The sequence below is a fragment of the Humulus lupulus genome, chromosome 8 (genome assembly GCF_963169125.1).
Source record: "Humulus lupulus chromosome 8, drHumLupu1.1, whole genome shotgun sequence".
NCBI classification, from domain to species: Eukaryota; Viridiplantae; Streptophyta; class Magnoliopsida; order Rosales; family Cannabaceae; genus Humulus; species Humulus lupulus.
Window position 1 is genome coordinate 68446183 of NC_084800.1, and position 61159 is coordinate 68507341.

Here is a 61159-nt window from a genome sequence, read left to right on the forward strand (position 1 = left end):
GCTTCATCATGCCCATGTCCATCTTTGAAGTGGGAAGTCTCCTTGCCACGAGGAGCTTTGTTGTGCCCCTGCTCAGAAGGTGTTTTCTTACTGCCAGACTTATGACTTCCTGACCTGGAAGTCTCTGATCTGTGGCTCCTTGAGGGGGTCTTAGAATTCCCCCTTTGGGTAGAGGCAGTGCGCGATCATACTCCCTCTTCTTCATGACCAGGTGGGTTACCACCACCCTTGCCTGGTCTATCAGCTTTCTTTTGACCAGCCTCTGTGGTCCTTGCCTCTGGGGTGGGTGTCACCCCAGGCACAGCTTGAGCGTTGGCTTGGATTAATTGCGTAGCTGCCTCCAGAGCAAGTGCAGCTTCGCGATGTCGCCTGTCGGCCTCCTCTTGCTGTCGACAGACCTCCTCGCTCCTAGCGTCCATCTCTCGTCTTTGCTTGGCCATTTCCTCAGCAAAGGCCTTCCTGCCTAGCATTGAACTGGGCCAACTCCTCCTGGAATGCGCTCATGGTCTCCTGGAGCTCCTCAACTTCAGGAGCTACATCCTCAAGCACGACCCTGGGCTCATTCTCACGATCTTGAACGCTGGGGCCTTCCGATCTTGCATGTTCCCTGGAGGTGCTTGCCCTCTTGGAGGCCGCGGTGGTGTTCTTAGGCGCCATAATGCTTCAGGGACCGTCTGTTCTTCTCTTCAGGCTCTCAATGAAAGCACCAAAATGTTGACTGTGAATTTAGCCAACGACGTAAGAACGTCAACTACGACAAGCCTTCAAGAGAATAATAAACGACAACAGACAGTTTTTATCAATGAAAGTAAATAACACGAGATTTTATAGTGGTTCAGCCCCGATAATCGGTAATAGCCTAATCCACTTAGAGATTTTATTACTGTTATCAGGTAAATTAGCATTGGTGACGTGACGAATAATTTCTTGATACGTGGCTGATACCTGGAAGCATCTGCTAGAGTATCGACCAGGAGACACACCAGAAGCATGACAAGCCTATCTTTGCCACGACCAGACTGGTCGGTGGTCCCACTGGCAAAGCAACATTTGTGGGAAGATCTTTGTGAATCCCGAATTTATCTCATGCAATCTTCTGAATATCCCACTATTCAGGGGATAATATCTGCAACAATATTCTGTAACCCTCCATGAGCCTATAAATAGCAAGATATAGCTCAAGGGAAGGGGACTTTTTCTTTTGGCAAAAAAAATCATAGAGAGAGATAGAATTACTCCTAGAAAACTTGTATTGCTTTAAGAGAAGTGCTGAAACTCATTGAACCCAAGTTCTCTGATCACACTTCTGATTTCATATCAATATAATTCTAAGTGGACGTAGGTCATTACCAGATCCTGGGGCCGAACCACTATAAATTGCTGTGTTTTCTTTACTTTCGTCATTATATTATTCTCTTTATATTCGTCCATATCATTCATATTTTGACTCCGTGTCAGTTGGCCAAATCGTGGGTCAACATTCTGGTGCTTTCATTGAGAGGACAATTCATTGCTGTTAAGAAAACTGATGGCGAAAGCAGGAAAGAAAGCTGGCCAGACTGCCACCGCTGCACCGTCAAATCCACCACCTCCTCCTCCACCCGCAAGCATGGCGGAAGATGAGCCGCAACTAGATTTTGAAGAGGAGGAAATGGACGCTGCAACGCTGAAGAGCACCCTGGGCGCGTTGCAAGAAGAATTGGCTAGTCTGAGGGCCAATCAAGAGACTGCCGCAGAAGCCATGGCAAGGCAGCAGCAGGACCTTGATCGTCAGCGGGCGGAGTTGAGCGAGAGACAAGCAGAGGTGGATCGCCGCCAGACTGAGGCCATGGCAGCCCTCGAAGCAACCTTGTTGTTGGCAAGAAATCAGGCCGCACCTGCCTCGCAGCCTAACCAACCTGAGAATGGGCCACCTCGGGAGGGTCCCAATCCCAGCCCACCAATCCATCCTTCAAGTCCGCAAAGGCCCGAGCAGCCTCAGACGCCCCATGACGACGTCCCACTGGACCCCGAGGCAAATCCACCATCCCAAGCTGCTCGAAGTAATCCCCCGCAGCAAAGGCAGAATAGGGCTGAGCGACAGCCTTGTAGTCCTAGACGCCGTGAGAATGATGGGCCACACCAAGCGAACAGAGGTCACTACCCTCCTGGTAACAGGAGGGACTCGGAGTTAGGCTCTGCGGTCCGTGGACCCCCACGGCATGATAATGCACGGGGACATCGTGACCAGCGCAGGCCACCCTCTAACGCTCGGGGCGTTTCTGCCAGAGACGGAAATAGAGGGAACAACCAATCTTACCACAGCCAATCAAGGTTCAAAGATGGCCACGGATACAACGAGGCTGACTCAGGCAAGGGCAATGTTGATGGGAGGAACGGAAGTAGAGGTAAAAGCAGGAGCCAAATACCTCAAGGTGACCAACCAAATAAACAAGATGCTGGGGGGCAACCCAAGCAAAATAATGTCTTCAACTGGCTCGGAGGTAGCGAGCAACGGAGAAGGGAGGAAGACCTAAGGGACATACTCAATGATCGTCGAGAGAAGCATGGTGAGAACATCCCTCCAGCAGCAGAGACCGGAGCTATTCCTACTGCATTGCAAGCCCAGATAGACGCACTGAATCAGGCTGTGCAACAGCTGGTCGGGGGAAGAACCTCTTACATCGACCACGATAGAAGAAAGGGCACTCCTTTTGTCCAAAGGATAGCCAACGCAGAGACTCCCAGCAAGTTCAAGATGCCTACGCTCCCGAACTTTGATGGATACGGGGATCCCGTCTCGCATGTGAATAAGTTTGAAATCCAAATGGACATTCAGAAAGTGTCCGAAGACGCTCGGTGCAGGATCTTTCCTGCAACACTTTCTGAAGCCGCGCAGGAGTGGTTTTTTAAGTTCCCACCTGCAAGCATAGTTTCCTGGGAAATGTTCGTAAGGGAGTTCTACGGACAGTTCTACGCGGGTCGTGTCCACCCGACCGAAGCAAACCAACTGGTCGAGATCCGCCAGCAGGACGGAGAGTCAGTGAAGGACTATGTGCAACGATTTATGAGGGCGGCGGCTGGAGCAAAAACAGTAGGAGACGAGGGCAAGATGATGGCCATTACCGCAGAGGTAAAGCATTGCTCTCCCCTCTGGAAGAGTCTCCGAAAGGAAGGAGTTAAAACGACCCAAGAGTTCTTGGATCGAGCCGATCGTTACATAAAGCTCGAGGAAGCCATTGCTGATGATGGGAAACCCTCGAATAAGGGTAAAAAGGCCGCCGAACCTTCCAAAGCCGCCAATGGGTCCAAACCTGATGGCAATGGCAAAGGCCATAAAAACGGCAGCGGTAATGGCAAAAATGGTGGGAAACGGCCATATAACGAGCCTTCCACCTCCGACAATAAACGAGCAAAGGGTAATCGTTATGAACCTAGGTTCACTAACTACACTGCCCTCATCGAGTCTCGGGGAGAGGTTTACCAGGCCACAAGCTCTAGTGTGCCTTACAAGAAACCTGGGCCCATTTGAAAAGACATTTCGAAAAGAGACACTACCAAGTTCTGTCGTTACCATAACGACTACGGACATGACACTAATGAATGCAACCAGTTAAAAGACGAAATCGAGTTCCTTATAAGACAAGGACACTTGAGAAGGTACGTACGGGCCTCGGGAACTTCCCAACGAGAAGCTCCAGGCGGCAACGAGTAGACGTCCACACGCCAGCGCTCGCCACCATTACAGCCTGCCCCCGTAGCCAGAACGCTCTTAACCATCTGTGGAGGCCCGCACCTCGCGGGAAATAGCGGAAAGGCCAGAGAACGATATGCTCGAACTCTACGCCACGACCAGGACATCGAGATGATGACTGTGGAGGACCGCGCGCCGAAAAAGGCTCGCTCAGAGGAGCACGGGATAATCTTCTCTGAGGGCGATGCCCAGCACGTCCGGTTCCCACATTCCGATCCGCTGGTCGTGGATATCCAGATGGCCAATATGATGGTAAAAAGAGTACTGGTCGATACAGGAAGTTCAGTAAACATCCTGTATAAATCAACGCTGGAACGCATGAAGTTTTCCGTAAAGGACTTGGAGCCCTGCAATCAAACCATATACGGCTTCTCTGGAGAAGGACTCGCACCAGCCGGAATGATCAAACTCCCAATAACAACGGGTACAACGCCTGCCTCAAGGACACTACTCACCACTTTTGTAGTGGTTGATTGTCCTTCAGCGTATAACGCCGTTATTGGAAGACCCATACTGGTTGAGCTGAAGGCCATCATCTCCATGTGGCACCTAGCCATGAAGTTCCCAACGGACACAGGGGTAGGATGCGTTTTGGGGAACCAAAGGGAAGCCCGGGAGTGCTATAACGCCTCGATCACAAAGGCAAAAAGTGGAGCATCGAGGAGCGCTACCCCAGAACGATTACAGATGACAGAAGACAGACAAACCCAATCAGGTGGTAAAGTCACCAAATAGGGTGTTGCCCAAAGTGAGGATATAGATTTGGATCCTCGCTTTGGGGATTTTGAAGAAAATATAGGACCCATCGAGGACCTGGAAGAGGTCCAACTCGATGAAAAATACCCAACTAGGGTCGTAAGGGTTGGGAAGAATTTAGAACCTACCACAAAACAGGCACTGGTGAGATTCTTGCAAGAGAACCAGGAAGTTTTCGCCTGGTTGCATAAAGACATGGTTGGGATAGACCCTGCAGTAATCAGCCATGTCCTGAACATAAACAAAGCTTTTCCACCGGTGCAACAGAAAAGAAGCCTGCTCGATAAAGATAGATCAAAGGCCTTAAAAGAAGAAGTCGAAAGACTTAAAGAAAACGGGTTCATCAGAGTAGCGTTTTATCCGTCGTGGGTCTCAAATCTGGTGCTGGTCCCCAAGCCTAACGGCAAGTGGCGGACCTGTGTGGATTTTACAGACCTCAATAAAGCCTGCCCAAAAGATTGCTTCCCACTCCCAAGGATCGAACAGCTAGTCGATGCAACTGCAGGACATGAGATCCTCTCGTTCATGGATGCGTATTCGGGTTACAACCAAATCAGCATGCATCCCCCTGACGAGGATCACACCAGCTTTCGGACCGATACAGGATTGTATTGTTACAAAGTTATGCCCTTCGGACTGAAAAACGCAGGTGCGACTTACCAACGACTGGTCAACCACATGTTCAAAGAGCTAATTGGGATAAGCATGGAGGTATATGTGGATGACATGCTCGTAAAGTCCAAAAGGGCAGAAGGACATGTGAGGGATTTGCAGAAATGCTTTGACGTGTTGAACAAGTATCAGATGAAATTAAACCCCCTCAAATGTTCCTTTGGAGTCGGATCAGGGAAGTTGTTGGGGTTTATAGTAAATTCAAGAGGAATCGAAGCCAACCCCGACAAGATAAAAGCCCTGATCGACATGAAGTCGCCGAAGAAAATCAAGGATGTACAAAGCCTGACCGGAAGGATCGCTGCCCTGAGTAGATTCATCTCAAAATCAACTGACAAGTGCGTTCCATTCTTCAATCTACTCAGGGGAAATAAGAAGTTTGAATGGACGGAAGACTGCGAGCAAGCATTCCAGACCTTAAAGGCTCATATGTCGCAATCTCCCATCCTATCAAAACCAATCGAAGGAGAGACTTTGTATATTTATCTGGCGATTACCGAAGTTGCTGCTTGTTCGGTACTAATACGGGAGGAAGAAAGCGTACAGAAAGCTATTTATTACGTCAGCAAAAGGCTCATCGGTGCAGAATTGAAATATCCACCGATCGAAAGATTAGCATACTGCCTGATTCTAGCCTCCAGAAAGTTGCGTCCGTACTTCCAAGCCCATCCTATCACAGTTCTGACCGACCAGCCCCTTCGGCAAGTCCTCCAAAAACCTGAGGCGGCTAGACGACTGTTAAAATGGGCGGTCGAATTAGGACATTTCGATGTAACTTATTCACCGCGAGCAGCAATAAAAGGGCAAGCCTTGGCCGATTTTATTGCGGAGTTTACCGAACTCCCCAATAGTGAGCTGCGCAAACAACCTGACGTGCCCGTGCCTCAAGACGAGACTCCTTCGTGGAAGCTATTCACGGATGGATCATCCAATGAATCCCATGCTGGAGCGGGAGTGATATTGATAACGCCCGAAGGGCATCGATTTCACTGCGCAATCAGGTTTGACTTCGCAGCGTCAAACAATGAAGCAGAATACGAAGCGCTCCTCGCTGGACTGAGAATGGCCAGGGATATGAGTATAAAAGCGCTCGATATTTACAACGACTCTCAGCTGGTCGTGAATCAGGTCCTGAGAGAATATCAAGCGCGAGGATTGAAGATGATGGCCTACCTTAACAAAACGAAAGATTTGCTAGCCCAGTTTACAAAGTACACCCTCCAGCAGATCCCGCGAGACCAAAATTCGAATGCAGACGCCTTGGCCAAACTTGCAAGTGCTAAAGATGCTAACACCTTGAACATAGTCCCAGTAGAAAGATTAAGTAAACCAAGCATTGATGTGGTCGAAGCCAACATGGAAATTCGTACAGAAGATACATGGATGGCTCCTTATCTGGAGTATCTGACAAATGGGACATTACCAGCAGATAGAAACAAGGCCAGAACTCTGAAAAGGCGGGCTGCTAGATACATAATACTCGACGGTGTTATGTACCAAAGAGGATACTCAATGCCACTGCTCAGGTGCATTACATTAGAAAAAGCTAAGGAACTCATGAAAGAGGTGCATGAAGGCTTCTGCGGAGATCACGCTGGGGGCAGAGCTTGGCGAAGAAAGTTCTTAGACAAGGCTATTTCTGGCCAACAATGAACGAGGATTCAATGGAGTACGTACGAAGGTGTGATAAATGTCAAAGGTTCTCCAAAATCCCACGAGCAGCTCCAAACGAGCTAAAGCAGATGCAGAGCCCGTGGCCTTTCGCAATATGGGGAATAGACTTGATTGGGTCACTTCCAACAGGAAAATGAGGAGTAAAGTACGCAGTTGTGGCAGTCAATTACTTCACGAAATGGGTCGAAGCTGAACCACTCGCAACTATCACGACAAAGAAAGTTCTCGACTTTGTCATCAAGAACATTGTATGCCGGTATGGTTTGCCCAGAAAGATAGTATCAGACAACGGGACCCAATTTGACAGCGACCTGTTCACCGATTTCTACGAGAGGCACGGAGTCATTAAGAGTTTTTCTTCAGTCGCGCACCCCCAAGCGAATGGGCAAGTCGAAGCTGTAAACAAAACCCTCAAGGACACCCTGAAGAAAAGGCTGGAAGAAGCTAAGGGAGCGTGGCCAGAACAGTTACCTGAAGTCCTCTGGTCGTATAGAACATCTCATCGAACTGCGACGAGGCATACCCCATTTTCTCTAGCCTACGGATATGAGGCAATGTTACCTGTCGAGCTAGATCCCCCCTCACATCGGCGTTTGACTTACGACCAGGACGCGAACAGCCAGTTGATGATGGAGTCCTTAGACTCGATCGATGAGATAAGAGAAAAATCTCAACTCCGAGTTGCTGCTTACCAGCAAAAAGTCGCCCGGTACTTTAACTCCAAAGTTAAAGAAAGAAAATTCAACGTCGGAGATTTGGTGCTACGACGAGTTTTCTTAAATACCCGCGACCCCACTGCTGGCGTGCTCGGACCTAACTAGGAAGGACCTTACCAGATTGAAGAAGTCCTTCACCCAGGCACCTACAAACTTGCACGCTTAAACGGAGATCTTGTTCTGCGCTATTGGAATGGAGAACACCTGCGCAAGTATTATCAATAAACATCCCTTCTTAAAGGACTGGCTTGTTTAGATTTTTCTATTAATTTTTACAAGTTTTGCAAAGAGGGTTAGCCACGATGTATGGCTAACTGCTCGTATATGTAAGATTCTGTTTCAGAATTACTCGTAAAGACATGTTAGTCCATTTTTAATACGAGATTATAAGGGACTGTGCTCAGCCAGTCATTCTTGCCAACCTTTTGTGAATTTACATTTGCAAGTATTTGTTCATTACGTGTGTTGTTTTGCTGTATCACAAGTATCATTTTTTCCGCACGAACAGGAATGTTCGAACAGGCCATGGTCAAGGCAAGTGACCAAGGACCTAAAGCTCCTCGATCACTTGGGGGGCATACAAGGCACATCGATAGCAAAGCATACTCTCAAGGTATGTAAACACATGAACAAAATGAGTGAAAGCATGCTACAGTACTTAGTGTATTTTTCAAAATTTGTGTTTGATAAATCATGGCAAAGTAGTATGCTAAGTTCGGTCATACGGACAAATGTTATAATAAGTAAAAATATTATAGCACCAAGAGTTAAGCTTTTACACCACAGGCATTGCTGCTTGGATGTAACTGTTCAAATAAAAAAGATTTACTGCCCGTGCAGCAAAGTTTAAAAAGAAACTAGTGTCTTTACATCATGACCCGTGGGTCGCATGTTCAAAAAGAAAGAAAAATAGTTAATAAAAGTTAAGAGGCCTGGGGGGCAGGAGGGTCTTGGGCAGCATCCTGGTCAGTCACTTCCTCGATGGTTTCTTCTTCCAAACCAACGACGCTTGGGGTTGCAGGAGTCGCAGCTCTTGCCTCCTCTTCAGCCAGTTGAGCAGCGCACCGGGCCAACTCCGCAGCTCTGACTTCCTCTGAAAGGTAGCTAAAGTCAGCACCCTGATTGTGTTTCCAGAAGTTATAGAAACATCGGAGTGTGGTCCTTTTGTACTTTTCCAGATTCTTGGAGTTGTCAAGCTCCAACTGCTGAACCTTGCCCTCAAGAGTGGCAATAGTATCATCCTTAGTCTTGACTACCCCCTCCAGATGCTTGATTTCGCGGAGATGAGTTTTGTTGTACGACCGGTACTCTTCCCTCAGCTTAACCGCTGCATCTTTTGCAGCTTCGGCCGCGGACAGTTTGGTCATCGCTGCATCCCTCTCTCGGACCATTGCTTCCAACTCCGTAGCATGCCTGGCCTCAGCAGCCGAAAGCTCCTCGGCTGCCTTCACCTGATATTTCTCGATAGCTTTTGCCTCGACCTGCTCGACAAGAACCTGAGCTCGGGTACGAGCAGTAGTGGCAGAAAGCAAGGCTTGTGCACAAAGAAAAAGGAGTTAGGACTTATCACAAGGTTTAAAAAACTACAAGACTTGAAGAATAAAGAAACACTTACGCTGGAGATCTCGTTCAGAGCCCTGTTCAGGATCTGGTCGACCGGTAACTCTTCAGCTTGGATCATGGCAGCCCCAATATGCTCGCCTTTGCCTATGCGGTCAAGACAATCCTTGGCAGATCTGATGGCACGGCTCACGAGTCTAGCCCCATGGGCCTCTTCACGAGGAAGATGCTCCCTAGCAGGCGCAGCTGGAGGATTGAGCCGAACAGGAGTATTTTGCTGTTCAGAAGGAGCAGGAGGAGGAGTAGGAGTTCGCCCAGTTGGCGCAGGATTTTTCCCAGTTGGTGTGCCCTGAGGAGGGTCTTCTGGTCGACTCTTTTTGGTCGAAGGGCCCCGACTGGATTCACCAGCCCTCTTTTTCGGTCTCCATGAGAGTTAGGGGACTTCTTCTTCTTCCTCGGCCTGGTACATGTCGAAGATGTTGGGAGTCGACATATCTGCATGAAGGTAAACGCAAGGGGCTAATAAGGAAAGAGAAAGGTGAAAGTAAGTAATACAACAGAAAGAAGATAGCAAAGTAAATACCCGAGCTATAACTACTGGTCGTTACATTATTGACTCTATTAATCATAAACTCATTTTCTGGCATGAAGAAGTCTGGCCCTAAATTTGGAGCATATGTAAAGTTACCGTCCCCGTCAAACATATGACAGGGAATTGGCAAACCATTTAAAAGCGAAATAAAGTTACCATTGTCATCAGAGGACTCTCCCAAGTCAACAACAGGCTCTGTGGCCTTTTCTTTCCCCTTGCCTTGGGGAGCAGAAGGCCTTTCGGCAGAAGGGCTACCCGTGGGTTCCCTGATCGAAACTCCTGTTGGCCTCCTCCTGGGAGAAGGCACAGGAGGTTGCTGCTCGGGAACCCCCTCGGCAGTGGCTTCGTCCACCACGGACCCTCTATTTTCATGGCGAGGAGACAGGAGGCCAGACGACCTCAAGTTCTTTTCAATGATCAGGGCCTTGACGCTTTTCGCTGCGTCAGACATCCTGGCCAGAGCATTGGACCTCAACACCATGTCTGTTGTTGGAGTCGGACGTAACCAGGGGCCTGAAAAACAGGTCAAAATTGAGAAAAAATGAAAAAATATACTCTGGGGAAAAGTATCGACCAGCGAAAGACAAACTCTTACCTCCTCTCGCGAAGACCAAGTTGTTACTGGCTATGTTCGGAGTAAAGAAGTACTCCTTATTATAATGCCCCACGTTCGAGACATGAGTAGTACCACTCAGGAACGTCCGGCCGGTTTCCTGGTGACAAAAGTGAAAAAAGCCCGTCCCGTTGTGCTGAGGATTGGACTTGAGGTCGAAGAGGTAGTTGACCTCATGAGGTGAAGGTTCTGGCCACTTGTTAAGTTTGTACATGACATAGAGTGCAGCCAACATCCTATATCCGTTAGGGGTTATTTGGAAGGGGGCGACGCCGAAATAATTGGCCACCCCTACAAAGAAAGGATGGAGAGGGAGATAAGCCCCCGCTTCAATGTGATACCGGGACCAGGCGCTGTACGCTCCTCCTGGGCGGTTAGCTCTCTGGTCCGCAGTAGGACGTGTAATGGTTACCCCCGTAAGGGGGAATTTTCTGAAGCAGTTGGCAACCATCCGAGGGGTCATCGAGCTGGCCGGGGGAGTGTACCACTCGACATCAGGCGGATTCCTATGACGAGGACGAGCCCTAGTCTGGATATTAGGGTCAGGAACAAAATTCTCTCGACCATTGGTCGAGGGAGCCCCCGCCTGCAAGCCAGGCTGGGCAGGAGAAGTAGGGTTACTTTCAGATTTAGGCCTTTTCTTGCCAGAAGACTTTGAACGGGCCATTGGAGGAGAAGGATGTGGTCTGGAAGAGGCTCGTGAGAAAGGTATTTGGTGAATGCGATCAGTTGGTTGTTCTTCTCCCTCGAGCAGCTGGGCGAGGAGGTCGTCGTCGATGGGTCTCTCACCTCCCCACAAATCTGGCATTAAAATCTGCAAACAGAAGAATGGGGAGGTGAGGTCAGAGGAGTCTAGAAGGCTTTTAGAATAACGCTGGTCGAGTATAAAAGCTAAGCCTTTATACAACAGCATTCTAGCAAGAAACTAAGTCTTTCTGTGCAAACAGTTTAAAAAGCGGATCAGAGGGTGAAAGTGAAGAGTTTTCCTGAAAAGCTTTTTCGACTCCCCTTAGGGCAAGAAAAATTATTTTCAACTAGATTAAAAATCAACATGCTACTTCGATTTTACGTCCTAAAAAGCACTGATCATGGGTTTTAAACCAACTCATAAGCCTACTCTGCCTACAAAAATATTCTATCTACGGGCGCTTAAAAAACCAGAGGCCAAGAGACTCAAACAGTACGCCATCAAAAAGCATGCACCACGAGAAATTAGAAGCATGAGTTTTCAAGAAACTTACCTGGAAAAATGGTCGTGAAGGTGGAAGTGATAGCTTCGGGAGTCAAGGAGCCCACCGTCTGAGCCTTGAAAGTGCAAGAGAACGTTCGCCGGAGAAGGTAAAGCTCTGGTTTTTAGGGTTTTCGGCGGAGTAGTGGCGTGCGTGAAAAGGAAAGAAATGGCTCTGGTGATCTTATATAAGTTTGTCTCTGATATTCAAAAGGCGTGATCATTAATTTTCCTTTTTCGAAGTATGGGGAAACGTGATGGCCGTCAAAAGTGTTTCTGGGGAACTGAAAAGCCATGATTAGACAGGAGTGGTTTGCTTTTTTCAAGAACACACGAAGGGTCCTGACACGTCAGGAGGGGTTACCGAAGAGTTATACGTTCAAAGTTTATTCACTGTTCGTAGTAAATAAACTTTGGGGGGCAAATGTTATCAAGTAAATTAGCATTGGTGACGTGGCAAATAATTTCTTGATACGTGGCAGATACCTGGAAGCATCTGCTAGAGTATCGACCAGGAGACACACCAGAAGCATGACAAGCCTATCTTTGCCACGACCAGACTGGTCGGTGGTCCCACTGGCAAAGCAACATTTGTGGGAAGATATTTGTGAATCCCGAATTTATCTCATGCAGTCTTCTGAATATCCCACTATTCAGGGGATAATATCTGCAACAATATTCTGTAACCCTCCATGAGCCTATAAATAGCAAGATATAGCTCAAGGGAAGGGGACTTTTTCTTTTGGCAAAAAAAATCATAGAGAGAGATAGAATTACTCCTAGAAAACTTGTATTGCTTTAAGAGAAGTGCTGAAACTCATTGAACCCAAGTTCTCTGATCACACTTCTGATTTCATATCAATATAATTCTAAGTGGACGTAGGTCATTACCAGATCCTGGGGCCGAACCACTATAAATTGCTGTGTTTTCTTTACTTTCGTCATTATATTATTCTCTTTATATTCGTCCATATCATTCATATTTTGACTCCGTGTCAGTTGGCCAAATCGTGGGTCAACAATTACTGTATTCATACTCAAGATCAGATGAACCGTGTCAACTGAGTTTCTTCAGTGCAAAATATTCCAGAATACAAAAAAGGTTTCTCTCAGGGAAAAACACTTTCTCTCTCTAGAACACAGGCTCACTCTTAATTTTGCCAAAAAGTCCTTTTATGATCCTCCCAACCCTCTATTTATAGACCTAGGATTCTCAACTGATATCCCCTTTCGATAGGGATATTTCATTATTTATCTTATATTTATATTACAAAATAAATGTTTAAAATACAACTGATCCCTAAATTCGAGTGAAGAGTGAGAGATTCCCGGATGCTTAGACCAATTCTCACTGAAGTAGTTTCGGGTAGTTTGACGTAGTCTCTCATGCATGCTGATTACTCTTCAAGCTTTTCGTGGGTCAAAGGTGGTATGTGCATGGCTCTCCTCGGATCAAAGGTCACATACATTTGGCTCTCCTCGGACCAAGGTGGTCCGAGGATACTTACTTTGCTTCTTACCTAGGGCAAATTTGAGGTATACCCCTTCATTGTGTCCGATCGGACACAATGGTTGTCTTCTTTGGCTTAAGGTGGTTCAAACCACCCTTTTTGGCTCCTTCAGTCAAGGTCTGATCGGACCTTGCACTCTCTTCCTCGGACCTAGGTGGTCCGAGCCATCTCTTCTTAGCATCTCCTCGGACCAAAATGGTCCAAAGCACCCCATAAGCATCATGTCTGATCGGACACAACTTTCTTCTCCTCGGACCAACATGGTCCGAGCCTTTCTTCGTTCAACCAAGGTCCGATCGGACCTTGGACTCTTCTCCTCGGACCAGAAGGGTCCGAGCCTTCTTTTACATACCATCACCTTGGACCCAAATGATCCAAGGTACCTCTCCTATGGGTATGTCCGATCGGACATAGTTCCCTTCTCCTCGGACCAAGGTGGTCCGAGCCTCTCCTTTTCAACCTCAGTCCGATCGGACCTCAAAACCTTCTCCTCGGACCAAGGTGGTCCGAGGTATACTTTCCTCCTCACTTCGTTCAAGCCCACAACATACTCGATTGGCCACCATGTGGCTTTCCCTTTGAGTAAAACTTGAGCCTTGACCATTCTCTTTGAACACATTCGAGCCAATCTTAACAAGAGGTCTCCTAAGCTTAGGTCCGATCGGACCTAAGGCTTTTATCCTTTGAACCAAAATCGAAACCTCCCCTTCAACTTCTTGGTCTTGGCTTCAAATCAATTATTAGGGTCCTTAAACTAAGGTCCGAGCCAAGCAACCCTTACACCAAATATTCTCTTCGGTCGGATGTATCTGGTTTGACTATCTGTCCAATTCCTTAACTGATGTATTGGGCCATTACTAAGCCAGATCACCCCACTAACTCATGCCATGTGCCAATTTTACTGCCACGTCATTCTTTTCAAATTTTTGGGATAACAATAATAATTAAATCTTTATGGCAAACGGTAAGTTTATAAAGATAGTTAATTTATCGGTCCTATCATATACAACCACTATTATATCAACACCTTTACCAAAATGTCTATTCACATTAGTAATCTGAATCTAGACTACTTACATCTTGTATGCTTAGTAATCGTATTAGCAACCATTCATTAAAGATTTCATACTTTAATATGTTACTGACTATTTTATTCATTGTATATGATCTTAATTCTCTTGTACTAATAATACAATATCATATTATCATGAATGAATATGAAATTTTATTGATATTTATATAAATTATTCAAACAATAATTATAACACTCAAATATAATAAAATTGCATGTTTATTTAAATCAATAAAATGTCTTTTTACATGTTTTTAGGGCATAAACCCTAACAAAAAAGATAATGACAATGATGATAACGATGGGGCAGCTGACGGGGGCGGGGATGAGGACACTAGTACCCATTTGTAGATTTTTTTTTTTGTTTATTTCTAGTTTATATTCTTAGAGACAATGCATGTGTTTAATTTAGTGGATTATTTTTGTTTTTCATGTTTAGTGGAGACAATTAATATTAATAGTTCTAATTTAATTTTAATTTTGTACAAATGAATTTTTCTTTTATTTTTAAATAATTAATTAATTTAAAAATTAATTAATTCAATATAAAAATATATTAAAATTAAAATTATTAAATAAAACATAATTTAATATTTATAATTTGTTTTAGTTTTAATAAAAAAAGAACAACCATTGCCGGCGTAATCATAAAACTTTTGACGACGCATTGTAATGCCAACAAAAGTAGTGACCATTGTCGGCGTTTTTTTATGCCGCCAAAAAGGTAGACTTTTGCCAGCGTAATATTGCACCGACAAAGACTATGACTTTTGACGACACAATTTTGCGCCAGCAAAGGCTATGACTTTTGGCAACGCAAAATTACATTGGTAAAAGTGTTTTTCACTATTATGTGGAAACATTTTTTCTCGCACGTGCCTTCTTTTTTGTTGGTGCATTATTGCGTCATAAAATGTACTTTTGTCAGCATAGTTATCGACAGTGCTTCGCAGTCACCCTTTGGCGATGTAAAAATACGTTGACAAAAGTCGTTTTGTAGTATATGTATGAGACTAAAGGTGTAACATTTCACCAAAAACAGTTATTATGAAACAAATTTATTGGATTTTTTATGGTGCTGAAAATTTAACAGTTAATCGTCTCTATTGAGTAGTAGGGCGGCCTCATAGGCGAGTACGGCTAAGGCCCAAATATATGGCCCATTTTTATATATATACATATTAATATATTTTAAAAATTTATTAGTTTTACAAAATATTTAGTCTATTTTTTTATTATTTTCAATTTTTATTTTATATTAGTTGAATGAGTTTAACTTGTACGGCTTTATGTGAAAAAAATAGGAAAATATTATTATTTTTAAATCCAACTTTTTATATCTTCCAATGTAAATTAGTGATTGTAGCTTTTCTTACAAAATAATAATAATAATACTCCAACTTTAGTTTATTTTTTTAATATAAACCAAATTTATGTCATATTAATGTAAGTTAAAATTATACTATTGTTAATTTATAGAATAAATTTTATAAGATTACTAATATATTCTCTTAATTTTGTTTTGAATATATATTGCTATTACAATCTTAATTTTCATATATTATACTATATTTCATTTCACTATCTTATTTTCTAAATATCAAAGTATCATATATATTCAATCTTTTTTGTAGCATTTAGATTTAAGAATAAAAGTAATTCTTCATAATTTTATAAAAAGACAAAAAGTCTCGAAGTTACATTATTCTACTCATTACGAATCAATCTTACGAATTTAAATATATTTTTTTAATTGACATTGTTTATTTTATTTTTTATTATATTTATTTAGAATATTTGACTTTATGAATGTAATTTTTTTAATTATTTAAAAAAAAAAGCATTGTTTTAAAACTTCACATAAGGCCCCGAAAAGTTTTGGCCAGCCCTATTGAGTATACCATAAATAAAATGACTTTTTTGTTAGTATACTTAAAACAGATTTTATTTTTATAAAATATCGCCCCTTAAATAATTGAAAAAAAAACCCAGCAAAACTAAAATAATTATATGAATATTGACATTTAAAAAAATAATAACAAAAATTGTGATGTTACATTTTGCTTGCTTTAATAACTATTTAACAAATTTATTGGCATAACTTCAGGTGGCAAAATAATCATAAGAAAATTGGGTTCCTTTTGGTTGATTTAAAAGCTATTTAAGATACTTTTTAGTTATCTTTTAAGACGTGACTTAACTATTAGGTTATAGCACAATTTTAAAGTAACCATCCTAATGAGTTACCCAAAAATGTCTTGTTATTTTCTATTTAAAATGTCTTGTTAAAATTGGGTTCCTTTTGGTTGATTTAAAAGCTATTTAAGATACTTTTTAGTTATCTTTTAGGACATGACTTAACTTTTAGGTTATAACACAATTTTAAAGTAACCATCCTAATGAGTTACCAAAAAATGACTTGTTATTTTCTATTTAAAAGTTAACAAATAGTATCATAAACAAGCCGTTCTTTTAAAGAATTACTTCAAAACACTACAAAAAAAAGTTATCATTTTGTGACAACTTTTTAGTCACAATATGAATTTTTCAAAACTAAATATTAATTTTAGTCACAACAAAAAATTGTTTGTGACAAAAAAATAACATTTAGTTACGAGTTGTCACTAATGTAGTTTTAGTCACTATGTACCTATTATATATAGTAATAAGATTTGTTGCGACTAAAAACACATTTAGTGACGATATAGGTATAATGATGTTTTTTTAGTCTTAACTTTTTACTACAACAAAACTGGATTTTAGGATAATTTTTTAGGGCACTCACCCATATACGAGCCCTTAAATATCTCATAGACTTTTTAGGACACTCATTAAGAGTCCTTAAAAAATACATTTTAGGACACACAATGTGAGCCCTAATTACTGATGTGGGTCCTAAAACACTATGGAGAAATTTGAGTCAATTGAAACTTTTAAGGGCACACTTTGAGTGTCCTAAAAGAGTATTGAAGGCACTCAAAGTAGACCCTAAAAATAATAATTAATAAATTAAAAAGGCCTCAGAGTTGCTCTCTTCTTCTCCATGGCGAGGCGCAAGAAAGTGATTCAGAAGCCTGTTTCTAAGTCATCTGAGGTTGTGATTGATTCTCCTACGGAACCAATTAATGAAGGGCTTCAAACCAAGAATTTAGAGGCTGAGCATTTGGTGGAGGAAGTTTATACGGATACGGTTGCTGAATTTTTAGAGATACACGATGGAGATGGTCATGGTTTTGATAACATGAGTCACACGGTGAGGGGATCAATTCGGGCAATACCTCTCTGGCAAAGGATAAGGACAATTTGTCGTTTCAGGATCTGGCCAAAGAAAAGTGGTTCCAGTTTCATGATACGTTTGCACAGCAGAATGGAGCTAAATTGACTTATGAGGAGCCATTGGTCCAGGATGGGAAATTGATTGTGCAGTTGAATTTGGAGGAGATTGAGGTAGAGGCTTCCTTTTGGAATATGGCTCTGGTCTGTATTGTGCTTGGTGCTAATCCTTCGATTGCAGTTTTTGAAGGGTTCATTCGAAGAATGTGGGGCAAACTCGGCATTGAAAAGGTGGCTAGGATGAATGCAGGGTTTACAATAGTTAAGTTTCGGGATACAGTTACTAGGGATTTGGTTTTAGAATCTGGTGTGGTTCACTTTGATAGGAAGCTTGTCATTTTGAGGCCTTGGTCGACTGACATTGATACCCTGAGGTTAGTGAAATCGGTTCTTGTTTGGATTAGATTACATGATTCGGGGCTTCAATATTGGGGTACCAAATGTTTGAGTGCTCTTGTGAGTACCATTGGTAGACCTATGATGATTGATAAGGTTACTAAAGATAGATCTATGGTGAAGTTTGCAAGAGTGCTACTGGATGTTGAAATAACTGAGAAACTTCCTCACAGTATCAGCTTTCTGAATGAAAGAGGACAATTGGTAAAACAGGCTATTGAGTTTGAATGGTTGCCTACTAAATGTTCGACATATAAAAGCTTAAGGCATGTCGCTTCAAGTTGTAGGAGAGAGTAGAAAGTAGTTTGGAAACCAAAAGTGGATCAAACAGATGTAGTAGAGGAGCTGAGTGCGCATAAATAGAACGACTTAGAACCAGGCTTTGATAAGTTGACCAAGATTCCTGCTGATACTAAGATTGATTTGGATGCACCTCCTACTCCTATGAAAGAGACTCGTTGCACTACAGAAGATCTGGAACAGGTTTGGACTACTCCCAAAAGAATGGTTGGAGTTAAACATGTGAATGAGGAGTCACAACCTAGTAAGAATAACCAGTATAGCTTGTTACAGGAGTGTCAACTGGAGGTTTCAAAACAGGGAAAGGTTGTTAATAATATTTCTAATGGAAGGAGGAAATATTTTGTGCTGGAATGTTAGGGGCCTAAATAAAAGGAATAAGCAGAAGTCTCTTTATGAATTTTGTTGGTTCAATAAAAATGGGTTAAGGGCTTTTCTTGAGTCGAAACTTAGGGGTCCTAAGATTGAGGAAATGATGACTACAGATTTCAGGGGTTGGGAGTTTTATTCTGTTCTGGTTGTAGAAGGAAGAATTTTGTTGGTTTGGAAAGGTGATATAGCTAAAGTGAAAGTTCTTGGGGCTGAGGATCAGTTCATTCATTGTTGTGTGAAGATCATGGGGGTTACTAAGAAATTCTGCTTGACAGTGACATATGGCAGAAACACGATTGAGGAGAGGAAGAGACTTTGGCAGGCTATGTGTTCACTCTTGTTTCCTGTCCAGCCTTGGTTAGTGGCTGGAGATTTTAATGCAATGTTTGACTTTGATGATAGAGTAGAAGGTCAGCCTATTACAGATCTGGAAATGGAAGATGCTCGTAATTGGAGGGCTAGTTGTTTGATGACTGAGATTCGTAGAATTGGTGCTCACAATACTTGGTCTAACAAGCAGATGGAAGGGTCCCGAATATTCTCTAAATTGAATAGGGCTCTTAGTAATGAAGCTTGGGTTGATGCTTTCCCAAACTCAGAGGCTCGTTTTAATTGGGATGTTCTTTCGGATCATTGTTATTGTATTATTAAGACTATAATTAGTCAGATTTCAAGGGTAAAACCTTTCAAAAATTTTAACATGTGGTCTAAACATGTGGATTTTAGAGAAACTGTTCTTAAAAGCTGGTCTATGAAGGTTAATCGAACTGATCTACTGGGTATTTTACAGAAGCTGAACATATTGAAGGTGGTTTTGGCTCAGTTTAATAAACGACAAGTTGGTGATGTCACTGTTCGTTACTTAGCTCCCAAGGAAAAGTTTCAGCATGCTTAATTTATGCTTCAGAAGGATCCTCTCTCGACTGGATTTCAGCAAGCTGAACATGAAGCGTGTAAAGAATTTGCTAGTCAATCCAAAATGTATGAGAGTTTTCTTCGACAAAAGAGTAAGATCACTTGGCTGAGATTTGGAGATGATAATACTTCCTACTTTCATGCTACTTTCATGAGTATGGTAAGATTGTTGACTGTTATGATGATGTGGTTAATCATTTTATCAATCATTTTAAGGGTTTTATGGGTAGTCCTAGTTCAGCAATTTCTAAGATTCAACAAGATTGTTTTAAGCAGGGCTCTATTATGAATTTAGACCAGCAACTCAGTTTAGTTAAGCCTTTTCCGAAGAGGGATGTGAAAATGGTCATGTTTAGTATTCACTCTATAAAAAGTCATGGTCCTGATGAGTTTGGTTAAGGTTTTTTCAAATCCATGTGGAGAGATTTGAGGGATGAGATTTCCAATGCTGTTTTAATTTTTTTTTAATCTGGCCGATTACCAACAGATCTTAACAGATTAATTATTGCCCTTATTCCTAAGATCGAAAATCCTTCCACAGCTGCTGATTATAGACTGATAGCATGTTGTAACACCTTATACAAGTGTATTTCGAAGATGCTTTGTGTGAGATTGGCCAATGTACTCCCTTTGCTTATTCATCAGAACCAGGGAGCATTTATTAAGCATAGATCATTGGCGCATAACATTTTCATTCTTCAAGATCTCCTCAAAGGCTACTCCAAAAATAATATTTCAATTAGATGTTTGATAAAGATGGATCTAAGCAAGGCTTATGATTCCATTGATTGGTATTTCTTGGAGGATCTGTTGAATGCGTATTGTTTTCCTAGTCGATTTATTCAATGGATCATGGTTTGTTTGAAGGGGGCTTCTTATTCTTTATTACTGAATGGCAGATTACATGGGGAATTCAGTGGAATGAAAGGTTTGCGTCAAGGAGATCCCATATCTCCTCTTCTATTTGTATTGGTTATGGAGTATCTTACTAGATTGCTTGCTCAAGCTGCTCAACACAAGGAATTCAGGTTTCACCCGCTCTGTAAAAAGTTGAATCTTGTCAACCTTCGCTTTGCGGATGATCTAATCAGATTTTGCAAGGGTTCCTTTAGGTCAGTTCAAATTCTTCATGCTGGTTTTAGAAAATTCAGTCAGGATTCCGGTCTCACTGTGAATTTATCTAAATCCCACATTTATTTTGGTGGTGTTCATTCTGATGAAAAAAGGAGAATCATGGAGTGCTTAAAGATTGAGGTGGATTCTTTCCCTCTAAAGTATTTGGGATTGTTTCTTAGACTTACTAAATGGAAGGCTAAAGATTGTGGGTTAATTCTTAAAAAAATTCAAAGCCGGTTACATACATGGTCTAGTAGGCATCTCTCTTTTGCTGGAAGATCTCAACTTATTCATTCAGTATTGCTGGGTATTAGGGCTTACTGGATGAGTATATTTTTGCTTCCTCAAAGAATTATTCAGGAGATTGATAGGTTATGCAGGAACTTCTTATTGGGAGCAAATGGTAACTAGAACAAGCTGCATCTGTCTTCCTGGGAGCAGGTTTGTTTACCTAAGAGCTTGGGGGTATTGGTTTTAAAGATGGGTCGAAATGGAAATGCAACATTGATGGCCAAATACATTTGGGCAGTTTCAACGAAGCAGGACTCTATATGGGTCAAATGGGTGGCAACTATCTATCTCAAAGGGAAAAACTTCTGGTCTTATAGCCTTCAATCTGATGTGGGTTGGTATTGGAGGAAGATTATTAAGCTGAGAGATGATTTCTCTCATGATACATTGATGGCTTCAGTTACCAAAGGCAAATTGAACACTTCATGCTTGTATAATCAGTTGGTTTAGAAGGAAAAGGCTCATTATGCTAAAGTGGTCCGGTGCAAGCTGTCAACTCCTAAGCACAGGTTTATCATGTGGCAGGCGGTTTTAGGCCATCTTCTTACAAGGGATAACTTTATTAAATGCCATGTGCAACTAGAGTCTAGTTTATGCCCTGTTTGTGATATGGGAATTGAGTTTCATGCCCATCTTTTCTTTGACTGTTCTTTCTCCCAGAAGGTGTTGCATCAGATTCGTTCATGGCTGGATCAAGTTATATGGCCTCCTTAGTATTCCGACTGGCTGTGTTGGATGGCTGGGGAGACCTAGGGGGCTTTACCAAAGGATTGTTGCTGCTGTCCTAGCTGCTGCTGTCTACTATATTTGGATTAACAGAAATTGTTGTATATTTGGTTGTTATTCAATATCTGTTTTGAAGTTGGACTCTTTGATTATTATGGGTCTTAAAGCCAGGTTGTTTGGGTTAGTTAGATCTAAGCTGAAAGTTGATGAGAATAGGTTGCTTGATCACATTCAGCATTTGTAATTCAGTTGTTGAGTCTTAGTTTTTGGAACCGTGGGTTGTAATTTGTTTTTGTGCAATATAATTTCTTCTTCTGATAAAAAAAATTAATTAATAAATTAAAGCTTTATTAATAACTAAATTTAAAAAAAAAAACACAAAGAAAAATATTCAGGGGGTGTTTGGTATGAGGTTTGAGTTTGTGGGAGTATAATTAAAGGTGGTTTAGATTAAGAGAATGTGAAACTCAAGTGTTTAAAAGAGTTAAGATTACCCTTAAATCAAACTAAAAAATGAGGCCCACTTGGAAATACAAACCTCGAAGCCGTAAAAATTAAATTTACCAAACATATATGAGTTAGATTTGACATTCTCATCTCATCCCATCCCACCAAACCAAACCCCCATACCAAACACTCCCTCAAAGTAAAATAACATTTACAAAGTTTTGTCTTTTAATTTGAATTATTATTATTTATTGGGAAAAAATTAATAAGAAATAATTAAATTGATAATTGAAATGGCTCATTTGGATAATTAGGGATATTTTGGGTCCAAACATAATTTAAAGACATATTAATTTGAATGGTTAAAAATTTTGTTTTAACAATTAAGTGTGTAATTAAATAAAAGATAAAGTAGATATTTAAATGAATAAGGAAACATAAATGATATATATATATATATAAAATAAGAAATCAAATTTCTTTTATTTTTTTATTAAAAAAAAAGAAAAAAAATTATTTTATTTATTTGGGGGCTGGTTTCTCTCTCTCTTGTACACCCTCCCTATCTCTATCTCGTCCCTTTCTCTTCTCTCTCTCTCTCTCTCTCTATCTCTTTCTCTCTCTCGCAAGATCTCTGCCAGCAACGACCAGCGGCTCTCTGGCCACCGCCCGCCTACACGCACTGTATCGCCCTAATCTCCAGGGATCGTTATGGTGTGCCTTTTTAAACAGTGCTAAACTCGCTAATCGAGTCATTTGGCAATAATCGTGTAACTAAGTATGATTTTCGGTTTAGGGTTAAATTTTTTGGTTAAGATATAACGTTTCACTAAAACGTTTAACGTATACATTAGGATCCAAAAAATATAATTTAAAGGTTAATTACAACAAAAGATTTACAACTAGCCGACATAAGCGGCAAAATAGGGTTTAATCCTAGTTTCTCTTTGAGCCTTCGACCGTGGTGGTCGAGCAGCCGCATATGTACACATCATCTCCTAAGCTCTCCAACTCAATGATGGTCTAACTTTCTTTTGCCTTTACCTGCACCACATAGCACCCGTGAGCCGAAGCTCAACAAGAAATCTTAATATGCTCATGAACAAGTAATAACATGTTACTAAGTCATAATAGGCATGTCTAGCAGTAATAACCCTACACATGCATGCAAGCAGGTACAAATAAATGTTTATGGAGTCCTGCGCTATGATTAGATGACCAATAAGTCTCTCGCTCTGAGGTAGATGACTAATAAGTCTCTCTGAGGTATACGACTAATAAGTCTCTCTGATTAGTTGACTAATAAGTCATTCTCTGTTTAGATGACTAGTAAGTCTATCTATGTGTAGATGACTGATAAGTCTATCTCAGTTAGATGACTGATAAGTCTATCTCAGTTAGATGACTGATAAGTCTATCTTTGTATGGATGACTAATAAGTCCATCCCTGTTAGATGACTGATAAGTCTATCTCGGTCAGATGACTGATAAGTCTATCTCGGTCATATGACTGATAAGTCCATCTTGGCCAGATGAGTGATAAGTCTATCTCGGTCAGATGACTGACAAGTCCATCTCAATCAGATGACTGATAAGTCTATCTCAGAGGTCCCATACCCTCCTAGCCATGTGACGTGTAGGTCACCCTAGCCTTTTGGCTCTGGCTCTAAATAACTACCCTTTAGACTAGACAAGCACTTTTGGTTTTCATCGAACTTAAGGTCGGTCAAGCATTAAGATCTAATCTTTTCGACTTGCGTTAAACACGCTAATGTCATTCTTGACTCATAAGCCAATACCATACGATAAATGCTCAGTACTACTGCTGATCTTGACTGATAACTCACAGCTTCACAATCAATACTTACACCAATGTCGATCCCTGACTAATAAGTCAGTGCTTCCTCAATGAGGTAATGAAAACAAACATATATCGTATGTCAAATATTTAGATATAAGGCATTTAGCATGCTTAATCAATAATCAGAAGCATAATTATAATCATGTACAAATACAGAGACTCAAGCTCTGATCAATCTCAATTTCAACATTCATGGCATGCCATAATCTCATGTATCTTATGAATCACATGCATCACATACTGGGTGCAGTTTTCTTACCTTTGGTCCAAGCACAGGTTACCAATAAACAAGCCACAAGCACGATCCTGATTCCAACCCCTAGCGATAACCAAGTCACAACCATAATATAAAACCTCATCAAAATGAGTAAACAAATACTTCCAAACCCAACCCAAGCCTTCGGGACGTCGAATCCCACTCAACTAGGTAGTAGGATCGATCCCAGGCCCTTAGAGTTAAGTTCCCATGACCAAAAATCAAATCTGGCAAACTTTTCCCTTAAGCGTCGAGGCTCTCTAGACACCATGTCACGGCCCGCCTCCAGACAGATCCAGCCTCCTCCTTCTTCCAGCCTAGGCCGCGGCCCAACCACGAACCAGCCCAAACACCTTGTTTTTACCATTTTAAAACCTTCCAAACACCTACCCAAATATCTCCAAATTCCAAAATCAAGTTCCCAAACATCCCCATGGTCCAAAATCAACAAAACCCAAGCTTCAATTCAATCAAAAACTCATCAAAACACAAAATTCAATTCAAGCTTAAAAACTTTAAAAACTTAGAACTTAAAACTTGAATTACCTCCGCTTGAGTTGTTTCTCAACTAAATCCTCCGGCTAATAAGCTTCTAATCTTCCCTAGAATCGCTATGCCTCGATCCTCGCTTGAATCTGAGTCCTAGATTTTGAATCCGAGTCCTAGAACTCAAGTTTCCTTCGAAAATGTGATCGGGTGTCGAAAATGGAACTTTGAGGGAGAGAGAACATTTTGAACGTTCTTTTTATTTCTTAACAGGTTACTTCAAGCTTAAGTAGCCTCAAGCAAATCCTAATGCTCGGGGTCCCAAAAACGCACCCAGGGGTAAAATAGTCAAAACTTCAAGAATTTCCCTCTGATCTTACTAACACCCAATTTATCATCAAATATTTATTCCCATTACCCAATATCCCCATAATGTGCTAAATATACCTTGACTCACTCCGAGTCAAGTATAAATCCCGTTGTGACTTTCCCACTAGCTTACCTCCTCGGGTCGTCTTGTGCTGCGTAACCTAAGCATAACCAAATAATAATGAAGCACCACACACATACCACATATATGACAAATAAAATGGCCAAAATATGAAAATCACCCAATTAATCAAAAATAGGTTCACATGCATATTTAATACACCTAAACATGCATATTATCATTTAATTGCATAATAAATCAATTATGGCTCTCCCGACCTCCTAATCAAGGTCCTAAACCTTATTAGGAAATTTGGGTCTTTACACGCGCCGCCCAGGTGTGTTCCCCAACCCTCGAAACCCGCAGCCCCGTGGGCACCAAGTCGTATGTGCTTCCTAGCCCTCTCGATGGTGCTTCAAAGTTTGGCCACTGTGTGTGTTTCCAAAACTTCTTGGGCATTTTTCGACCTCCTCGAGCCACCCCGAGCCAAATGACCACCCCCACTACATTCCTTGTGCTTTGGGATTCAAAACCCACTAAAGGATCAGGCTCAATGGTCATCAAAATTTGAAGTCGATGTTCGCCGGAATCCATGGAGATCCGAGAATGCATGGCTCTATCCGACCACTCTAAGCCATTCCAAGTGAAACCGTCATTGGCATGAGACTCCCTGAGAACTAGGCTTCAAAACCCAGTAGTTATTTTTCCTCAACCACCACCTCTGAGTGGTGGCTTCGCCGCCGTCGCGAGAGTTCTGTCGCAGGTCTCGGCCAGCTGTGGGTTGTTTTGAACTCTAAAAATCACTTTCGGACTCATAGTGATGCCGAACATTGGGGTATAATTCAATTAGTTTGAGTTGTGAAAAGTTGTTATGCGATTTGTGTCTTAGTGTGGGTTAGGAACTGTTTGGATAACTAGAATTGTTCTATGAACTTTCTGCCTACCTGGGAATTGTTATATATGCTATATTATGCAAGTTTATAATTTTTGGGAGGTCCGATTTACAACCATCATGTTGTTGGATTTCTAGTAGAAATTAAGGCTATATATAAGATAAATCATAAATCTTTTCGAACAATTTAAAGTTAATAATAACTAATTATCGACTCAAGATTTGGAGTGTTTTATTAAATTTATAATTACGGGAATGTTGTGTAACAATATGAGTAAGCTTGTTTCTGAATTTATAATTAATATTTCTAGTATTTAAATGATACTTAGTCATGTGCAAGACATGCTCTTTATGGAGAAAATTAATTAGTAATAAGTTTTTGGTAATGACGATTTTTTTTTTTTTGCAATGTGCACATATCGACTTTATTTTGTATAGCTATGTGAAAAATGGGGGAGATGACTATAGTGGATGTTATCAATTCATGTGATTAGCTCACTTATCTTAAACCTTGTCATATATGGATGTTTGTGTAAATTGAAGTCTTGTTGTAGTGACTTTGAATTTTTTTTTTCTTATTCTTTTATGTGGAACTGGAGATTATGAGAGAGCAAGAGAGTACTACTAATGAACTAGTCACTTAGAAGAATCGAAAATTAAATGATGGGTTGATGCTAGCTGAAAGAGGCTAAAATAGATGGACTTGATGGGACGAAATGGTTCAAACATCTTGTAATTCTTATCATTTTTGCTATATTTGTAATGCATAATGCAAACATCAAAATTGTTTCTTTTCTGAGATTGGGTAGAAGTTTAAAAAATTTAATGTATAAGTTTCTAGAATATTCATATTTGTTCCATTTTTTTTAGATTTGTAACTATCTTATTGAATGTATATGTTTTGTTATTTTAATCTACAAGTTTTCATATTTGTATATAAATGTTTCATTTAAACCATAATTTTTATTTTAAACTAAATATAAATTATTTTTTTAAAAAATAAAAAATAAAACTTTTAAGGGCACGTATTGTGTGCCTTAAAAAATCCCTTTTAGGGCAAGCGAAGAGAACCCTAAAAACTTTATTTAAAGGTACTAAATGGGATCTTTTAGAATACGCAGTGCGAGCCTTAAAAAAATTCATTTTTTTAAGGTTCTCAAATAAAAGATTCGCAGGGGGTGCCCTAAAAATATATATATATATTTTTTTAAAGTAGTATTTTTACTTTTATTCACAAAAATTGTTGTGACTAATGTTAACCGAGATTTTCGGCAACTCTCTTAATGACTAATATTTACCGATAATTATAATGAAAGCAGAAGATTTATACGGGGATTTTATGTGGTTGGGGCGTTAATTAGCCTTACTCCACGAGTCTATATTATTAGAGCTTGAAGAACCTTTTACAATGGAGTTTTCTCTCTATATTTTGACAGAGTTTTTGTTCTTTTGGTGAAAAGAGACCCCTATTACAGTGTTCTGTAGCTTATATTTATAGGCTTATGGGAGCACCGGGTTCGGATCGGGTCTGACCCACTGGTGGAGGTGCCCCAGCTTGATGAGATTTTCAATCTCATCTTTGAGCTGCCGACACTCGTCGGTGGTGTGGCCCACGTCCTTGTGATAGGCGCACCTTTTGCTGGTGTCTCTCAGATTCCTTCCTCCCTTATACATGGGGCTAGGCTTTCGGTAGTGGACCGCCCTCTCTGTTGCCAGATAGATGTTTTCCCTGGTGTCCACCAAGTTGGTGTATTCTGAATATTGGGGCTCGTAGCCCCTCTTCCCCTTCTTTGCCGGCTTAGGTCGGTTCTGGCCTTTGCCTGATCGCTTCCCCCGGGAGGGATTCACGCTTGCCTCAGTCACTCCCGTCTGTGACTGCTGGGCCACAACGGGGGCCAGGCTGTGTCCTGCCGGCGCGACGCCATAGCCGGAGAAGTGGGCTAATTGGGCCGGGGCGTATCCCGAGGCTGGATGTAGGCTCTCAATGTCTCCGCGGGGAGTTACTTAATATTGGCGAGAGCGCTGATTTCCATATCCATCCTCATGGCGGCCACGAATTGCTTTTGAAACGCCGACTGCAACCCGGATCAGGATTGGATGGACCCCGGTTTAAGCCTCTTCCATCACTCTTCAGCGGGACCGCCCAAAGTGATCGAGAAGCAGAGGCATTTGCCGTCGTCGGTGACATGGGCCACTGTCATCAGTCGGTTGTACTGGGACAAATGGTCTCTGCGGTCGGTGTTTCCAGTATAGGCAGTGAGACTTGGCATCTTGAACCCCTTGGGGAGTACGGCGTCCAGGATGTGTCTTGCGCAGGGCTCTTTATCCTCTTCGTCAGAGTCGGTGTCTGCGCCTTCTTGCTTGCGGACCAGGATCCCTGACCTTTTTCAATGCGGCCATCTGCTCCATGAGTTTCCTGGCCGTGCCATCCTCCAGGGGGATTCTCTCGTTCCTCTTGTCGTTGATGTTGTTTCTGAGGTTGCCGTCTCGGGGGAGGATCTTTTCCTTGCGGGCCCGATCTTTCCGGGCGTTCAGTCCATCGCGAAAATCTATCCGGGAAGTGTCATTCCCTGAACTGAGGGCGTGACGTTCCTCGTGGCGAGGCTCTTCCTGACGGTTCTTGTTAACCGAGGCGCTTGGGGGCAAAGACCTTTCCCGCCCGTCTCGCCCTGGGGCGTGTCGGGGCTGTGCATTCCGCGGCCGTGTCCCCTACGGATCGATCGGGTGGCCTCGTCCTGGGACGGGGCGCACCTTTTCTTTCCTAGGTAGCGGCCGGGAACGGGCCCCAACTTTTGCGACGGGAGTGTTCTTCCCCCGGGTCTTCTGTCGCTCCTTGTCCGGGCCTCCTGGAGCCGGTTCGGAAAAGGGCTCCGGGGGATGGATTGGGCTGGCACCTCTGGGGACCCCGGCTTGCTCTTGGGGAGCGAGTTGCCGCGTTTGTGGAAGTGGGCCAGTTGTGGGGTCGGCTGCCGGACCCTGTGCGACCATGAGCGCCTGCAGGGCTTGGAGAGACTCTTGGATCTGGCGATGCGCCTCTGCCTGCTCAGCGATCCTGGCCTCCTGATCTAGGACTTGCTGCCTTAGTCTGGTCACCTCCAAGTCCTGCTGATCGTCGCGGGGGGTCCTGGGATCCGCATCTTTGTCGTGGTATTCCCCCTCATTTTCCTCCTCATAATACTCCCCCTCGTCTTCCACTTTGTATCTCGTCCCACCCTCGTAATTCTGCGACTCGTCTTGGTGAGATATTTGAGGAGGCACGTCCTCGGGCAGGTCCTGAGGAACATGCGGTGAAGGCAGCGGGTCTCCGTTGCCCTGCTCTGGATTGGTAGGGTCGAAGATGGTGTGTCGTGTGTTCACCATCGTAGTAAAGGCCTGATGTTAGCACTAGCTTCCTTCAGCTCTCAATGAAAGCACAAAACTGTTAACTGAGATTTTCGGCAACTCTCTTAATGACTAATATTTACTGATAATTATAATGAAAGCAGAAGATTAATACGGGGATTTTATGTGGTTGGGGCGTTAATTAGCCTTAGTCCACGAGTCTATATTATTAGAGTTTGAAGAACCTTTTGCAATGGAGTTTTCTCTCTATATTTTGACAGAGTTTTTGTTCTTCTGGTGAAAAGAGACCCCTATTACATTGTTCTGTAGCTTATATTTATAGGCTTATGGGAGCACCAGGTCCGGACCGGGTCCGACCCAGGCCCATCAGAAAAATGGATATAAGTGGCTTTTCTAGTGGAGGCCCAATACAAAAGGTAAAAAATATATGAAGTCCAAGCCAGCCAAGGCCCAACAGGTTGACCTTAGAACGACGTCTCGCCCGACAAAACGGCACTTTGGTCTGATCACTTCGAGTCACGAGGCCGATTCAAGAGACAAGACCAGTCAGAGTACTTGGCTGCGCAGTCCTAACACATCGGCGTGCAATCCCGAGGTGGCCTTTTCTGCAGGTGAAAAGTGGGGGACAACGCCCACGTGGAGCGAGGCGCCATCAGGGTCCCGGACGCCTGGCCCTTTAACCGGGGGCGAGGTGATCCGGATCCATTTACCTTCGTCCCGCTTCGTTTACCATAGGCCCGGACCGTGCCAGGGGTCCGGGATCAGGACGCGTAGGCCGCGGTGGTTCGAATGCTCTACACACAGCCCGGACTATCATCCCGGAGGACGGACCCGGAGGGACGTTTCGGACCCCTCCCATGGGCCCGGACAAGAACCCCCAGTCCATACCCTTCCCTTCGGGCACTCTCCATACAAAGAGGCCTTGGGCCGGGCCCGCGTGCTAACCTGGCCCATGACGGTGGGCCTGGACGAAGGCCCCGAGCCCATGCAGGAGATGGGGATAACAACTAAAAGTAAGATTTTTTATAATGATAAATTATTTAAAGTACATCCTTCTATATGCCCAATAATGGCTCTCTCCCCCCAAATGGTCTCCCAATAGAAATTAGAGCTACTGCACAAATATGAAATAGTTTTTAGTAAAAGTAAATCCAATACAAAAACAACTACAAAGGCGAAGGAAATGTGTTCAATCTGTGTCTCATCTTTAATCTTTATTTTAATTTTTTTGTAGTAGTAGTGTTTTTACTTTTATTTTGAATTTTAATATTTAGATTATGTTTTCAGAGTTTTCCTTTAAATGTGTTTTGGTCGCAGTACCCAAGTCCATTCTATCTTGTAAATTAAAAATCAATAAACATTTTGTTTCTTTATTATAACGTATACCACTTATATGTATTGTGTAAATATTTATATAAATATATTAAATTTTTGGACAAAATACTTTTTTTCTCTCGAACTATAGCATTTGAAGACTTTTGCTCCCCGAATTTTTTTCTTGTGAAAAATACCCTCGAACTATAACACTTGTGGACTTTTGACATTTCCGTCCAAAATAGTAACAATTTAATGATGTGACAGTTAAAAAATATTTAAAAAATGATTTTTTTATTAATTAATTGATTTTTAATTATAAAAAATAAATAAAAAATATTTTAAAAATATAAAAATTAATAACAACTAATTTTTAAATTTATTAAATTATATAAAATCAAATAATAAAAATCAATAAACAAAAATAATTTTTAATCCAAATATAAATTTTAAAAAACTAATCTCAATTAAATTCTTTAATATTTTACTTGATTGTTTTCTAAATGTGTTTAATTATCTACATTTAAAATATAGATTTGGTTGAGTTTTTATTTTAATCTAGTTTAAAGATTTTAATTTAGTTTAGGAATATAGATTTTAGTTTTATTTTAAAAAATATTTGGATTAAAAAAATTATAATTCTTGATTTTTTTATTTATTCTATTTTATATAATTTAATAAATTAAAAAATAAGTTGTTATTAATTTGTATTTTTTAAAATGATCTTTATTTATTTCTTATAATTTAAAATAAATTAATTAATGAAAATTAATTTTTTAATATTTTTTAAACTACCACATCATCAAACTGTTAATATTTTGGATCAAAGGAGCAAGAGTCTACAAGTGTTATAGTTCGGGGGTATTTTTGCCAAGTAAAGAAATTCAAAAGGCAAAAGTCTACAAGTACTATAGTTTGGAGGAAAAAAAACATTTGGTCCTAAATTTTTTACATGTATTAATATGATATATAATTACAAATTATTATTATTATATAATAAAAACAAAAAAATAATAAAATTGGTACAACACATATTTTGTGATGTGCCTACACCCCAATAGTAGTTTTTTGTGACTGAATAGTTATGATTTCATTTTTTTATGATAGTGCATATTGTAGTTATTTTACATACCTCTAAAATTTCGAGAAACTTCAAATATTTACAGTGTTGAAAATATGACTTAATCAGTCTATTGCATTCATGTCTAACAATATGTTTTGAACCCTATCTTCAACACTGTAAAATACTTAGAATTTCTTGAAATTTTGCAAGATTACTAAATAACTGCAATGTACACTTTCATAAATTTATTTTTTTTGTGAAATTATAATGCTGAAAATGCTTGTAGAGTGTAAATACAATACAAAACGTATGATGTACCGAAGATTCTCCTTGAAAACAACAAATTAGAATTTTTTTTTTTTGCACTACTAAATTGTCTAGTATCTAATACTACATATTATTTTCCTACCAAATTGTGCTAGCAAATAATATTTTATTGGAATACAAATCTATTCAATTTGCTAGGGTTTTTGGTAAAGCAAAGAAAAAAAATCGCTACTAATTGCTTTGGTAGCTAACTACTTTTCAACAAGGAGGAATTAGCTATGAACTTACTCAAAAAAATCTAGTAGTAAAAATTATAGGAAAATTATTAAGTGCAACCCCTACAAATAGGCCTACTAGCTAGTGGGACCATTTTTTTCGACACTTGAAGAAATTATAATATTTTATGTATGACAGTGTATATTATAATCATAGTGGGGACCTCAAATAAATTTTTGAGAAATTTTGAATAATTTACTATGCCAAATACATGGTTCAAACAACTTGTTTCATAAATGTATAAAAAAACATACAGACAGGTAAGAGATTGTTTGAATTATGATTTCGACACTCTAAATAATTTAAAATTTTCTAAAAATTTGTGAGGGGTCTCTTATAACTAAAATGTACACTATCATCATATAAATAAAATTTGGTTATAATTTCTCCATATACTGAAAACATAATGGTCCTCCCGTTGGGTCCAATTTTAGGGATTATGACTGGAGAATTATCCAAAATTATATTAACTATCAAATATTCATTGTTTACTTTTTTCTTGTGTTAAAATATATATTTTTTAAATGAAGGGGTTTAGGATTTAGGCTATAGTAGGGTTGCTAGGGGTATAGGGTATAAGCTTTACGATTTAGTGTATGGGGTATAGTTTACGACAAGTAGGATTTTAGGTTAGTTAGGATTTAGGGTTAAATTTCAGAGTTTATAATTAATTATATTAATTTAAGTTTATTTATTTATTTTTAAAGTAGTAAATTAATAATTTTATTTTATTTGGGTTATTATTACTTTTTAATTTTTAATATATTTATACAAATTTTGTCAATCTTAATTTATTTTATTTAATTAGACTTCCATTAAAATTATTTAGTAATCCTAATTAATGACATGGTATATAATACAAATACAACTACAAACTTAAAGGTTAGTAGAGAGTGTAAAAATATTATATCAAATTTAAAATTTCACTATAATAAAATATTCTCTATATTATAATAAGGATTTTAAAAAATAGTAGTATATTATATATATTATGATACTTAACAATACCCATAATCATATCATATATAAAATAATCATACTCTTTATATAACTACAAAAACAATATAATCATGTATATATATAAATATATATATATATTAAAAGAATATATTTAGTTGGTACCAATGTTTCATTGAAATATAGATTTAGTATTATCTAATACGAAAAATACTCATTATTGAATAACCTATATTTATAAAATCAGTCAAAAATGATACCTTATACTCTAATTTAGTCAATAATTTTTTTAATAGTACCCCAAATACTCTTAATTAAACATTTATTTGAATAAACAAATATATTCTAAAGCTATAAAAATTATTAAAAAAAATTAGAACCCCATATTTTACCGTTTAATACCAAAAAATAAAAAAGCAATCAATGTATAAAACATCAAAAGGCTGTAATCAATAAACCTATCTTTGGTGTCCACTAATATATAAATATCATAACAATTATATATATAGGAAACGATTACAACGCATCACATTTTTTTGCAATACTGGTGCACTATTTTTTTATTTTCAGCAGCTGGATAGATATAATCCCAATTTTTTTTATATGACGGTGTATATTGTAGGTATTTAGAATATCCTGCAAATTTTTAAAAAATTATGAATAATTTACGAAGCCGAAAACAGAATTCAAACTGTCAAATTTTACACGCGTACACAAAAAAATAAGCACGCGTGTAACTGACAGTTTAGACTCTATTTAGACCCTATTTCAAATTTCAAATTTTTTTAAAAATTTACAAGATATTCTAAATACCTACAATATACACTATCATATAAAAAAATTTAGAATTAAAAAATATGTTGTAATCATTTTCTATATATATTCAAAACAAAAAAAAAGATGAAAATATAAAATAATAACCTGTTGCGCCTACTGCTACTACCTGCCCCTGCCACGCGTGACGGTGTGAGGAGGAAGAGAGAAATGAAGCATGAATAGGGTATAACTTATAAGAGAGAGAAGCTTAAGTTTTAATTAATTACTTTGTTTTTTATTTAGTTTTTTTTTTGGTATTAATGGAAAAAAAAAGGGTTATTTATTTAATTTTAATTTTTTATTAATAAATATTTTTTAGTTATTTTTATAACTTTAAAATATAATTTTTTATTCAAATAAATTGTGAATGTAAATCTTCCAACACACCCTACTACGATTGTAGGGCCATATCTTCCCAATTGCTCTTAACTAACAGTTTGTTTAACCTATAAAAAGGGATAAAGAGAGTCCGGTTTTCACATTACTCTTCTCCATTAATTAATACTATAATCTTATTGTTGATATTTCTCTCGCTCAAAGCCAAAACGAAAAATGGGTTCAAAATATTTCCTTTGGATGGGTCTTTTGCTTGCACTTGTAATCCTCCTCATCTCTTCAGATACTGTTGCAGCTAATGACCTTGCTGAAACTTCCACTCGGAAAAACAATAAAGGTCCGCTTTGTTATATATTATTAGCAATTTATATAGTTTATATACATCTACTTTATCTATATATATCTATATGATTGCATTTTTAATGATTATTACCTATGGAGCTTTAATATTAATATTGGAATAAAATTAATGATTTATATTTATAGTTATTAATTAATATTTTTAAAAATAAACTTTAATTTTTTCAAATTTTTGGAAGAGTTTTTTAATGAAAAACGTGTATTTATTATGAAAATATAATATTGTAAACTTTTTATTTTTCAACTGCATGTTAATTTCTAAATATAGCTAGTGTCTCTCATTTGTTGGAAATAACATTAATTATGACAAAAAAAAAATAACTAAATTCGAAATTAATGTAGAAATAAAATATTTACATGTTCGTAACTTGCTATACCACATCACTATATTGTCACATTATCATAATTGTTAGTAATCTTGAATTTATAGGAATATATGACAGTTTTACTAGTTGTATACAAATTTTCATTTATATATATATATATATATGATAATATGAATCATATGGAGTAATATATTATACATAGTACTATTATACGTACATGTTTGGCCAATTAAGTATACAATTTCATTTGACATATATCTACAAGAGGTAAATATATATATATATTAAAGGAAAGTCTAATTAATCAAGCATGCATATTATTCATCTTATAATTATATATACACTATCCACTTTTTGGTTTCCTGTTATAAGTCATACTATATATATATATAAATATTTATATATATATATGAGTCCTGCAGTTGTGGATGCTGGTACTAATGAAAAGGGGGTTGAGGATGCTACATATGAAGGATATCCTGGTCAAGGCGGTTATGGTGGTGGTGGTGATGGTGGTGGTTTTGGCGGAAGTGGCGGTCATGGCGGTGGTGGTTGCTACTATGGTTGCTGTAGGAGCAACTACGATGGAACAGGCTGCGCCAGGTGCTGCTCTTATGCAGGCGAAGCTGTTGATGCAAAAGTCGAACCTAACAACTAAATAGGGCAATCATGAGATGCCGTGAGATCAATATCTCTCTATTATAAATAAGTAAAACTACTACGTTATTGTAATAAAATGCATGAATGAATGAATGAGATATATAATTATAACACACTCAAATTGTAAATATGATATCTATTTAATCTTAATCGTGTCTAGCATTAAATATAGGGTCCTTTAGTAGTGATTGAGAAAAATCACTATATGTAGTGACATTATTTTTAATCACTGGATCATAATCTAAGGTTAGTTTACCTATTTTGGATGTAATTTGTTTTTTTAATACCATGCAGAGTTTGTAATAAAAAATTCTATGACTAATTATTTCCAAACTATTTCATTAATTGTTGATTTTCTCTCTTAAATATATATTTATTTATTTTTCAATCTTTCTATTTTTTAAGTCAAAACAAAAAATAAATAAAAACCATCCTTTAATTTTTGGATGATAAAAGCAAATGTAGGTTGGCCCGGCTTGACCTATATTTTCGTGCCTCCGAAAAATTGTGTCGTGTTGTGCTAGACTCCATATATAAATGTGGGTCGTGACATGCCGACCCATTTTTGAAAGTATAGGCCCAACATGGCCCATAGGCACGACCCATTCGTGTCTCGTGTTGGGTCGGGCCACCCCATTTTACTTATTCGGGCTCACTTTCAAGCTCATATTTGAACCTAATTTATTATTGCTAACAAAATGTGAGTGTGGGGATTTGAACCTTCCAACTTCTCTTCAACAATTAATAATGAACTAACTACTAAGCTAAATGCATTTCTTAATTTAAATTATAGTTTTAGTTATTTTTATATATTTTTCAACCATACTTTACACACAATTATATTAGAAATATTAATTAATTATTAGAATTTAAATACCTACTAATAAATACTCAAAATTTTAACTTACAACTCGTAAAACATATAAATAAAGTTCTAATTATAGAATTATATAAAAAATTTAAGATTATTTAATTTACATATAGTTGACACAAATAAAAATTTATTAGTATTGTTAGTGTCAAATATCGGGCATTTTACCGTGTCGTGCTTTTGGGCTAGTCTGTTCGTGTCATGCTAATTTCAACATCGTGTCGTGTCTAGCCTAAGCCCATATTTTTTCATATTGTGTTATGCTCGTGCCTTCCGGGCTCGTGCCAGTTTTGTGTCATGCCAAAAAGTCTGGCCCATATTGTAACGCCCTAACTTCAGGGACCATTACGGTGTGCCTTGTAAACAGTGCTAAACCCGCTAATCGAGTCATTTGGCCAAAATCGTGTAAGTAAGTATGATTAGCGGTTTAGGGATTAAATTTTTTTGTTAAGATATAACGTTTCATTAGAACGTTTATTATATACATTGGGATCCCAAAAATATAATTTAAAGGTCTATTACAAGAAAATATTTACAACTAGCCGATCTAGGCGGCAAAACAGGGTTTAACCCTAGTTCCTCTTCAAACCTCGGCCGTGGTGGTTGAGCAGCTGCATATGTACACATCGTCACCTAAGCTCTCCAACTCAAGGATGGTCCAGCTTTCTTTTGCCTTTACTTGCACCACATAGCACCCGTGAGCCGATGCCCAGCAAGAAAACTTAATATGCTCATGAACAGTAATAATATGTCATCAAATCAAAAGGCACACGCCTAACAGATATAGCCCTATTCTAGAAGGCAAACAAACACATCAACCAATGATCATAATAACCATCCAGGGCTTTTAGCCCAAAATAGAAGAGTGACAGTGGTACAGTCACTATGGTGGGTTTATTCCCAACAGCCATGTGACGATAGGGTCACTAGAGCTTTATAGATAGGTGAGTCTTTCACTAGTTTAAACAGGATAGGTGCATGATGATTAGTCACCAACATAACTGTTACACCCAGATTTCGAGCCTTAAGAATTGTGATCTCGAAAGCTGGATTCGTTAAGAATGGACTCGTAATTTCTGGAACACGTGTCCGCAACCTAGGCACCGAGCCTACAAAGCAGGGGCAACTTCGAAGATGGTAGCCTCGAAACCCTCACAAGCTCGAAAGACAGACATCGAAGTACGTCTATTCTCGGATGACCTCGGATCAAGGGTTCCAAGCCTGACATAAGTATGAGCTCGAAGCCACATGATCTCGGGAAAATGCTATAGCTCGAAAGTCATTAAGAGACCTGGGTGAACACGACACTAAAGATATAGGTTGATAACTTTGAATATCTTAGTGAATCATTTAGGAGAGACGCAGTCTGCATTCATTGCTGTAAATCCCATATAATCAAGGGATATTTATTATCCAGTTATACGCAACCTGATCTTCAGGAGACGTTTCCTTGTATATAGGATTACAGGCTTTTAATGCTATTAAATTTATTTAATATATAGAATAACCTCCTGAAATGTGTGGGATAGTTTTCAGAAATCTTCTCTATAAATAGAGAAGTCATGCACCATTGTAAATGACCGGATTTTTGTGATCTTGAGAGAAAACTCTGGAGAATTCATTCTTGAAGAATTTCCAGAAATCATCTTAAGTTTTAATAACAAAGACTCGTGGACTAGGCAGAGTTAACTGCTGAACCACGTAAAAAATCTCATTTGTTTTATTGTATTTTTCTGGCCATAACTATTTATTGTTTTCGTGCTCTTATTTCACTGTTGACGAAAAGCAGCATCAACAATAACCTTCCTCATGACCATAGAGTCATAACCATGGAACATCGTTCCCTAGCCATGTGACAAGCAGTCACCTAGGCCATAGGCCCTGGCTCTAGTAACTAGTCCTAGACTAGCCAAGCGCTTATAGGATTCATCGACCTTAGGGTCGGTCCAGTGTTAATACCCCATATGAGTCATTCAATGCTGATATCGATTAGATCTAATCTTCATTTGGCCCTGCGTTCATGACGCTATGCCATTTCTGACTCTTAGGTCAGTATCCCTTACTAGTCAGTGCCATATACAAGTAAGCAATGCCACCAAACATATATAACATATCCAATATCCGAATACAAGACATTCAGCATGCTTACTTAACAAATACTAACACAATTAGGATCATGCATAAACACAGAGGCTCAAGCTCTGAACAATATCATACTGATCAATATACAAAGCATGTCCTAATCACATGTTTCTCGTGCATTACATTTAAGCATCCAACATGCATAAAAAATAGCCATGCATATTACATATACACAGGGTGCATTTTTCTTATCTTTGGTCCAAGCATAGGTTACCAATAAACGAGCCACAAGCACGATCCTGATCCCAAGCCCCTAGTGAAAACCTAGTCACAACCATGATATAAAACCTCATCAAAATGGGTAAATAAATAGTTCCAAACCCAACCCAAGCCTTCGGGACATCGAATCCCACTCATCTAAGTAGAAGGATCGATCCCAGGCCCTTAGAGTTAAGTTTCCATCACAAAAACACACTTTTGGGCAACTTTTCCCTTAAGGGCCACAGCCCTCCAAGGACCATGCTGCGGGCTACCCCCCTGGCAGAGCCTCCTCCACCTTCATCAAGCTAGGGCTACGACACCCTAGAACAGGGCCGCGGCCCAACTTCGCACCAGCCACTTTTCTTCGTTTTTCCACTTTTAAAACCTTCCAAAAACCTATCCAAACATCTCCAAATCCCAAAATCAAAGTTCTCAAACATCCCCATAATCCAAAACCCATAAAACCCAAATCTCAAATCAATTAAAAACTCATCAAAACACAAAATCCAATTCAAGCTTAAAAACTTTAAAAAACTTAAAACTTGAATTACCTCCAATTGAATTGTTTCCAACTAAATCATCCGGTTAATAAGCTTCTAATCTTTCCTAGGATCGCTATGCTTCGATCCTCACTTGAATCCGAGTCCTAGAACTAAAGTTACCTTCGAAAATACGATCGGGAGACGGAAATGGAACTTTAAGGGAGAGAGAACGTACAAAACGTTCTTTTTATACTTTTAAAATGTTACTTCAAGCTTAAGTAGCATCAACCAAATCCTAACACTCGGGGTCTTGAAAACACCCCCGGGAACAAAATAGTCAAAACCTCCAAAATTTCCCCCTGATCTTACTAACTCCCAATCTATCACCAAATATTAATTCTCATTACCCAATAACTCGGTAATGCTCTAAATACCCCTTGACTCACTCCGAGTCAAGAATAAATCCTGTTGTGACTTCCCAACTAGCTTACCTCCTAGGATCGTCTTGTGCAGAGTAACTCTAACATAACCAAACAATAATAAAGCACCACACACATATCACATATATGCCAAATATGTCCGAAATGACCAAAATATGAAAATCACTCAATTACTCAGAAATGGGTCAACATGCATATTATCAATTAATAACATAATAAAGCAATTATGACCCTCCCAGCCTCCTAATCAAGGTCCCAAACATTATTAGGAAATTTGAGGCATTACGCGTATTTATAGCTCTAGATAAATAAAATATAGAGGAAGATATTTTATTTTTTATTATTTTGTTTAAATTTTTACTTCTTATTTAATATATAGCATATATATATTTATATTTATATAAACATTACTAAAAAAAAAATTAGTAAAACTATTAAATTAATAAATATATGATACTAAGCAAGTTTTTTTTTTGGTTTAAAATTTCCATAAATATATATTTTTCTAAATCACTATTGAATAATTTTCCATATATATTGTTTTTAATTATTCATGCATGGGCTAATAGTACTGTATATATTGTTTTTAACTATCATTACAAAAAATTTCATTTTTTACGACTCTCTATGATGTCTTACACCTATGGTGTAAGACATTATATAAGTATTTAGAGATATCTTAAGTATAAGGAGGTAAGTTATTAAAAAAATTTGTTTCTCACTAAGTGGGTAAGTCATTAAAAGTAGTGGGAGACGTTAATTACAAAATTTAGAATTATAATTAATTAATTTATAAAACTTCATCTTATGAATACCTCTAACATGCCACATTGGACATCTCCCCAGGGAAGACGTTATATGTTCTCCACGTCTACCAAAGGGAGACGTTATTAGAAGTCTTCCCCTCTTCTTTCCTGACACTACAAGAACATATAACGTCGACGAGGTAAGACCCTACAGCAACGACTACAAAGTTTTGTGGTAATAATTGCTAACCTATACATCCTTTTACATTTAGGTTTACAACTTTAAATTTTTGCATTATTTTGCTTCCTTTTAAAATATACAACTTCAAATTTATTAAAAAAAATTACACAAATTATTTTGAATTCATAAATATATTAGATTTATTACATAATATCTAAACAATAATATTTTTTTTAAATATGATTTTAGTATAATTGCGTTTGAAAAGAGAAAAATGATGTCGTCTAAAACGAAATCGTTTGCTTAGAAGAAAAGAAAAGAATAATAATAATAATGTCTTTTAGCTAGTGAGCTTAAATTTGTGTGAGAACGCTAAAAGACAATTCAATTTGTTATCACTTAATTTTTTTTTAAAAAAAATAAGATTAATTCACTACTACAAAAACACATTTTAAATGTGAGTCCCGTGAGTCCTTAAAGAATTTTTTTTAGGACTCGCGGAGCGAGTCCCAAAAACTATATGTGTCTTAAAAGTTTAAGTTTTTTTTTAAACAAACACCTCCTGGACTTTTTAGGACTCGCATTGCGAATCCTAAAAACTTATGTGTATCATAAAATTTTGAATTTTAAAAAATTTCGAATTCCCTCTAATTTTTTTTTAACAAAAGTTTTATTATTATATATTAAAAAAAACAAAAAAATCACACAGACCACATTTTCACTCTCTCTCCTCGGTTCCCTCTCTCTCTCTCCCAAAGTTCCTTCTCTCTCTCCCTCTCTCCCAAAGTGCCAACGCCGAACGCCGCCGTCCCACCTCCGGCCACCGCCACGCGCCGGACCAATGGAAGCGCCGTCCCCCGAAACCCCCGATCCCCGGAGATGGCGACCTCATGCGCGGCCTAAGGCCCTCAACGGGGCACTTGAAGTTCGGTCGTTCATGGGTTTCTCCCAAACTTTCTGAGCATATTCCGGCCACCTCGAGCCACCACGAGCTGAACCACCACATACTCCTTGCTTCTTGGGCTTTAAAACCCAATAGTTTGTTTTCCGAACCACCACCTTTTAATGGTGGCGCCGCCACCGTCGCCGGAGCCTCGCCGCCAGATTCAAAACTCACAAATTAATTTTTTTAAAATAAAAAATAAAACTTTTCAGGACTCGCAATGCGAGTCCTAAAATACATTCTTTTAAGACTAAAAAACTCCAGATTTTTAAGGCTGCGCGAGTCCTAAAATATTTTTTTAAAAAGTCTTTTTTGTAGTAGTGATTGAAGGAAATTTTCTAAAAATTAAATTAAAGTTTTGAAAATCTATAGCAACGGAAAAAAAAACCTTCTACTCAGAACTTTATATTTAGATGCATTGTAGTGATGACTTCGATGCCATACATAATATATATACACATATATTTATATAACATTTGTTTCTTGGTGAATCCAATTAGAGATCCACCAGTGAAATTTCTAGGATGGCTAGTGCATATATAAGTCTTATATAGCTTATTGCTCCCAAGTTCACATTATAAATTGATTATGTTGCTAATCATTAATTATTGATGAGGTTATTAATTACGTATTATTGCTAACTAAATAGCATCGTTGAGAAATTCATCATGCAATGCGATTGTATTAGTTATATAGCATGGATTTTCATTATTTATCTTCTTTTTTTGTTTAATAATTAATCTCTAATATAAAACAAAATATACTTGTTAATTTTGACGGAGTGCATGCTAGCTGCTTTTGCTCAAAATAATGCTTAGTCATTCCATGTTACCAAGTAATTGTAATTTAAAATAAATTATATATTTGTAGCGCCTTTAATTAATATATAATAATTGTCTTCCAAATATTTAGATATAATGATATATATATCCCATACATGCATTGCTATCTTAATTAACCATATATAAACCACTACAATTCAACATATTGATTTATACTAGGCTTTTATATATATGATCATGATGGTATTCTTATAGCTTTATTGGTTTGAAACGTAGGTACATATATAACATGTGATGATATAACGATACTACTGTTCATATATATATATATATCTCTGATATCAGTTGTGAGCCATGGTTTGAACATCACGAATGGCTTCACCATAATAATCGCAACACTTTTCACAGGCTTTGAAAATGGTAAAAAATTATAGAATTTCATCTAAAATTCAATTGATGATTAATAAAGTGACTCATTTTTTTTTATAATAATTATACAGTTCAATATTCTTAAATATTTCCCCCCTGAGACACCATACACTAATGAAAATTACCCAAAAATCCATAGCACACCATTACTGTACTAAGAGCACTCCCATCTGGTGCTCTACTTCAACCTTTAAAATACCTCCCAAAAACACACATTTTTTTATTTTACCTCTAAGTTTTACATGTTACCATACATCAGATTCTCTATTTTTTTCTCTATATCATTTAAATATTATATTTTCAAACATTTTTTATTCATTTCAAATATTTTTTATAACTATCAATAATATCCTAATATATTTAAATATTATAATATTGGGTTAAAGGAAGAATAGTATACATTAAATATAGCTTGGTACTGTAGCTACATGTAAAAATATTTGTAAAATACATCATTCAATGTATACCCATTTTTGTTAGTTTTAGCTATTTTTTACATATTTTGGTAATGTAACTCACCCAATGTGAGTGCTCTAAGAGATTTGTGTGTGCAAAAAGTATGGAATCCGATGTCGGCTATGATATTTTCATAAATAAACTGATGGACGGTATTTTGGTAAATAAATGCTAATTTGGTGGCCTGGGGTGTAAAATTCTCCATGATAATTAATAGAAGGATATTCCCCATCCAGAAAAAAATTATATAAACTTATATATATCAAAGTTGGAAATCTAGAATGAGCCTGGGAGATCGGACATGATGTAGATCGATCTAGAATAAACTTGAAAATATCTCACATATATATATTAGAATGTTCACGTGAGCCCATGCGGAAAAAAAAGTATGTTGAGATTCTCTATAATTAATTAGTAATATTTATAATACATATTAAATTCAAATAAATATAATCTATTATTAAATTATATCAATAGTAATATATCACCTATTAATATTAGGCATGGTACGTCTTACAAATTCTCATACATATTACATATTACATACGAACACGTAATTAACTCGTGAGAGTAGCGAAATAGCTCTAAAGCTTATCTAAATTAAACTTCAGACTAGATATTATAAGTCAAATTGTATTGTCAACGACTTGGTTTAAATTAAATTAATGAACCTTTATTTATGTCAGAAATATTAAATGTAAAAAAAGAAAAATTAATTACGACCAACTGCCTCTGCTCTAATGATATGTTTTTTTAAAATCTTTTTTGGATGAGATCGCTGGTCTGGTTGGAAATTAATGACGAAAGTTGACCCAATGACCAACTTGATCGATATGCATGAGAATTTTGCATTAGTCAGAAGTAGTAGTACTTACTGGCTCATGTACTTGTTGACTTTCAACCCTTCCAGCAGCACACGTTATTCAATTTCGATCCACATATAATCTAATAGGTTAACCACACATATTTTTAATTCAAAATTTATATTAAGATATATAACCTTGCTTTCTCTTATAATTTTTTTTAAAAAAATTCTTACAGTCTAATTAGATAGATGTAGTTTTTTTAGAACAATTCTACTCAAGAGCATCTCCAATGTATCACAAAAAAAGTATATATAGTGTAGGAGACACTTTAACGTAGCAGTTTATCTATATCTAATTTGCTGTGAAACACACGGTATTCTCTTTTTTTTTCTTTCATTATTTTATTATATATAATTATTATTATATATATTTATATTATTATATATATAATTTAGAATTTAATTTATTATGTAGAGATTAAATTGTATATACCACAAATTATTTTTTTAATTATAATTTAAATAAAACATTATTAAATATTTATATTTTTTTTAATATTACACAATACAAACATTACAAATTTAAAGACACATTAAAAAAACTAAAATTGAACACATTAAACATCACATTCTCATTATAATCAATAGTACACATTCTCAACATTCACAATCACATTACAATTTTTTTTAATATTAATCATAGTAATGCATACGAAACATACTTAAAATTATACAATAAAACATTATAAACTTAAATCATAGTCAATATTACACAATAAAAACGTTACAAACTTAAACATACATTGAAAAATTAAAATTAAACACGTCAAAATCAAACGGAAAGCAATAACATAGAAATGAACCTTATGAGATACAAAGACAACAATTCAATAATATGGAAAATTATTCCCTGTTCCGCCAAGATAGTCAAAATATGTACTATAATCTTGTGAGTTATTTTCAGATCTTTCACCTTGATCTTGAGATCGTTGCCCTTCATCTTGAGCACTTTGTCCTTGATATTGAGATGCTCGATATTGTGATCCCTGATATTGAGATCTTTCTCTTTGTTCTCCAACTTCGGATATTTGTGCTCTTTCTCTGTAAATTCTTCTTTTTTCGCTTTGAATGTACTGGCGAAACTCTGGATCGGATATAGAATCCAAATCCGTGAATAAAATTTTATCTTCAGTCTTTCTTTTATGACGTTCATTTCTATCTGTGTTACTCTTTTCAATAACTTGAATGAGTTTTTTACTTTGTTCCATTAGTTTGTTAAATTGATCATCACTTAATTGTTTTGCCTTCGCTTTTCTCACACCAATAGGTCTTTCAGTTGAATTAGTAATGATTTCCTCATTATTTATATTAAGATCAAATGAACTCATACCGGTGGATGCTGACGTCGGAGAATCAAAATTGTGAGATGATGATTCAGACGAAGTAAAATTAGGACCATCTTGTTGGAATCTACTTGGTGCATTGATGTTATCATCACTTGTAAATTTCTGAATGTGTTTGAGGATGGGCCACACATGATTAAATTTGAAGCCTCTGCTATATTTTTTTTCTTGGGCTAATAACATCTTCGCTTGATTTAACTATTAAAACATAATTAAATAAAATAACGGTGTCAATAAAATTTAAAAACAATTTAGTAAAAATAAGTAAATTATAACAAACACTTACAGTATCTTCTTGTGAAGCACCACTTGGATTTTTATTTTGGATTTAGTTGATACATCCCCTTAATTTTGCAACTGCACCAATAATGGTAGTCATTCGAGTTTGCAAAGATCTTCTTGGTCGAGGTTGATTACTAAATTTCCCATTCTTGTGGTACTCTGATTCAACTCTTGCCCAAAAACTGTTACCTGATTGGTTTCTTCCTATGATTGGATCTTGAGAAATCTCAATATATACATGGCACAAGTGCATATCTTCCTCAAGTGAGTATGAATCAGTGCGACTAGAAGACATTTTGGAAGAAAATGTAGTTGTTTTGAAAATATGTTGAAGATATGTGATCAGTTTGAATGAGTAGTGTAGGATTATATAGGGATGAAAAAGCTACATAAGATTTGATTTCTTATCTTCTGATTTTGGATTACTGCAGTCTAGATTTGCAATTATTGTTGGACCGGCACGTCTTTGGAATAAAAAAGTATTACATGATATAATGACTTCATGTATTATTATGCATAATATGATAATTGAAGATGAACGTGATATTAATGCATCAATTGAAGAGCGAGTCGAAGTGCCAAGTCCAGAAGTTCAGATGGTAGAAGATGATAATGCTTGGTTTCAAGAATTTCTTACTAGACATAGAAAAATCAAGGTTAAAAAAGCTTACATTGAGCTTCGAAATGCATTAATTGAGCACTTGTGGAATGAATATGGTAACTCACAAAATTAAAATATATATTTTCAAGTGTGTCTTTTAGGTTAAATTTAATGTAATATTTTTTTTCCATGAATGTAATATTTTTTCTCTAGTGTAATCTTTATGTTACTACATGCAATATGATTTTTTAATTTATCGAGTTTTAATTATTTATATAGTATTATTAATTAGATATAATAATTGTGATGATTTTGATAAATTAATATAATAATAAAATGAATATTCAATTTATTTAAAAAATAATATAATAATAAAGAATATTTTTTTTGTGTAGTGTTGTGATTGGAGTGAAAATAGTTTTTGACACCAAATTTGATGTTGGTGTGACACCAAATAAAGTGTCAAGATTGGAGATGCTCTTATAAAATTCATTTTGGTGTTGAATCAACACAAAAATAATAGAATTTTAGCATTATATATATTTTTCTCTTTCCAACTATAATACTAAAAGTTAGACAATAAAAAAATATATTCTAATAAATATAATACTTTTATTGTTATATTATTTTCTTAGTTTGTAATATAATTATAAAATGTATGCTTATTTATGAAATTTTATTATTATTATTATATCTAAAGAGTAAGTACACCATATATAGTGTCCATTTTGTAGTCCAACTAGATTGTATATAGTGCAATATTTTTGTTCCAAATTTGTGTATAATTATAATATCATCAACCCAACACAAAAATATTGAAATAACAAAACGCCCCATACTCACTTAATTGTAAGTCCACTATAATTTAATTATTATTTACAGAGTAAAAAAAAGATATTTAATAATATATAAATATAAGATTGAAATAAATTAATTGCGAATGTTAATTGCTCCAACGCCCAACTGCGATTGTAGGGCCGTATCTTGCAAATTGCTCTTATCCACTTACACTTTGTTTAACCTATAAATAGGAATAAAAAAGAGTATGGTTTTCACATCTCACTCTTCTCTTCTCCATTAATACTCTCTCTATCTTCTTCTTGCCAAAACAAAAAATGGGTTCGAAATATTTCCTTTTGATGTGTCTTTTGCTTGCACTTGCAGTTCTGCTCATCTCTTCAGAAGTTGCAGCTAGAGACCTTGCTCAAACTTCCACTGAAGAATATCATAAAGGTCTGCCTAGCTTCTTATATATTATTATTATTATAAACATATATTTATATATAAATGTTTATATATAAAGAGACTCTAATTAATCTAGGTAGCATATTTAGGAAGAATTACTATTAATTAGATGGCGTACCACTATTGATAAACTTAATATTTAGTTTCATATATTTTAATTTAAACCAAGGTGTCACTTTTATGTAGTATTCAAATATCAAACATATTTATGTCATATATATAATTGTATGCTATACGTAAGTACATGCACTTTTTGGTTTTCTGAGTAAGCAATTTATTATGATGTATACGACCATTATATCTATATAGCCAAATATTGGTCACTAAATTATGTATCTATGATTCATGCAGTTGTGGATGCTAATACTAACAACGTAAAGGGAGTGGAGGATGCTAAATATGGAGGAGGCGGTTATAATAATGGCGGAGGCGGTGGCAATTATGGTGGTGGACGTGGCGGTTATGGCGGAGGCCGTGGCGGTGGCGGTGGACGTGGTGGTTATGGCGGTGGACGTGGTGGTTATGGCGGTGGAGGACGTGGCGGTGGCGGAGGTGGTCGGTGCCACTATGGTTGCTGTAGGAGCAATTACTATGGAAAAGGCTGTTCCAGGTGTTGCTCTTATGCAGGTGAAGCTGTTGATGCCAAAGTCGAAGCCAAACCTAACAACTAAGTAGGGTAGTCATGAGATGCATGCCAATAATCTCTATTTATAAATAAGTAAAACTTCACGTACTTTGTTTGTAATAAAAATGAATGAATGAGATCAAGTATATATATATATATATATATTGTTCTTAATTCTTCATACACATGCTCTAAGTCTTGTTAGGCTATATAATAATAGTACTTGATACATATTATATACTTCAGTTTCTGTTTGAAATCCACCACTACTTCATAATTAGAGAATAAAGGCTTGAATTTTATTGTTATTAATGTTTGGTAATTGCTTTGTTTTTGAAAAATAATTGATTTCTACTTTGAGTGAAAAGAGAAGTAGTTGAAGAACTCTGCAATATATTAATAATTTTTCACATATATAATTTGATCCAATTAATATATTCAACTATATTTTTAACTTCATTATATATGTATGAATGTAATTGTTAACATTTTGTGCACTTTTTACCTGATTCCTTTGATCTACGGCTAAATATAGTGAAGTGAAACTTAGTCAGAAGTATATATAATTGTTATTTTACTATTCTGACAAATATATTGCATCCCTTTAAGTGATGAGTTTATACTCAACCTATGGTAATAAGTGTATTTATTAAAACCACATAAGTATATGTAATCAAATGTATTTTATTTTTATATTTATAGCTTCGGTATATACTTATCTTTATATATAATAAATGTCTAATAATAGATTTGGTTTTAATGATTTTTTTAAATTTTAATTAAATATTCTAAATATTAAACGAGATATACTTTTAAAGTTAATTAAAATAAATAATTATTATTTATATTAATATAAAATACCTATTTAATAATTATATAAATTCAAATTAAAATTAAAATTAAAATACTATAAAATATCATTATTATAATTATATATAATAAAAACCAAATAAATAATATTTATATTAATATAAATTCAAATATTATAAAATACTATTGCGATAATAACATATTATAAATGTACGAACTAAAGGAAAAATTACAATGTGAGCTTTTTATAGTGTTTTCCTTTTTACATCTTTGGCCTGGTAAGTAAAACTTTACTTCTGAGTTTAATTTTTTTTTTATAAATATATATATATATATATATCTCAAATCCATTACAAAAGATCATCAGGAGCTACACTTCCTTTTAAACGTTCTATTATTGAACAAATTAAAAAATTATCGTGAATCATGTTATAAATACAAAACAAAAAACAGAGATGCTTTTCCATTTCAGCATAATGTGAGAAAACTCATTGAGTATGCCTTGTTATAATAGATAAAAAAAGAGAGACCCATTTCAATTGAACTAGTATTAGCTACAATTCAGGCCAAGCACCAAACCATTCTCATTACACATTTGGTCACCTCACAACTACAAAGGAGCCCTGTTTTTGACGCATTGCTTCTTTCACCACCATTACAAGCCCTATTCTGCAATTTTCATAATCTCTTCGGCACCATAAACGAAATGAAGAAAGTAATAAACTAAAGATAAATTAATTAAAGATAGTAGCAATATAAACAGCAATGAACGCAATTAATGATACATCATAACAACTAAACTATATAATTTTTTATAAATAGACCCTTTGAACACGGCTTGCTTCCTGGTCATGAGCTAAAAAAATGCAAGCATCTACTATGCATAGGAAGTTGGCATTTGTTGAAAAAGAAAGCAGAGCTGCATTTTAAATGAGTGGCACATAATTTTGGTTTCCACTGGAAGCCAACTCTCTACACGCAGGGAAAGCTTGAGAAGTCGCGGTGGTGCAAAGGCAAAGTCTGACAGTTGGCGGTAGTGGCAACGCCAAATTCAGTCTGTGGTATTAGAGTATGGTGTCTCACATAAAATAAGTGTAAGATTATTGAGTCATTAATAACAACATGAGAATTTCACTAATCACCAATTAGTTTTAGATGGAATCTCATAATTTTTGTCACGTGGGAAATGGAGGCAATAGCAACAACAAATTTGAATGGTGGGCGTCGACAACAAGAAGTTGATCTGAGAGATGCACTCAAGATCTTCAAAGATTATTTGATCTCTTAAGATCTTCTCAAATTCCACACACAAAAAAAATAAAACAATTAAATAACTCAAATTATTGTCGAAAACAAAGAAAAATTAAAGAAGTCACAATTGTGATTTTATCAGCGTAAATATATAAAATAATTCCCATGAAGAAAATTATAAGATAACTAAAATTGATGAGAACCCATTTTCAAAAAAAAAAAAACCAGGAATATATTAATTTGTATGTCAAAACACAACTAAGATAATCATTTTGATTACCCAAAAAGACTACTTTTTTTTATATGAAATCCAAAAATACTACTTTAAAGTTATGTAGTCCCACTTTTCCGTTATTGAATTCTAGTATTTCTCGTACAATTTTATTTGGGGACATTTGCAGCAAAAGTACCATTATTTGGGGTTTGTAGCCAGTATGGACCCAATTTTTTTAAAAGGTAAAGTACACAAAGTCAGTAAAATAGTAATTCCAAATACAACAAAGAAAAAATAGTAGTTTTCTTAGTTCTTTACATTGATGACATTTTGCTCATTGGGAACAATGTAGAGACATTGTCAAACGTGAAGAAGTGGTTACCCAAAAAGTTCCAAATGAAAGATTCAGGTGAGGCGAGCCATATTTTGGGAATCCAAATCCTAAGGGATAGGAATAACAAACTCTTGGCACTTTCTCAGGCTAATTATATAGATAAAGTGCTTAAAATATTCTCTATGGAGAATTCCAAGAAAGGTCAGTTACCGACTAGACGTGGAATTGCTCTCTCCAAGGAACAATGTACTAAGACACCTCAGGAGGAAGAGGATATGAGAAAGTATCCCTATGCTTCAGCGGTTGGGAGTCTGATGTATGCTATGTTGTGTACTAGGCCCGACATATGTTATGCAGTTGAGATTGTGAGTCGTTATCAATTAAATCCAGGTTTTGAACACTGGATTGCAGTAAAGCACATTTTCAAGTATCTTAGGAGAATGAGAGATTATATGCTTGTATATTCAGGGGGTGAGCTGAACCCCACTGGATACAGTAATTCTGATTACCAATCAAACAAAGACAGTCGAAAGTCGACATCTAGGTCATTGTTAACTCTTGGTGGAGGAATTGTTGTCTGGAGAAGCATTAAACAATCCAGCATAGCTAATTCAACTATGGAAGTCGAATACATTGAAGGAGCTAAGGAGGCGGTTTGGTTGAGGAAGCTCTACACTGATCTGGAAGTAGTTCCAGATATGGATAAGCCATTAATCCTATGTTTTGACAATAGTGGAGCAATAGCTAACTCCAAAGAATCGAGAAGCCAGAAGAGAGGAAAGCATATAGAAAGGAAATACCATATAGTAAGAGAGATTGTACACTGATGTGATGTGATTATTATGAAGATAGCGTCGGAACAGAACTTGGCTGACCTGTTTACCAGGACACTTCCTGCAAAATCGTTCATGGGTCACGTGCGCAATATGAGATTAAGGAGATGTCTCACTTGCTTTGAGGGAAAGTGGGAGATTGTTAGGATTAATGCCCTAAAAGCATGTAAAGACATTTTATTGGTTTTAAATAAAAGTACAATTTTATTGTATTTGAATGTTATAATTATTGTTTGAACTAATTATATAATAATATCAAGAAAATTCCTTATTCATTTATGAGAATATGATCTTGTATTAGTACGAGAGAATTAAGATGTATAAAATAGTCAGTAACATATTAAAGTATGAAATCTTTAATGAATGGTTACTAGTACAGTTTGCTAAGCATACGAGATGCGAGTAATCTAGATTTAGATTACTGATGTAGATAGACATCTTAGTAAATGTGTTGTATATAATAGAGATTATATATGACAAGGCCGATGATAATTAACTATCTTTATAAACTTACCCTTTAAAAAAAAGATTTAATTTTTATCATTATAGATGGTGATTTGTTGATCATTCTAAATCCTGAGTATTCATGAACTCTTGTTTGTATTTATTGGATCTTCTGATTCACTCGTTAAGGTCTCTTAGAATAATGAGGTTAATGACTTTTGTTTTGGAGATTCAATATCATGGATGGCTAAGAACGTGAATTACAATATTGGAATCCATGTTTTCCTAACAGATCGAATATTGGTTCCCTTAAGGGTTAATCCTAAAACTGAATAGTTATTGAGCTCAAATCTATAATTAGATTATAGATTAATTATTCGCTAGTGAATTAATGGTAGGATCAAGAGGTAATTAGAAGGGTAAAACGGTAATTTTGACCAGCTCTAATTAACGAACCAATAATGGAGGACAGAACTACATATATTGATTATATCAATAGACTACAAGAAAAAAACTCTGTAAATATGATTCTATAAATACTTAGAGTGCAATTCCATATTTATAGTGGAGTAATCATAGAATTAATAAATAAGATTATTAAATTAAAGAATTTGATTAATAATCTGGTTTATTGTGTTAGAGAATATATGTTATTTCTCAATGGAAAAGTGGAAAAACCAAAATACAACTCAATGCAAAAAATACAATAGACAAGGTAATTGATTAAATAAACGTTACAACTCAATTGCTCAAAATACAAGTAAATATAAAGAGGTAGAAGAAGAAGATTACAAACTCAAAACAATAATAATACAAGTAAATAAGAACAACAAGATCAAAAGAATGAAAAGAACACAAACTCTCACACAATCAAAGTGTAGAGTAGTGGGGATCACCAACTTAAACAAGGTTCAAGACTTTTGTCTAAAAGCTTATTTCCCCCTATTCTTTAATCACTAAGGGATCTTTCTAGGAAATAGCTTCTGGAATTATCAAACATCTATGGTGTATTTTCCAGCCAAGTGCTTTGTGGAAGGAAAAATTGTGTCTTACAAGTGAGCATTAGGTTCCTATTTATAGAGTTTGAGATACCCTTTGGATTTCAAATTACACCAACCCCCATGGCTGTTACCAATGTTTAATTAGATGTTTATGGAATTAAAATGGAGATTTGAGAGTTATTTGGGTTTTTGGAACCGTTCAACACATTTGGAAAAAACTGAAAATTTGGCCTGAAATGCACCTGTGGCCGCGGCCAAGGACATCAATGGTTGCGGTCACTACTCTCTGTCCCCCAGACCGCGGCCACAACCCAGTTTCAGCGCACCAATTTGTGTTGTTTTTCCAAACGGTTCTAAACACTCCCAATTGATTTTGTAACCCCCAAAACATATTATTGGGGTTTAAATCATGTCTCCAACGGCCATATTTCATCATGGCTTTGTGAAATCCAATATCAAATGTGTACCATATAATATACACATTATTAGGTAATATTTGAGAGTTACAAATTTGTAAATGATTTTGTAACTCCAAAATATGTCACATTTGGGCACACACATGTGTCTAATTTTGTGACTCTCAATAATATGTTACAAGCTGTGACAAATCACATTTTGTCACATTATTTAATCTAACATTATATTATATGAAATAATATAATATATTGGAGCTTCATAGTTGGAAACTCATAGCAATAGTTCTGAATTTTATAAGTTTAACCTATAGTTTAAGAATATTAATTATAACATAATGTTTGATTAATATTGTTGGTTATTAATATGATAATTATTATAACCTAAGGTTTAGATAGAGCCAATAAGAATATGACACTTGTTATGAGCATGGTTATTCCTAAGGTTTAGATAGAGCCAATAGGATTATGACACTTGTCATATGCATGATTATTAAAGAATTATTATTTTAATGATCAAATAAGAGAAATATAATACTTAGTCTTCACCAGAATCTGTTAGGAGCATGACATTTGTCACAATTTTATTTAGTTGTGGATTATGTTGTTATTTAGATTATTAAATAGATTTTCCCGTAACTTTAGGGTACTGTAACTTCTGACCTATTTTAAACTGTTATGAATTTCAAAAAATAGTATTTCTAGAAAGTTGTAGATAATTGAATTATCTTTCTAACGGTATAAAGATGGTCTAAATCGGAGTCCTACAGCTCCAATTATGTTGATTTTACTGCAGATGAGTTTAGAGTTACGAGATTTAGGGAGTTAAAAGTTAAGATTCTATTTGTTTTTATTATTTTGTTTTTAATTTTAAAAATCAAGCTTTGACTCCTTAAACCTCTCTCTGAACAATTTGACCAAGTCCTAAGCCTTTGACTGACGAATATTCAAATATCTTCAATAAAATTCATTATTTTTATTCAAGCCAAAAAGAAGATTTTTATTCCTAGAACTCTATAAATAGACTTAGGACCCAGCCCGCGTGGATATTGGCAGGAATTGATTGAAACTTTAGCATGGGCTCATGAACGAACACCTTTGGCTAATTTGATCAGACTCCAAGGTGCTAGTGAGACCATAAGAGTGATAAACACTTGGGTTGGGAAAAAGCTTTTCTATTCTTAAGCTTTATAAAACACTTTGAGAAGTAAGGTTAGAGTGTTTTGGTATGGAGTTAGACTAATCCATAAGGTCAACTGAGGTACTCTTATTCTTAAGTTTCATTCTGTTTGATTCCTTAGTTTCTTTAGTTTTTATTCATGTTCTAACTTTTGTTGTGGTTTTGTGGTTAGGATTTTAAGTTCTTTGAACTTAAGGTGACTTTTCGGTATGTTTCCTCTTGGTGGTTTAGTTCTATTCCTTTCATCTTTGTCCTTTAGAAATACTCACTATTTTTATTGCTGGTTTTAGGAGTGTTCCAAGTTCCGCATTTGTTCTCAATTATCTCGGTGTTGGTAAGAAAAATTAGATAGCTTGGTATTATGATCTAGTTTATGTTTGTATGACCTAACATTTCAAGTACAATAAATGGGTAAGTGTGTCTAGACCTAAGGTGTCCAATGATATATGACGGACTATGTCCGGTAGGCTCGGTTGCCAAAACTTTATGACGGACCTATGTCCGGTGTATGGCGGACTTTTGTCCTGGGCTTAATTGCCACCCCTGTATAAGCACTTATCTTTTTATTATATCTGATTTGTTATTTTTGGTTATGATTATGATATATGACCTATAGTTATGATTTATGACCTATGATTTATGATCTATGATCTATGACTTATGACTTATGACTTATGACTTAGAGTATGATTTATGATTTATGGCTTAGATTATGATTTAGAATTATGACTTAAGATATGATATGATCTAGATGTTGTGTTTGTATGACTTTGGTGAATATATGTTATGTTTGATTATATGACTAACCCTTGTTTGTATTTTCCTTATTGGGCTTAGAAGCTCACTCCTTATGATGTTGTTATTTTAGGAAATTAAGGATAGAAAGGTCGGTGGCGAGTGGGACCTAAGAGCTTCGTGATGTATTTGTTGGGGACCATATAGTTTAGCAAGATCAAGCGGGCCAAATTATTTATTTATTTTAAAGTTCGTTTTATTTAATTGTTTCTCATTTTTATGTTAAAGACAAGTATTTTATTTTTATAAAACCATGGATCCATGTATTTATTTTTAAGTTTTTTATTGAATAAAAGAGCAATATTTACGATTATGACCCAACGCTATGTTCTCAGTAATCTATGAGAAATTAGGGCGTTAGAGCTCTAAAAGCATGTAAAGACATTTTATTGGTTTTAAATAAAAGTACAATTTTATTATATTTGAATGTTATAATTATTGTTTGAATTCCTTATTCATTCATGAGAATATGATCTTGTATTAGTATGAGAGAATTAAGATCATATATAATGAATAAAATAGTCAGTAACATATTAAAGTATGGAATTTTTAATGAGTGGTTACTAATACGGTTTGCTAAGCATACGAGATGCGAGTAATCTAGATTCAGATTACTGATGTGGATAGGCATCTTAATAAATGTGTTGTATATAATAAAAATTATATATGACAGGACCGATGAGAATTAACTATCTTTATAAACTTACCGTTTGAAATAAAGATTTAATTCTTACCATTATAGATGATCATTTGTTGAGTATTCATGAACTCTTGTTTGTGTTTATTGGATCTTCTGATTCACTCGTTAAGGTCTCTTAGAATAATGAGGCTAATGACTTTTGTTTTGGAGATTTAATATCATGGATGGCTAGGACACATGAATTACAATATTGGAATCAATGCTTTCCAAACGGATCAGATATTTGTTCCCTTTAGGGTTAATTTTGGAACTGAATAGTTATTGAGCTCAAATCTATAATTAGATTATAGATTAATTATTCGCTAGTGAATTAATGGTACTTAAGGATCAAGAGGTGATTAGAAGGGTAAAACAGTAATTTTGACCAACTTTAATTAACGAACAAATAATGGAGGACAGAACTACATATATTGATTATATCAATGGACTACAAGAGGAAACTCTGTAAATATAATTCTATAAATACTTAGAGTACAATTCCATATTTATTGTGTAGTAATCATGTAATTAATAAATAAGATTATTAGATTAAATAGTTTGACTAATAATCTAATTTATTGGAGCTTCGTATTATAATGTCCATGGTCCCTAGATCACATTATGTCCTACACTGTCAAGGGTAATGATGTCAAAAGAAAGATTTGTAGAGAGAATGACTAATTTGCAAAGGAATTCATTTTCCAAGGCAAGGAAATAATTATGTAATAATTGTAGGTAATTGATTAATTGTGAATTAATTAATTATTTAACTGTTGACCGTGTTTTTGGCCAACGACGCGTAGATGTCAAAACGAAAAAAACCTTCAAGAGAAATAAACGACACAAACAATTTTTATAGTGGTTCAGCCCCAATGTGTTGGTAATAGCCTAATGCACTTAGAGTTATGATTATAGATCTACACTCAAGATCAGATGAAACTGAGTCAACTGAGTTTCTTCAGTGCAGATTACAAGAATACAAGAGTTCCCTCAAGAAACAATTACTCTCTCTCCAGAAATTTAGAATTCGGAACCCCTTTTATGATGCCATGAGCCTTGTATTTATAGGCTTAGGATCGTACAGATGATGTCCCCCATAATCGGGATATTTTTTTATTCTCACTATATTTAATTAATAATAATATTCAAAATACAAGATTCACTATATTTATGGGATAATATGAGAGATTCTCGCGCAAGCTAAGACCGATTCTTGTTGAAGTTGTTTCTGGGATCTTTTGCGTAGCCCTGTTCTGTCTAGTCGATCCATATCACCTTCAGGTTGGTTGGCCAAACCTTCACTGGTCGGCCTAACACTTTACTGGGCGGACACGCACCTGACTGGGCAGACAAACATGTGACTTGGTCGGACGTGGTCATGACTGGTAGGACATGGTCATGACTGGTCGGCCAAGGTCATGCCTAGGCAGACAAACATGTGACTGGTCAGCCAAGGTCATGCCTGGGCAGACAAACATGTGACTGGTCGGCCAAGGTCATGACTGGTCGATCATGACACTTGACTGGCTAGTCAAAATTCTTCACTGGTCTACCAGGTCACTCCTAAGCCAGATTACCCAACCATTCATTGCCATTTGTCATTTCTATTGACATGTCATCGTTTTCAAATTTTGGGGATAACATTTGCCCCCCAAGTTTATTATATGATGTTCTCACATAATAAACTTTTTTCTCCACAGTTGACGGCATAATAAAAAAAAAATCCAACTGTTCATTTTCCCGCCCATGCAACAAACCACGACTCCATAGCAGACCACGATCACTGGTATTAACTGCTCACAGTAGTGGGGAGAAAAAATATTCAAGGAATTCTAAGGGTCCAAAAATAAGTGGCAATTTCCACTTTTTTTTCTTTAAATAGACCCATGTGTTCCCATATTCTCATAAGCAAAATAGAGCAAAAATTTCCCTCTTCCTTCACCTTTTCCTCCCTTTGGCCGAATACTCCATAACTTCTTTTCTTGGCCGAAAGTTCAAGAACATCAAGGGATAGCTCCCATTTCTTCAAGAAAATCAAGGGCTCTTCAAGATTGGGTAAGTCCTTCTTCTCCATCTCCACTTATGTTGTTTTTTTTTTCAAAACTTCAAGAAGAATAGGTGTTGGCCAAAACTCTATATGAAACTTTTCCCTTGAATTTGTGTATGAATCTTTGAAATACAATGTGTTTTGTGGCTGTTTTGATGTTGTTTAGGTTATGGGTAACTCAATTTTATCTTCAATTTCATAGAAATTTAAAGAAAAATGAATCATTCAACCTAAATCATAAATATTGATTTATGGGTAATGAATGGTATATATGATCTCAAGAACATTTGAAACCCTTCAAATCACCCCATTTGATCTTGTTGTTAGGTATTTTAGATGAGGAATTGTGTTGGTGTCCTATGGGATTTAGGGTTTTTCGGAAAGGGATTAGGGAAAAATGTCATATCCGATCAGCCAAGCTTTTTTTTTTTGAATGTTCGGGTATGCTAGGGCTGCTTGGACACCCTCGATCCAAAATGCCATTTGACCGGACGTGTCCTAGCACAGCCCCTCGGCACCTACTCGGATGGCTCGACACTCCCCTCGTACGCGCGCATAAACCTCTCGGCAGGCATGGCACACCCCTCAAACCCCAAACATCCGCTCGGACCTTCGGCACGCTGCTCGAACATGCGCATCAGCTCCTCGGCACGCACGACACTTGATCGGTCATCCTAAGCATCCGCTCGGCCACTTCGGCATGATGCTCGGACACGCGCATCAGCTCCTCGGCAGGCACGGCACCCGATCGGTCATCCTAAGGCGTCTGCTCGGACACCACGTGGGCCACTCTAACACGCCCCAGCCTTTATGCACCCAACCGGACATGCCTTCGGCACTTTAAGCATTTTTAACACTTTAAGAACTTTTAGGCACTTTTAAGCACCAATTGTTCTTTTTTTCCTCGTGCATATTATATTTTTACCACTTAGATAAATATTTATCTAAGTAATAAAAATAAATATTTTTCTGCTGAAATAACTGATTGATTTATATTTGTATGGTTACTCACCTCCCCATTTTTATTTTTTGTAGATGAATCGTTTTGACTATAGGGGAGGTGACAACCATACAAATTCTGACACTTCCATCCCGCAATCGAGCGATACTCCTCAAAGCAGTGATTCTTCGTCGAAGTCTCCTAACAGTCGCACTCCTGAGGATCGCCTTCGCCGTTTTAAGAAGATCCTCCCCCGATCAGCTTTATACTTCCTTCACGAAGAGCAGTTCCTCCATCAACAGGCTGAACAGTCAGAAATGTGGGTAAAGAAATCTAACAGACTTCCTCAGGACCAGGACCCTCAGGTCGCTCGCAGAGCGGTGTAGAAAGTGGTGGAGCGCAGTGAGGTCTGAACTGCGGCTTCTTCGAGACCACCCCGCCAGACGCAAAAACCAAATAAGCCTTGGAGAAAAATTACTCAGAAATTTGCTACCGAGATCCAGCGTTTGGTTGTCCAAAAACCAAGAAAGGAAGGAGAAGAAACACCTTCTTGGTTTACCGCCAAACCTTCGAAACTTAACCCCGGGATGTTCGACAAACACATCCAAGCCTTGGGCCTGAGAGGGGTTAATGTGATATGTCCGCGCCCTCATCAGAGAGCTAACAGGCCTGGCGGACCTTACTGTGCCTGGTCTAGGCACCATGTATACGCAGGAGCTACCATCCCGCTACATTCCTTCTTCCGGTCAGTAGCGGAACATTTTAACGTCTCTCCCTTCCAGATCGCTCCTAATGGGATTCAGGCGTTGTCCGCTCTATACGTCCTTTACTTCCTGCAAGGCTGGGATCCACCCACTCCTCATGAAATACACTACCTATTTGACTTCAGAACCAACCCGAGCCACAAGAACACAGGTTTTTTCCACCTCTTCCATAGGCATAAAGGGATTAAATACCTCCATGGTATTGCTCACAAGTCGAATCCTGGGAAATAATATACAGAGTATTTTCTCACTTCGGACATCAAGGCCAACAACTTGGCCTTTACACACGCGGGTCCATTTCACCAGCCCTTGCCTACCAAAGAAATGTGTGCCCGAGCTGAGGAGTTGGCTGATATACGCACCGAGGAGAAGGATGTGAAAGAGTTGGTTACTGTGGATAATCTTCAGATGGTGGGCCTGCTACCAAGTAACCAGAACATCACCGTAGAGAGCCTTGCCGAGGAAGTTAATGCAACTGATCAGTCCAATGTCGATACTAAGGAAGTGATCGATCAGTTCTCTCCTGGACCATCTCCCCACTCTCGCAGACCAGGTGACCTCATCATCAGGGAACCTCAGCCAGAGGACCAATGCAGACTTGTTATTCCCACACAGCCTGGGAAGGGAAAAACCATCCAGCTTGAGAGAGACTTAAGCTCATCATCTGATGAAGAGGATGGCTTCCTCGACCAAATCCTAAACTCAGGTCTAGTAGTCATAATGAGATGTTTGATTTTAAATAACTTGGGTATATGGGATTTATAGAGCTGTCTGGTAGTAGTAATGTATTTATCCACATATTGCTTTATTTTTTACTAACAAATTCTGTGCTTTCTATTTTGCAGATTCAGAGATGTTTAGACAATTCAACACCTCTCTTGCCCCAAAGAGGAAATCTGGGGAAGGAAGTGGCTCCACCCCTCCAAGCAAAGTCCCAAGGACCACTCCGCCCAGCCAAGGGAGACAAGCCGAGGAGTCGATAACCATCCCGTAGCTGACTCCTTCCTCACTTCCTCCCTCTGCGAGCCCAACCCCTACTCGCCTGACTGGCTTGAGTGAGGCCCTTCGCACTGCTGGTGGTATCAGGAAGAAACTGCTTGACCAGACTCTCCATGATGCTTCAATGATTCAAAGCTTTGAATCCTTACCTCGGCT

At 37.1% G+C, this 61159-nt stretch overlaps 3 protein-coding genes across 3 annotated transcripts; 2 read left to right on the top strand and 1 right to left on the bottom strand.

The window, feature by feature from the left end:
* The first annotated feature begins 34460 nt into the window (after window positions 1-34460).
* LOC133797671 (glycine-rich protein-like) lies at window positions 34461-35778 on the top strand. The gene is made up of 2 exons (XM_062235657.1): window positions 34461-34656; window positions 35428-35778. The coding sequence occupies exons 1-2, from the start codon at window positions 34536-34538 to the stop codon at window positions 35661-35663; spliced, it is 357 nt and encodes a 118-aa protein (XP_062091641.1). The 5' UTR covers window positions 34461-34535; the 3' UTR covers window positions 35664-35778.
* A 9252-nt stretch (window positions 35779-45030) lies between these two features.
* Window positions 45031-45729, bottom strand: LOC133795558 (uncharacterized). Its single transcript, XM_062233010.1, has one exon. The coding sequence runs from the start codon at window positions 45727-45729 to the stop codon at window positions 45031-45033; it is 699 nt and encodes a 232-aa protein (XP_062088994.1).
* A 1735-nt stretch (window positions 45730-47464) lies between these two features.
* On the top strand, window positions 47465-48607 carry LOC133797672 (glycine-rich protein 3 short isoform-like). The gene is made up of 2 exons (XM_062235658.1): window positions 47465-47662; window positions 48026-48607. Exons 1-2 carry the CDS (start codon window positions 47545-47547, stop codon window positions 48343-48345), a joined length of 438 nt encoding a protein of 145 aa, XP_062091642.1. The 5' UTR covers window positions 47465-47544; the 3' UTR covers window positions 48346-48607.
* The last annotated feature ends 12552 nt before the right edge of the window (window positions 48608-61159 follow it).

Excerpts from the sequence above, each read along its gene's own strand:
- LOC133795558 (XM_062233010.1), bottom strand. The coding sequence starts at position 45,729 with ATGTTATTAGCCCAAGAAAAAAAATATAGCAGAGGCTTCAAATTTAAT.
- LOC133797671 (XM_062235657.1), top strand. The coding sequence starts at position 34,536 with ATGGGTTCAAAATATTTCCTTTGGATGGGTCTTTTGCTTGCACTTGTA. Across the intron at positions 34,657-35,427 it reads CACTCGGAAAAACAATAAAG|TTGTGGATGCTGGTACTAAT; the intron begins GTCCGCTTTGTT and ends TGAGTCCTGCAG.
- LOC133797672 (XM_062235658.1), top strand. The coding sequence starts at position 47,545 with ATGGGTTCGAAATATTTCCTTTTGATGTGTCTTTTGCTTGCACTTGCA. Across the intron at positions 47,663-48,025 it reads CACTGAAGAATATCATAAAG|TTGTGGATGCTAATACTAAC; the intron begins GTCTGCCTAGCT and ends TGATTCATGCAG.